Source organism: Archocentrus centrarchus, chromosome 21 (assembly GCF_007364275.1).
Source record: "Archocentrus centrarchus isolate MPI-CPG fArcCen1 chromosome 21, fArcCen1, whole genome shotgun sequence".
Classification (NCBI taxonomy): Eukaryota; Metazoa; Chordata; class Actinopteri; order Cichliformes; family Cichlidae; genus Archocentrus; species Archocentrus centrarchus.
Window position 1 is genome coordinate 9,536,046 of NC_044366.1, and position 71,219 is coordinate 9,607,264.

A 71,219-nucleotide genomic window follows, 5' to 3' on the forward strand; every position below is an offset into this window, starting at 1 on the left:
TTACAATCCCCCATCTCTGATAATGTGTGGGACTCTATTTTGGATCAGGTGCATTCATCTTCAATGTGTGCTCGCCACCCACTTTTGCAATTTAAAGTTGTCCATCGGGTACATTTCTCTAAAGCTAAACTGGCGCGCATCTACCCAGGTGTGGACCCAACATGTGACAGATGTAGGAGTGCACCTGCGACATTATACCACATGTTTTGGTCTTGTCCCTCTCTGGCTAATTTCTGGAATCAGTCTTTCATACTATATCTGAAGTTTTGCTCTGTAAGATTGATCCGAACCCCTTGCCTGCCATCTTTGGAGTTGCCCCAGAACTGGATTTACCACATTTCAAACAAAGAATGCTCTCATTTTCATCTTTAATTGCCAGGAGAGCTATCTTATCAAGGTGGAAGGATCCAGCTCCCCCTTCTCATTCACACTGGATAAGGGATATTATGCTGTGTATGGACTTAGAAAAGATAACATTCACTGTCTCAGGTCATGAAAATAGATTTTATAAAGTTTGGCGCCCCTTCTTGACAGTCTATGAGAAATCTACTACTATTGTCTCTGAGTAGCGCCCCCCCCCTTTTTTTTTTCTTTTAATAATTTTTTTTTTTCCTTTTATACATATTTGTGGATAATATATTTTATCGTTTTAAGGTTATCTTAAATGGCATTGTTCATCTGTTTTTTTGTTTGTTTGTTTTTGTTTTTTTTACTTGGAGCAAATGTTATATCTTTTTCTTGCTCCAGCCTCTGACGGGGACGGTCGCATTCTATCTCTCTCCCTGCCCTCCCTATCTTTCCTGCTTGCTGCTTGCTGTGAGAGCGTCTCTTGCACACTGTTCGAATAAGAATAAGATTGAGAGCAATATGGATTTGGCAAACTGGGCCTTCAAGACCATTGATCGAATTTTTTCCACTATGAGATCTGGGAAAGGGGAGCCTGCGTGTCCGAGTGGAACAGACCCGGTTGGATACGTCATCGATTCTTGGAGCTCGTGGAGACCTGTGTGCTTCTCGGCCCTCGAGGTGGAAGACGTGGAAGACGCTTACATATTTGGCTATCTGGTAGCGGTATCTTTTCTGTTTGGGCTCGGAGGATACCTGATTTACCGAGAAATCAAGAAAACCTGGACGGCAGTTCGACATCTGCAGAGGCTGCCGACCCAGGTGGATGGGCTGACCAGAACCGTACAGACTCAGACTCAAAGCCTGATGAACCTGAGCCGTAGACTTGGGGAGTAGCAGGTGAGAGGGGTTCGATCTGGAGATAAGGTACGGTTCTGCACAGCGAGGACGGTAACTAATGAATTTGGATTATTGGATTTATTGATCAGATTTGTGCACTTTTAGATCTCTGCCTTACCACAACATATTTTAAATACAATGATGGATTCTACAGACAGAAGCATGGATGTGCCATGGGCTCCCCAGTGTCTCCCATTGTAGCCAACCTTTACATGGAGGAAGTGGAAAGTAAAGCTCTTGGTTCTTTCAAAGGGAAGGCACCTAGCCACTGGTACAGATATGTAGATGACACCTGGGTCAAAATCAAAACCCAAGAAGTAGAAGCCTTCACTCGTCACATTAACTCAGTGGATAAATACATACGTTTTACCAGGGAGGACACCAGAGATAACAAGTTACCATTCCTGGACTGTGCGGTGCTTATCGAGGAAGATGGAAGCCTCAACATTGAAGTTTACCGGAAGCCCACACACACAGACCAGTATCTCCTCTTTGACTCCCACCACCCTCTGGAACACAAACTTGGGGTGATCAGGACCCTACAACACCGTGCGGAAAGTGTTCCCTCTAAGGCAGAAGGGAAGCATAAGGAACACACACACATTAAGAAAGCCCTCAAAACATGCGGTTACCCCAACTGGGCCTTCATCAAATCAGCTAAGATGCACAGGAATGAAGGCCAAACACAAACTACAGAGAATGGGAAGGACAAGAGGAACAACATTGTCATCCCATATGTGTCAGGCTTGTCAGAGAAACTCAGAAGAATTTTCTCCAAGCATGACATCTCAGTATACTTCAAACCAAGTCACACCCTAAGACAAAAACTGGTTCATCCCAAGGACAAACCCGCCAAACACAAGATCAGCGATGTAGTGTATGCTGTTCAGTGCAGTGAAGAGTGCTCGGACCTCTACATTGGTGAAACCAAACAGCCTCTTCACAAACGAATGGCACAACATAGAAGAGCCACCTCGACAGGACAAGATTCAGCAGTACATCTGCATCTGAAGGAAAAAGGGCACTCTTTTGAGGATGCCAATGTCCACATTTTGGACAGGGAAAACAGATGGTTTGAAAGAGGAGTGAAAGAAGCCATCTATGTCCACTGTGAACAACCATCATTGAACAGAGGAGGTGGATTACGTCACCAACTTTCCCCCGCTTACAGTGCTGTCCTGAGCTCCCTTCCCAGACGTCTCAACCCCCATTCACACCTTTGTTCCAGTGACCTCAATAGGCCACAGGAAACAATGGAGCGGAGTCCTAAATTGGTTTCAACTGAAACCACTGATTAAATATGACCCACGCCCCCTTCACACCTGGGCACATGTGTTCAAGCACATGATCAATAGAGGGTCATAACCACCTCCAGGGGACTACGCCCACAGGGGTTTAAATACCTGGGTCTCTCCACCATTTGGTTGAGAACTGAAGAAGCCTTTCGGATGAGAGGTGAAACGTCTTCAAGAAACAAAAAGAAGTCCAGTCGCCTTTTTCAAGCTCCAGAGAATAAATGATTCTTGTGGCTACCTCTTATTAACCAGCTAGAGTGTATTACCCCCCTGATGTTCTCAAGATATGCATCTTTCTAGCTAACTTGCCTACGGCTGGTTCCTGCTTACGGTCACGTTATGGTTTCCACATGAAGGTGAGGGCCTATATAGAGCTATGTGAAAACATCCATAGATAATCCAAAAAGTCCTGCTCATGAGATTTCCAATCCTTGATCCTGTCCTTGTTTAGCACTTATAGTTTCATTTTGACGTTTTCATTTTGTTTAGCCGAGTACATCAAGCTCTGTTTTTTGTTGTCAAGGAGTCATAATGATTTTTTTGTGTCACTGGTGCACAGTAATCAAACAACTCTGTTGCTGAGGTGCACATTGTGTAAAAGTCGCTCTATTGACTCATCTGATAAAATCTGTGCACCAGGGGCTTCATGACCTCCATGGCCAAGTAGCGCCTGCACATGTAATGTGTAGGTGGCCCTGTACCTTTATCTAGACAGTATATGTAGGACAAAAAATGTACTCAGTGAAAGAAACCAAGCTTGAATCTTCAGATAGTAACGTTATCCGCTCATACACATTGTCCCACCAGATGACTATTGGAGACAAAAAAGGAAATGACAGCTGACTTGACATACTATGAAGGCACCCTAAATTTCTACGGTATGTGCAATAATATACACTGCAGTGCCAGGGACAATATATTAAAGTGAGTGTGTAACATTAATTAAGGGTGCATGTAGGGCTAGCAGGTACATAAGTAACATATAAATAGAGAAGCCAAAAGATTTTGTAATGCCTATGGCTGGTTCATGAAAATAATTTAGGTATGCTGCAGACCATCTATATGTTGAACTTGCAAAAGTCCCAGTACAAACAAAATTTTTGTTCATGTTTTGACCATCAATATTACAGAGAGTTTGCCTCTTACTTTCACCAAATCCTGTGTGTCACACTTTCCAAGTGGGTAAGACCACAAAAACAGCGTGTATCCCCATGACTGTCACAGTGGAAGTGGTCCATGAGGTGCATATGACACAGTACGTTTCCTGTCTGCTTGTACTAATTCACTGGTTATAGATCTGAATCATTCATATCTAAGGCGCACTGAAGCTTATGGTTGTGGAGGTGGTGGTAGCAGCCATTCTGCTCTCACGCTCTCTTGCGTTGCCATGCAGTTTTCCTGCACGTCTCCACAGCAAATGGCTGTGGTTGAGTTTACACAGAGGGCGTAGATATCAGACTCTCCAGGGGGTGCCACCCTCCCACATCAAATCCACATTTTTATAGGCGTTTTGATTCACTTGTTTGAACCAGGCATATTATAGGTGTTTAAAACAAAAATAAATAAATGAGCAACACTCTGTGGGAAAAACACAAGTTGTTTGATGTTAATGTATCCACATTAATGACAATTAACTACTGAAAAATCTAAAGTTGTGAAAGCAGGAGTCAGTTGTGAAGGACTGCAGTACAATAATTACACATACTCACTTGCACAGATATTTATGGTACATTTCAAACCAGATCTGAACAGATACAAATAGTGAGATTTGAAGATATCCAGAACTAATGCATTGGACCTAAACGTCTAATCACTCAGTCTTTCCTCACACTGTGAAATCATCTCCCCAGAGGAGAGGGAAAGTTGGAGGAGTAGGAAAATTAGAAGAAAGCAAGGGGGTAGAAAAAAAATATTAAGGGAGATTTTTAAGTATATTTGTTTTGTATCCTTCTTTTTTTTAATATGACTTCTGTGAGACCATATAATATTCTATAATTAGTGCACATAATGCTGGTATAATGGTGCCATGTACAGATAAATAAATGAGCAAAATCTGACTATAAGATAAGGAAATAATAAAGGTGAATGACTCTAGAAATTAGTTTATGCTTCCTTGTGCCACCCCTTCTCCTTCCCCCTAATGACGATGCAAAAAGAAAAGAAAAAACAGTCAAAAAAAGCAAGTCAAAATGAAAACCTTGCTAATTTGGTGCATCATTGTCAAGTTTTTTGATGGGTGAGCACAAAAATCTTTACAGACATTCATGGTTCCTCAACGTTTTATTGATGGATTCATTTTACTGTGACAAGTGATCTCCGACACGTCTGGATAAAATGAAATAAATAATAATAATTAAAAAAATCTGGGCGAGAGCACAGGGAGGGCCCCATATTTCTCAAGAAGCCTTGTTCAGAGCCAGTGGAGACTCCTCTGAGACATTACAGTAATATGCAAGGAATGACCGTTACTCGAGACACACTAACACAGTTAATGATTGTAAGAACGAGGGAGAGAGAGAAGAATGAATGATTGCCCATTGAAGCAGACAGCACCAAAAGACTTTCAGATGAACGCAGTGAGACAGCTTGGAAAAGAAGAAGAAAAAGCTGGACGAGAATGTGCAGTTGCTTTGCAGAGACTTTGCAGCTGTGACCTCTTTCCTCACACTTGTCCTCTTTCTCAGAATGATCATTCTGCATGTGTTGTGTAATGCATTTAGAAAGTTACAGTATGATTTCAAAACGTCAGCATTAACCCCTTGCTGGCGCTTCCCAAATTTCCCAACTTTTCTTTCAATTTTTATCATCTGAACATACTACTCCCCCCACTGTACAGAGGTTATTCATATATTCTGCAGATGGGAACATAATTTGAAATCCCCTGCAAAAATGTTCCAACTTTTTCTTTCACTTTTCAACTTTCCAACTTTCTTTCACGCTTTTCTTGATTTTTTTTTTACCCACTCTCACAGTCCTTTGACTTTTTTTCCTGTGGAGGATTTTTTGCCAACATCCAAATCAAGATTCTATCTTGTATAGTCTGCTCTAGTTTCTGCAGCCTTTCAGCTAAATCCAAGATGAGAAGATTACTGGCCATTAAACAGCTTACAGTTTTTTTTCATGCAGTAATGCTTTTGTATGCTTTATAATAAGAATGTTTGGATACTTTTAAAAGGTGGATAGGTGTCTGTATCTATGTATTCCTTTATTCTAGAGTGCTACTGTCATTATCAACAGTGCATTGGTCTCATAATGGAAATCTTTCCTCCTTAATTTGCTTATAATGGAAAATTACCAGTCAGTTTAACCATAAGAATGTTCATGTATTTATATGTGAAGCCACATCATGCATTTGGTTTGCATGATAACAAGGTAATGCAATTAGAGTTGGATTTCCAGGAGGGGATAATGTTAACCAGAGATGGCTCACTCAAGCAAGGGGGGGGGGGGGGGGGGGGGGGGGGGGGCTACAGGTTGAATTGCTCCAGTAAATAAGTTTATTTTTTGGGAAAAGCTACATTGTTGAGGTTTTATGAAAAAAAAAAAAAGTAACAAGTTTTGGTTTAGATGAAAGCATCAGTAAGGAAAGGCAATCACAGTGTGGAAGTATTACATTTATTGTTTCCAATGGTTAGCCACAATCCAGTGTATAACAGCATTTTAATGTAGCATAATTATGTCACTGCTTAAGATTGGTTTAAGGATGATTACTTCATTACGACAGCACGATTAGATGACGCATGTTTTTTTCCTGTCCTTTGCTACAGGCCTGAAGTTGTTTGTCCCTCTGCTTTACAAATTTTATGGGTTTTCTGCTGTCACGAGTTGAACGTTCAAGTTCAACACAGAAACATAATGTTGTCGGTGCCTTAAGAAAAAAGGGAAAAAAAAAAAAAGAAAGAATGAACCGTTTGCTATCCCAAAGGCATACAGACAGATGGAGAAGCACAGTGCATTATGTTGCAGGCCAGTAATCAAAAACACATGTGATGTTTTCTATGCTGAGGAGTGATCTTTCCGCAGTTCTTCAGAAACACCGAATTCATCACATGGGTTGCGATGACCTGTATATCTGTTGAAATAAAATGACTCAGACTTTCACTGTGACAGTTGTTGAATCTTTTTCGTATTTCTACATTTGTGATAAGAATATATCTTTGCAGGCACATAGTGCATGCCAACAAACTTCCCATGCATGAGACAAAATGTAATGGATCCCCACACTACGGCGTATCATAAATAAGTTCTCTTGTAACTAATCACTGGCTCCTTGGTGTGGAGCAAATGCTCAATACAATGAAGCGTTAAGACAGATGTCACACTAGAGCCAAATGATGCCAACATAAAATCTCTAACACCTCAAAAATGCGCCTACATTTCCTGACGCACATAACATTGGTGTTAGAGCGCCTTCGCTCACATTTCACCGTGGCTTGATTGGCTTAAATTACCAGCTGGCTGACGATTAATCTATTTTACTGCTGTAAAAGTTGAGCTCATGACATTGCAGAGGAAATAATGACACCCAGTGAGCTGTTTTTCATTTTTAGCAGGGCTGGATCCCTCACTATATAGGTTTGGAGCATGAAGTACACATCAACTGGCAATCCATTTAACTCCAGCTGTTGTAACCTAAAGGTGTCTGTATTTACATTTTTTTTCCCCCATTAAAATCCTGGGACAGATCCACATAAAAGCCAACTTTCTGCAGCAGAACTGCTTTCTGATTAAAGGTGTTAATGCTGGTATTATCCTAAGTTTGGAGACTTGGGTGCAGTTAACTATTAAATGCTTTCCTTTATTTAAATCAATAACTTTGTTGATGTTGACTAAGTTTCTAGATTTTAATGATTTAACAAAATACAAATGTCTGATTCATTAAAACAAAACAAAAAAGAAAAAAAAGTTTTTTTTTCTTCTAAAGCTAGATATCCGTTTTCAGCGTAGCCTGGCTTTTCTCATTGCTCACTAACAGTCCCAAATAAGCAACTCATGGACAGCTCTGAAGCACGAGTCTTGCTTTTTATGATTTATACCAAAATCAAAACCAGTAAAATGTGGAAGCTAAGAATCAAGAGGATGGACAGTGGTTGAAACAGAAAGGGCATACCTCTGGGTTTGCAAATCACAGAAGTTAGTTTGTATCACAGTGGACTCATTTCAATAAAACACCTGGCTATAAACACTTTCCAGACACTGAAACTGTAGGCTACTGGAGACTTTCCAGACACTGACGCCATGTGACCTAATTCCTGCAGATCACTGCTCAGACTGTGTAAAACCTATAGGCCAAAACACTGCATTAGATCAATGTCTTGTAGTAAAGTCAAGTTAAGTTTGATTCGTGCAACATGAAGTAGGGGGGAACCTTCACCTCTCTGGGGAAATGATGACAATAAGGTGGTGAAGTTTGGTCTTAAACCTGGAAGCTTAAGGTGCCGTTTACACGAAGCCGTTTTCACTGGAAACGGTGTCGTTTTGATGCGTTTCAATTTCAAGAAAGAGCAGTTGAGCCCCTGTGACCACCATGGTCCTCAACCCCAAACTTTAAAGTGGATGGGCTGGGTCCAGCAAGTCCCCCCCCCCCCCCCCCCCCCCCCACACCCACACACACACACACAGTTTAACCGGTTAAAGGTTTGTTAATCTGAATGTTGCAGGTATTTTTTGGAACACTTCTCCGTACAACAAACAAACAAACCAAAAGCAACCAAAAAAAAAAAAAACCCAATAGACTTGAATGATCTTTGTTTCGCAAAAGATCGTCTGCCTCATTGCTGCGTGGGTAGCCAGTCTCACTGTTGCACCTCCCCTCCTGCGCCTGAAAGTAAGCCATGCCCAGATAAATCACTCCCAGCACAGAGTGGTAACCTGCACACTGGGGCCGCAGACTGGAGAGGAGGAGTACAGAGGGAGGAGGCTGGACCGCGGCACAAAATATAGAGTTTAATTGGAGTCGAGTTCTCTCCGTATATATGAAATAAAAGTTTACACCAGGGACACCTGCAATTTTATTCTTTATTAATCGAGTCACTTTTCGATCAATATGACGGGCAGCACCATCGCCAGGGTGCTGGTTGCCCTGTGTATCGGGACCGCAGTGAACTGTATGCCCAAAGGGACGCACAGGAATCGGCGTCAGGCGCTGCAGCATCGCGCCACCTCCGTCTCTCAAGGTAAGCTGATTTGTGAGTGATTGACTGTAACAGCATATGAACTTCCAGTCCTGGATCAATGAAATGAAAACTTAAGTGAGCAGTTTTGGTTGCTAAGATTAAAAGCAAAGTGGACGCATATTTTTTTTTTTTTTTTGGGGGGGGGTCATTCTATTTTAGCATCCACACTTTTAGGTGGTGCTTTGTGGATTCTGTCATCCGTTTGAAGGTTAAAAAAAAAAAAGTTCATGGCATGTGAAATCACCAGATGTGAACAAAGAACAAGCTTGGTGGGGGGAGAGAGTAAAAATGGAAAGTTATAATTCTCTGCTCTGTTCAAATCATTTATCACTCAGCATTAGGGTCCTTTGAAGTCAAGTTAACACATCCAGAGCCACTTTCACAGCCTTGGGAGAAGGCTTGTCCTCCAGCAGAGTGTTGATTCCAATTTAGGGTTTGCTTATCGTTATGTGGGAGAAAAATCCTTTGTCTGTTTTTAGCTGTGGTTAGGGCTGGACCATTTTCCAGTGGCTGCATTTGTCTTTCCAATTTAAAAAAAAAACCTTGCTTTAATCTTTACCAATCACTCTTAATCTGTATCACTCTGTTTTCCATTTTCTCTGTTCAGAGGGTTGTTTGGAGAATGGCCAATTCTATGGAATTAATGACCAGTGGGAGCGGCAGTTTTTGGGTAACACTCTGGTCTGTACCTGCCATGGAGTTGCAGGAGTCAAGTGTAAAAGCAAACCTGAAGGTTAGTTTATATACTGTTACCTGTGTCTGCACAAATTGCATCTTATTCTTAAAAAAAAACAAAAAAAAAAAACATGCACCTCACACATATTTTCTGTTGTCTTGTTGCTCTGAAAGTGGAAAGGTGCTATGATAAAGTCACTGAGCAGTTCTACACTGTGGGAGAAACTTACGAAAGACCCAAAGAGGGCATGATCTGGGACTGTACCTGTATTGGATCCGGGAGGGGCAAAATCAGCTGCACCATTGCCAGTAAGTGTGTATCTTTTTAGTGATACTTTGACTGTTCTCCATCGAGCTGCCTCTCACCAGTAATTGCTCTAACCTCAGACCACACGTCTCAGACTGCTGAACAGAAAACTGGTTAATCTCTAAATTCTCCCGCAGCTGATTAGAACCTGGTGCCATGCAGCTATTTGGAGTTAGTGGTTAGATAATGGAAGAGGCGTCTGATTTTATTTATTAATTTCCCTTGTTTGCTTATGCACATGCACTTGAAATGATCTCTAAAATCATCTGTTCACCTCCTCTGCACCTAGATCGTTGCCATGAGGGTGGGGCTTCGTATAAGATAGGTGACACCTGGAGAAGACCCCATGACACAGGAGGTTACATGTTGGAGTGTGTCTGTCTAGGTAACGGCAAAGGAGAGTGGGCCTGCAAACCTATCGGTGAGTCATTCACACAGCCACTGACTAACAGTCGAGTGTATTTACCCCGTGGGAAAGAAATGATGGATTTTCATGTCTCAGTCATTTGTGTGTTTTATAGAGAGTGCAGATCATGATTTTTAGGAAGTAGTGTTAACAGCATTAATAAAGACTAATTACTAAATGATATTTTAAGCGGTTAAGTAGTTCATGAGTCTGTACCCTGCAGCTGAGCGTTGTTATGACAACACTGCTGGAACATCCTATCTTGTTGGGGAGACGTGGGAGAAGCCCTATCAGGGATGGATGGTCGTGGACTGCACTTGTATCGGAGAGGGAAATGGACGCATCACGTGTACCTCCAGAAGTAAGAAAACTATGAGCTTTTGTTTTTGGTATTTCTGTTTTTCTTTCATTTTAAGTTAGAAAGATCCAGCTTATTTCCTGCCACCCTCTTTTACTCATTTGTAATCAAGATTTCACGTTAAGTGGATCCTCCATGGATATGTTTGGTTGCTGCTGTTTTGAATAGCATTTGTCTACCCATCAGCTAAATCCCCAGTGAGTGCCATCCATGTAGTATGCAGTCTTATAAGAAGGACTGATGGCAAAGTGTAGCTTGTTATTTCTTTGAGGATTTTAACAGGCTGGGAAGAAAATGTTTACCAGCTGTGTTGACAATTTAAACCATTACCCAAGTTCTTAATTATGTTGGCTGATGCATCAGCTAATAATGAATGCTATCCCCAATTAGTTTGTTGTTTTATACAAGTCCTCAGGGTGGCCTTGGACTCGTCTTTGTAGAGTTCATCAATAAAATCATCCATGTGTTTGAATTATACACAAAGCTTCAAGGCACAAACATTGCAACAGCTGTTAGCCAGTGATTCAGTCCCCACTTTGTACCCAAAAGTTTCCATTTATTTAACTTTCTACTTCTCATTCCCCTCTCTCCTAGATCGCTGCAATGACCAGGACACTCTGTCCTCCTATCGTATTGGAGATACCTGGACCAAGACTGATGCCCGAGGTAACCTGCTGAAGTGTCTGTGCACAGGGAACGGCAGAGGGGAGTGGAAATGTGAACGACATGCCTCACTTCACACCACTGGCATGGGTGAGAACTGATAATATCCCCCTGTCTTTTCTCCCGACTCCGCTTGCATTCTGTGTGAAGAGAGGAATGTGTACCAGAGACACATGTTGTGAGGCGAGAGAGATAAGAAGTGCCAACTGTCCAAGTGATGAAGTGAGAAAGACGGAGCTTGTAGCTCGTGATCATGACCTCATGAGACGGAGAGAAAGAATGGGATGAGGGGAAAATGGAAATGTAGATGGAGACATAAATGGATGAAAGTTATTGGGAAAAGTGATGACAGGGTGTGAGACGGAAACATGTTCATGCTGACTTAAAAAAACTCCTTATGGACTACACCTTTTTATTGTAATATACTCATGTATTTAAGTTGGCTCCTGCTAATTTACTTTCAGTATGCACATGAAGTAAGTCTTGAGAGCTAATCACATCATTTAATTTGTTTATTCATGCTTTTTTTTTTTTTTTTAATCTAACTTGTGCTGTTTACAACTAATTTAGTGCTCCCATTGTGCCATACTATGAAACATATCTGACTTGTGTAACACGTGTTGCATTTTAGGCTCTGGCTCCCGTGTGATCACGAACATCCAGCCTGTGGTCTACCAGCCTGACACTGTGCCTGATCATGCCCAGGATGGAACCTGTCAGACTGAGACAGGCCTGATGTACTCTGTTGGCCAGCGCTGGATTAAGAACCAGGGAACTAAGCAGATGATCTGTACCTGCCTTGGCACTGGTGTCAGCTGTGACCAATGGGGTAAGAAATTGTTTCTTTGCAAATTTACAGTCTCTGAGAAGAGAAATTACTTGCATGGCTGTAATTATGAAATTCACCTGTAGAGTTATGTATGATTAGGCTGACTAAGTGGTGTTTATGTGTTTCTCCCATTCTCATTCAGATGGACCTTCTCCAGTGTATGGTGGTAACTCCGGTGGCCTACCCTGTGTGTTCCCTTTTGTTTATAAGGGGAAGATCTACCACTCTTGTACCTCTGATGGACGTGCTGACGGACAGCTGTGGTGCTCCACCTCTTCTGACTTTGAGACCGAGCAGAAATATTCTTTCTGTACAGAGAAGAACGGTGAGCTGATATGTTGATATCACTAAACACTGGGACTGTGAAATTACTTTAATATTTGGAGAAAAAGAGATGGGGCTTTACCTTTTCAACTGTTTAGTTGTGGTTCCTGATTTCAGAAGAAGGTGGCCACTGTGCTCGGAAAATAAAAATCTGGAGAAATCACGATAGGAGATCGTAATGCATGGACACGTGTTTTATTGCCTAGGCCGCTGCTGCCAGGTGGGTTCTCCTTGTCAGTGCTGGTAATCCCTCCGCAATGAGAACAAAAGGGCGTGAAATGACACTCAGACATGTTTACATGGCAGGAGAATGTCATGTAAACAGATGAATTGTTCTTAAAAGTGAGGCTATTTCCATCATCCTAGGTGGGGAATTTCTCTCTAGAAAAACGCTCTAATTTTAAGACCTCATATCATTTTTCTGATGTGTAATATCAGCTAGGGTGTAGTGAAAAGGAGACAGCTAATCTTGCGTGGGTGTAATGGTAGTTGCAAGTAAATGACAGGCAGCTGGCCAGCTGTGAGTTGACTCTCCCAGCACTCGGGTTTCATTTTAGCACTAAGACCTGGTGTTATCTTTGATGTGTCTTCTGTGAAAGTAGCAAGAGCTTAAACAATGTGACGGAAGGTTTTAACTTTTACATTGACCCAGATGTCATAAGCTTTTGTCCAAGGCAACACGCAAACTCAAGAGACAGTAAATCAATGAGAGGTCTCTATAAGAATATTGAAATCTGATTTATGATTTCTTTTTTTCCTTCTATAGCAATAGTGGCAACACGTGGCGGTAATTCTAATGGCGCGCTCTGCCAGTTCCCCTTCCTCTACAATGGCCGAAACTATACTGATTGTACTGCAGATGGACGAAGAGATGGCATGAAGTGGTGTGGCACCACAACAAACTATGATGCAGAACGGCGTTTTGGGTTCTGTCCCATGGCTGGTAAGTGTGTTTAATGGAGAGAGATGGTTAAAAAAAATCTTGGTGTAGTGAATTTATGCTGCAATTAAAGCAGTTTTTGGCAGCTAATATAATTAGCGATGCTAACTGCAAAGTCCCTCTCGGTCTAAAATGTACCTCTGCCCCAGTCTGAGTCCTTGCCTTACATTTGATGCCTAAGCTGATGTAATTAGCATAAAAGCAATTATCAGAGTGATGTTGAAAAGCAGCCAGGGTTGATATCACAGGCAAAATCTCGTTTACAGTTCTTACACCTTTTGTTTACATCTTGGTGCCAATTAGTCTCCACGGGTAACAAAGGAGACTGAAGCCAATGAAACTGTGGGAGTGGTCATTAAAAACATACTAGTGTCTGAAGCAGTAGTGAAAATGGTAATAGTGATGCCATCATGCTGTCAAATAAAGAACTGAAACTATGAAGATCTGGATGCTTTATTTAAGCTATAGAGGTGTAAAAGCCACCTTTTGGCATTGCAGTGAATACACTGAGAGGGTTCCTCTGTAGTAACCTCAGTCCAACAGTCAAAGGAGCAGGGGCTCTTTTATATTGACAGTAATGACTTAACAGGGATTATCAAAACAAACACGGTTGTTGAGGTGTTAATGGTGCTGTTTAATCAGGTCTGGAGCCCCCTCGCCTCCACCTGTGGAAGTCTCCTTCAAAGGGTTTTGCACTGTCTGCCATATGCCCTTGGGACAGCATCCAGCAGTGACCCACAGTCGGAATTTAACCTCCATTATGTAAATTTCACCAATTAGTTGGTTCGAGCCACAATCAAGCAACTAAACAAAACAAAGTAATCCCTTTCTCAAACTCAGCCCCCATGTTTGGTTAAATCTAATCTGTATCTCAAGTTTCTCAGCTGGTGATAAATCTGTTTGGCATGGAGGAATTTAATTTAGTTCCCACAACTCTGATGGCCAGTAGCTTTTTAAGTAGCCAATTTGAAGTCATCAAAATAGTGTTTAAATTACCCGACAACACATCAGTTTTATTAATTTTAAAAATGTTGATGGATTGCAGACTGAGGCTGAGTTGACACCAAAGACATTTAGACAGCTATTAATGGGTTTGCAACTGAAACAGATTAACACTTCACATGATTTCAGATTGTGACACACATCCAGCGTGCATTCAGATATGGCATCCAATACTATAATTCGTAACTTCAAGCAGCAAGACCACTGAACTCAAAAACAAGAACGTACAGGGGAAGAGCAATTTGCCATGAAACAGAAATAATTTGGAAAAAATAAACCTAAATAATACAGTGTATATTTTAGACCTAAAATAGTTGAGTTGTGTTGTTTTTCATTGACTAGTGGCTCCATAGTGTAGTGGTTTACGCTTTCACTGAAAGATCCCACGTTCAGTCCCTGGAGGAGGCACAAATCCCTTTGGGGTTGTGTCAGGAAGGGCATCCGGTGTTTAAAAAAAAAAAAGAAAGAAAGAAAGAAGAGAAAAAAGTCTGCCAAACCAAGCATGTGGAGCTGTTCACTGTGGTGATCCCTTGTGAATAAATGAGCAACAAAAAGTAGCCTCTTCTTCTTAACACTCAGGCTTTATTTGATTTGAACTTAATTTGAATGAAAGTTTTTGCACATTTTTAACAAAAGCATACCCAAAAGTGTTAGTTTTAGTGATATACAGCATGCTACAAGACTCAACAAAAATGCAGTTATTTAAAAAAAGAAGACGCTCGCACTGATGGATATATCAAGGGCAAAGTGGAGTTAAGTATGGTATCTTGCCCAAGGACACTTAGCCTGGAGGATCCAAGAATTTAACCACCGATCTTCTGAACCACAGCTGCCTGTAAAACCTGGGCTTCATCCACTACCAGCTATTTGCCCACCTTTAACTATATTCTAAACATTCCTGTATTTCTGCCCTAGCTACAGCCTTGACGTGCAGCCACCAAGCCAAAGTCAGGCATTTTACCTGACAGCGAGTGGTCTCTTTGTTTTCTCAGACTTCCTTGTAAGATCTAGAGTGGATTTACTTCATCACTCCTTAATAGAGGTTAAAAGCCACACTAAAGTAAAAATGGCTACACACTTTCTTTTCATTGCACACACACACATTCACATAAAAGCAGGTCTCTACTTGCGTCACCCAGTTTTGCAAACAAGTTACTCATTCTTTTAATTAACTGAGAACATATGGTGGACACACACAGTCATTCATACATATGAGCGCACATGACAGCTGTTTCTGACTTTTAATCAAATGGTCTTTCCTATGGAGACAGACAGGTGTTCTGTCATTTTTGTATCCTCTTCTACCCTGTGCAATAATAGTAGGGTTGAGTCTGTGATGTCCAAAGGGCATCATTCATTTTTTATGTGTTTGTTTTTATCCCAATACAGGTATGCTGTTTGTGTTACTAAGTAAATGTATGTGATGTGGTTGTGTGTGGACACATGTGTCTGATTATTCTGTGTGGGGTGTTTTGGTTTGTGTTTTAAAATGATGAATAGTTTTACTCCTCTTTATCAGAACCTTTCTGAAAAAGAAATGTACAGAGTATTTCCTCAGCATTAACAGCAGGAGGTTTAACATTCATTTGCCTTTGTGTGTCCCAGCTCACGACGAGGTGTGTACATCGAGTGAAGGGGTGATGTACCATGTAGGTGATCAGTGGGACAAACGGCATGATGTTCTAGGCCATATGATGCGGTGTACCTGTGTTGGCAATGGCAGAGGAGAATGGAGCTGCATTGCTTATTCCCAGCTTAATGGTATGTGTCTATGTGTGTAACTGAGAGACAAAATGACAGCAAGCAAAGGATTATGTGTTTAGTGTAGTGATTGGAGACTAGTATTAGATCTCCCTGAGTGAAAAGGTGAAAGGCCATGCTTGATTAAAAATCCCTCACCTGTCAAAGGTCAGAAGTGGCCCTGCACATCTGCACTCTATGGGCCCTTACCTGCATTCTGCACAGCACACACACAGTGCTCAGTGCTGCTTTTACTTCAAAGTGTCATTGCATGTTATGTCTGTGTGCATGCGTCTTTCAGATCAGTGTAATGTGGATGGCTTCACCTATGAGGTTAACCAGACCTTCACCAAACGGCACGAGGAGGGATACATGATGAACTGCACCTGCTTTGGCCAGGGTCGTGGCCGCTGGAAGTGTGATGCCATTGGTGGGTTTGTCATTGCACAGGTTTACATCTTTCAGGCTGCAAAACATTAATCTTTTACACTTTTCCAATGGTCCTAGTCTTTGTCAATTTATGACTGAGCTTTACTGTGTAGAGGGTTAAGAGGATGTGCAAGAGAAACAGGGGTTCTGTATCGATTTTACTAATCTTAAGATGTGCAATTTCTAATTGGACCTGATAATTCTTAATTTTTATTACTAGTTAAAAATATGATATAATAAAATCTGTGGGCTCTGACATGTAAATAGTGATATTTCAGGGGAGCAGCATTTGTTCCTGTGCTAAATCCCATATGTGCCCTCAGATCAGTGCCAGGAGCCAGAGACAAGAGCCTTCTATCAGATTGGAGAGTCTTGGGATAAAGTCATCCATGGAATCATGTACAAGTGCTACTGCTATGGCAATGGTGTTGGAGAAATGAGCTGCGAGCCCCAGTCGACACACCTTGGTAAGATTTTAAATTTACTCTTGTGTGTACTGGCTGGATATATCAGCGGGAGGTTTCCTGCATATAAAAACAGGAAAGTGGCTTTTCCCATCCACCAAAGGAAAATCTCCAGGACTATAATAAAAAAAATATTTTAAAGTGGGATTTATAATATAATATATAATATAAAAATAACAGGAAAATGTACTGTATAGGCCAAAGGTCTATTTTCATTTATGAAAAACCCTGATCTTCAACTATATGAAGACTATCACACTCGCCTTTCACAGTCCTGAGCCTGCTCTTTTTTTCCTCACCTGGTCACCTTTTGCAGTCTCACTTTGTGCATCAAATTGTGCTCCAACTCTTGAAAAATGTTTGTTTAAGTCTCTTCGGAAATGAGACCTTTGACTTTGAAGTGAGGTAGACAGAGATGGGAGGGGGGTGTGATTTCCTCTTTTACAAGTGCACCCCCCAGTTTGAGTCTTTGTTCTTGCCAGCATGTGGTACATCCCCTGTGTTGTTGCCACAGCTGTACTAAACACCACAGTGCAGAGAGTGTGGATAAAACCCAGACACACCTACTACATACCAATCTCACTGAACAAGAGATGATCACTTTGAGGTTTTTAGCATCATTTTAATTCAAATCTCATTTCTTAAAGTTTAAGCCAGTATTATTCAGAACAACACTTTACTTCATTTCACAATGTTACATATCCATGGGTAAGTTACCTCATTCATAATCTCAGTACACGGCAGCAAAATCATTCTTACAGATTTTTGTTGAATTAAAGTTGTTTTTGTGGTGGTCCGGCTTTAGTGTTTGAAGGAGCAAAAAGACTTCCATCTCCTGCAGCATGAATAAATGCATCAGGTCAGTTCCAAGTGAGACTGTTTCAGGTTTAAATGAACTGTTACTTGTTTGTTCTGCATGTGAAGCAGGTTGACAGGAGATACAAAATGTAGGGCACTATTCTACCGTAAGTGGCCATAATGACAACCAGCTGTGAACTTGCTGTGTACGCGCGTGCACGTGCGCACGTGCTCTTGGGCATGCAAAATGCAGCATGCTAAGATTTAAGGGCAGCAGCAACCAGATCCAGACTTGAACTCAGTTGTGAAAAACCATAAAAGGTAAAAATGGAAAACTTAAGCAACACATTTCTCTTAAAGTCCTTTTTAAACCTCTGATTTGGCACAAGCATCGATAAGATCTTTAAAAAAAAAAAAAAAAAAAAAAAAAGTTGTTTTCTTGTCTGCCATATATGTTTATCTCTTCTTGCCTGGAGTGTAATTTAATCTTTTGATGCATTTCTTATTGTTAGGATGACTCCCAAAATGACTTCCTTTTGCTGCCGTCCTTATCACCACCTTGTGGCGCGTCTGTCTCTATCAAGAATCAATGTTGTGTCTAAGTGTGAAAAGTAAAGGAGGATGTGTACACGCACTTACTTATACATTAAAGCGACGCAAGTAAAACTGGGGAGAATGCGTGTGCGAGACTTGTTGTATATCCAGTCTGACTGTGCATCCGTCCGTGCACCTCCCACATCTGATTCTACATAACCCTTACCCTCGCCAGTGGCCTGTGGGTCTGTAATAGGCAGTAATGGGTCCCAGATTGTTTTTGAGGTTTGTGTATCTGCTAGAAACTTATGGTTAACCACGCCACTTGCTCAGAAACTGTGATTACAGGTCTGCTATTTGGAAAAAGTGGTTAGAAAACCTCAGTTCTTTATAGAAGCTACCAGTTTCTATCAGTGCAGCTTATGCCAGGAGTCTGTTCACCACATGACTTGTGTTTACATTCAATATGACTTGATATATCCCCTTTGGATTTTTGAAACCATTACAGACAGTACAGTTCTGCCTCTGCTTATATGACATCTTTTCTTTTGTATAATTTTGCTTTGTTTGGTGAATTCCTACACTTCAGCCTGGGCTGCGACCTTTTGTAATGCAGAACCTTTTTTTTGTTTTCTGTCATATAGTGTAATGACCAACAAATCTCAGCACTGTGTGGTTTTTTTTCCCACTCATGGACCAGCACTAATGCAATGGGACAGGTGGAAACTGTTTGGGTGAATTTAGTAAAACTTGATGGTTAATTAAGCAATAAAACCCATGTTTTTAGGATGGAAAAGTGCCTATACAGCACAGCCTATTGTACATAATGGGGGAATCATGTGTCAAATAAAACTCCCAGAGAATTAATAGCTTTATACAAGGGTCAGTTTTCAAAGTGTATTTTGTCTTCTATATTTACACTTTGAAGTTGTTTCTGAGACAAGAGGTAAAATCTGAAAACATGTTGCGGAGTAGAAAAGGCTTCGAGAAAGCAGAAAAACTGTTTTCTCGTCTCCAGCAGCTGAAATCTGCGCTGGAATCTCACACAGACCTGCTAGTTTTTAACCACCTTTTCTCTGTTCTGTTCAGGAAAATACTCCTGCACCCGCTCATTCATTTAACTCACTGTTAAGCTGGGTTATGTAAATCTATTGGTTTTGCAAGAAAATCTCACATTGTAGAACAAACAGCAAATGTATTTCCATTATTTGTGATTGTGTGTTTTTCTGATTACTATCTATCTCAGGTGCTCCTGTCCAGGTGATCATAGCAGAATCTGCAAACCAGTCAAACTCCCACCCTATTCAGTGGAATGTCCAGCAGTCTGCACACATCACCCAGTATATCCTTAAATGGAGAGTGGTGAGTTTTGTTGACTTTTTTTTTTTTGGGTGGGGGTGTTTCCTTTTCTTGCCCAATTGGTCTAAAGTTAATGTCTTAAGTTTTGAAAATATTCTACCCCTGATTTCATGCTGTAAACTCTTCTATCTCTTCTAATCGTCTTACATCTCATTTTACAGAAAAACTCTCATAGCCCGTGGAGGGAGGTGACAATTCCTGGCCATCTTAACTCATACACCATCTCTGGTCTGAAACCCGGCATCACCTACGAGGGTCAGCTGATCAGTGTGCTGCGTTATGGACGCAAAGAGGTCACAAGTTTTGACTTCACCACTACTTACGGATCCTGTAAGTTAAGGAAGTCTGGCTGAGTCAACAACACTGTTTTTTCTTTGGATGTCCTTGGCCATTGCTACCAGGCCGGCTCTCACATTTTTCCCCATTCTCTGGCTTTCTCCATTTGTCCTGTAGTGGCTACAACACAAGGCGTGACCACCTCTCCTCCACCTATGGTTGACATCTCCGAGTCTGTGACCGAAATTACCTCCAGCAGCTTTGTCATCTCCTGGGTTTCTGCCTCCGATACCGTTTCAGGTTTCAGAGTGGAGTATGAGCTCATTGAGCAGGGACAAGGCACTGGACAACCTATTGTTCTAGGTATGTGCCGATATGCACATTTACATTTTATAATGAAGAATACTATGCTTTGAAATTTGGCACAATTTCAAAATGATATGTAGTCTCCCTCATTTATCCCAGATTTGTTGATGCAAGATATTTTTTCTTTTTCCCTGTCAGACCTGCCCCGTACAGCTACCTCTGTAAACATTAATGAGCTTCTGCCTGGGAGGAAGTACACTGTTAACGTGTATGCGGTTACAGAGGGAGGAGAGGACCTCGTTCTTACTACTTCACAAACAACTGGTGCATAGATACACAATTCACTCATTTTCTGGTGTTATTTCCTGTCGTCATCATCTTAGTCTTAGTCATTTACCAAAATTACACCGCAGTGGTTATAACTTGTTTCTTGCACCTCATTTGTTTCATAGTACCTGATGCTCCCAAGGAGCATGAAGTGGAGGAGGTGGGAGAAACGTCCATTGTGATCAGCTGGGAAAAACCACTGGCTCCCATCACTGGTGAGCTATTCAATCCTGTTCAGTTGCTGCCAAAATCTAGCCTGACTACTGAACTGAGTACTCATCTGCCTACACACAATTACCCATGTCTTCTCTTCCTCCGTGCAGGTTATCGTGTGGTCTACACTCCATCAGAAGAAGGTGAAAGCACAGAGTTGACTCTCCCTGATACAGTAACATCTGTGACTCTGAGTGACCTTCGACCTGGGAACTTGTACAACATCAGCATCTATTCTGTAGAGGACACCCTGGAGAGTGAACCCATCTTTGTACAAGTCAGAACCTCTGGTGATCCACTGCCAGGTAAATGTACATAATGCTATTGTCTAAGGCAAGGTTCAACTCAGTGAGGTCATTTATTTGTATTGAGAGTGAGACAGAGCGAGACAATCCTGTATTTTTGTATGTGTGTGTGTGTGTGTAATATGCACCACTAGGTCAAACCACAGTTTACTTGCAATGTTGATCTGGCTCTCTAAAAGATTTAAGGAATAATCCACTTTGGGAATTCCTGGCCTCATTCCTGTTAGCACCTTTAATCTTTGCATATCATAATTTGATCTTCTGTGTCTACCTCTGTTGTATGTTCAGACAATTTTGAATTATTACACTTGCCATAAGGGCACCCTTTATAACCAACCTACAAGTAATCTTGTGGCTTATTTAGTGATTTGTGTCTGTTTCCAATCGTCAGTGGAAAGTGAAGTCAGTGAGTTCACAGCTGTTGGGCTCTGATTCTGCTTGATGGAGTTATGTAAAACCTCTCAGTCTGCCAGGGTCAAACATGCTGGTGGCCCAGTTGCGCAGATGTTGGAAAAGTATGTGTACAGTTTGTATGATGGAGTTAAGATGCGTAAATTAGTTGATGCTGTATCATTTCAGGCAGTAAAGTAAAACTCACTACACTGTGGCTCTGACATTTTTAGGCTAACGTTGGAGCTGCACTCCCCTACGGGGCTGGGTGCAGGGTTGGAAGTGCTCGCCTCAGACATTGTCATATAATAGGAAAAATTTATGTTATTTACACATGTTGAACTCTGGCAAACACATTGGCTTCATTTGACTGAATTTCTCTAAACAAGCAGTGAACAGTTTTGAAAGATTTGTTTGGAAATGCAGCAATCATTAAGATTCATTGTGCAATACGGGGGTCTGCAAAGACCTAACCTAAGAAAAAAAAAATAGCTGAAGCAGATGATGTCCTGAAGCAGAGAAATGATTTAGCACTTTTTTGATGCAGTTGAGATTTAAAGAACAAATATTGATGGATTTTTTTTTTTTTCTTGTTTCTTGTCCACAGATGAAGTGGATTCCCCCACCAACCTGCAGTTCTTTGAGGTCTCTGATAAAAAAATCGTTCTGACTTGGTCTGGCCCATCCAGCGAAGTCTCAGGTTATCGGGTCACAGTGGTGCCCGTTGACGAGTCTGGGTCTTCTCATCCAGAGATGAATCTGCCCGTCAGTCAAAACTCCTACACTGAAGTGACGCACCTGCAGCCAGGAACACTGTACCGCTTCAGTGTCTATGCCATTCATAATGGAGAGCAAAGTTTGCCACTTATCAGGGAGCAGTCTACTAGTGAGTATGACAGATGGCCTCAAGGCTACAGGGAAATCAGTATACATTCACAAAACTGGATGTGAATTTAGAAATAGCCTCTCTTCTTTGCGTAACTAGAACTTTGGTTTGAATTTATGTACAGTAGTCCATAAGGACTTTTTAAAGAGGCATTTGCTCCAAAACAACCACACTGTGTGTGGAAGATTGAAAAGCAATCCAGAAAATGGTGACAAGCTTTGGAATATACTGTGCAAAGGTTTTAGTCACTATAATAAAGCAAATGTATGAATACTTATTTACTTATCAGAAACAAGAATAAACAAAACAGCAAGCGCTTGCCTTTACAATAGCACATATTTACTGAGCTAGAGTTTTTTCAGGGTGTCCGGCAGGTGAGTTGTCTCAAGCAGCTTGGAAAACTCGTCACACTTCTACAGTGAATTTGGGCTGTAATCCTGTGGGGGCCATACCATCTGTTACAGGACCACTCATTTCTGAAGATGGCTTGTTATGACTCTAGCTGCGAAAATATGGGACAGATGATGCATCTGGTATTACATAGTGCTTAAGAATGCAGACTTGTAACGTGCCTTATCTTTTAAGCAGTAGTGTATGAATAACACCTGTAATTTGAAACATGCATGACCTAACATGACAAGACCTAAAACTGTACATGTAAACCTACTACTACAATCTCCCTCCCAAAAAATCGTGCTTATCTAACAGTGATTATTGTCTGTCTTTTTAGAGCCAGATGCCCCCACAGATATCCATTTTGCCAATGTGACTGAGGACAGTGCAGTGATGCTGTGGTTTGCACCCCGTGCCAAAATTACCGGCTATCGTCTCTTCCTCATGCTCGAAGGCTCCAACCCCAAGCAACTGCGCCTGCCCGCCCGCCTCACTCAGTACACCCTCCTCAACCTGAAGCCTGACACAGAATATACTGTTACTCTGCATGCAGAGCAAGACAATACACTGAGCGCAGGAGAGACAACTTTGTTTACAACTAGTAAGTATCCAGTGCATTAACAACTGCCTGTAAAGCTTTGTGACCAAATTGCAAAGGCCTTAGGGATGCTCCATTGGTTTACAATCTTCCATTATACTTTAAATTTGGATGTTTTTTACTGTTACACTGGTAACGATATCAGCTTCCAAAAGCCAGAATTACTCAGCTGAGATCAGAAAGAAGAGCAGACAGACACCCTTAAGTTCTTGTAACTGTACAGTAGAGTTAATGAGGCGTGTCCTCCTGCAATACTAATGGATAGAAATTGTAGTTTTTACATGCTGTAACACCAAAATTGATCTGAACACACCTCCACTTTCTGTGTTTGTAGCTCCACCAATGGGTAATGCTCCTCATTTCAATGCTGATGTGACTGATACCTCCATTATAATCACTTGGACTCCTGTTCCTCGCATTGGATACAAGGTATGTTCGCTGATAATACATAACACAAAGTTCATTTTTGCATCATTTGCACTATTTGATTTTTTTTTTTTTTTTTTTTTAACATTTATATTTCTGACCATATTTCTCGTTTTCAAAATTAATGTAATGGATATATCCGTCTTCCTCATTTGCTGTGGAAAAACACATTCCGGTTATTCTTGTTTGAGTGTGCGCCTCTTAGAGTTAGCTGCAAACATGGGAACTTGAACCCTCAGAGATAAATCTGATTGGTTAGAATGTGTCACACCAGAGATGAGAATGTTCTGCTGGCCTCAGTGTTCTTGGGAAAACACTGACCTCTGACCTTTACCTCCTGTACCCCCAGCTATGTCTCTCTCTCCTCAGTCTGTCTGAATGCGTACATTTGTCTTTCAGTTGACAGTACGGCCCAGTCAGGGTGGGGAAGCCCCAAGAGATGTGACCTCTGACTCAGGAAGTATTTACATTTCCGGTCTGACTCCAGGAGTGGAGTACACCTACAGCGTCCAGCCGGTCATTAATGGACACGAGCAAGGAACTCCGATCACACGCCGTGTTGTCACACGTAAGTAAAAACCAAAACAGTTGGACCCTTTCCTGTCATTTTTTTCTTTCCATACCTCCTCCTCTGATTTCTTTTTAATTTTTTTTCCTTCTTCTCCTCCAGCTCTGTCTCCTCCTACTGATCTTAACCTGGAGTCTAATCCAAGCACTGGTGAGCTTGTAGTCCAGTGGAATGGAGCCAGTACACCAGGTACACACTCGAATATATACCCACATGTGCAGTTAAAAAAAGAAAAAATCACACTAAACACATTATGAATAACCAGTCTAACAAGTAAATACCTCTCTTATCCCTCCAAGACATCACTGGCTACAGAGTGACATGCACTCCCACCAATGGGCAACAAGGAAATAGTGTGGAGGAATTTGTGGAGGCCGGGGAGAACTCGTGCACCCTGGAAAACCTCAGTCCTGGTGTGGAATACAATGTCAGTGTTGTCACTGTTAAAGATGATATGGAGAGCACTCCCGTATCAACTGTCATTAAACCAGGTGAGTTGAAAAGTTTAAATGGGTTTTGGGGCCCCTGGAGCATGCATCTTCCTGTACCATTAGGGGTCCAGGTAGACAGTCTGTGTATATGTGCAGAAGTGAAAAACTATGTTGAAAGTTCATATTTTCAAATAACACTTTAGCTTACTTTCAGTGGTATCAGGAAACTGTGTTTTCTGATACCACTGCTCTTCTATAAGTGCCTGCACAAAAGTGACGTATAGTTAACGCTCATGCTTTTAATGTTAACTTTAAATATATCACCAAATGGTAATATATATTAAGAGAAGCAAACTTAACATCAGCTCTTCCATCAGTGTGACATGTTGTGTATGTCACCCTGCTGAAAGTCCAGTTTGTATTGGCCAGCTTAACCACTGCTTCTTGGGTGTCTGTCCTTTCTTTCCTTTTGTCCAAATCCTTTTATTTTCCCCCACACATTTGCCCCTTTATTTGTTTGGCATCCCCCCCCCCCAAATTCTCTTTCCATCCATCCAGAAATACCACAGCTGACTGACCTCAGCTTTGAGGATGTGAGCGACACCACTATCAGTCTCCGCTGGACACCGCTCAACACCACAACCATCACTGGTTACAGGGTCACCGTGGTTGCAGCTGGCGAGAGTGTACCCATCTTTGAAGACATGGTGCAGCCCACAACTGGTCATTACACAGTCTACGGACTGGAACCTGGCATTGACTATGACATTAGCGTTATCACTGTGACGGAGAATGGCGAGAGTGAACCCACCACACTCACTCAGCAGACCTGTAAGAGTCATGTTTCTAATAAGCCAAACAAATTCCTCTACTGCTAATATCAGTAAAGCATTTATATTCTTACTGGAGGAGCATGCTTTTATGAATAAAATGACTAAACTGTCATACACGTATTTAGTATGAATTCAGCAGCAGGTTATACTGTGTGTCTGTCTGTGTGTGTGTGTGTGTTTATATTATATAATGTAATAAGGTTCTCATTAACCCTTAACATAAACCTTTAGGTTGCTGATGTAATTGCTTTGCATGCTTTGTTGTCAGTTTAATAACCCTCTGTGTGTCTGTGTACGCGTGGACCATCTGGTTTTAGTTGAGAGGTTTTATCATACTCAGGTTCACTTTGCCCCCCACCCCCCACCCCCAGTACATACAAAGCTTGTTCTCCCAGTTTTAAGATGTTGTAAAACTTCAGAAAATGATTTACACGCACACACAAATAAATCGGAGACTCTTCGTTTAAGAGATGGTTGTGTAAATATTTCACTTTCTCTTGTAGTTGTTCCATTATGTTAGTCTTTTTTTTCTCTTGCCTCCTTTCATGGAATTATTAAATCCTGTTTTATGACCAATAAGAAATCTTATAAATCTAACAGTCTGCTCTGTCTTTCCTACAGCTGTGCCAGCCCCCACTAATTTAGGCTTTGGCCAGGTTGGGCCAGACAGTATAGAAGTCACCTGGGTCTCTCCCCAAGTCCCAAACAGTGCTGACATTAACAGTTTCCTAATCAGGTATGTGAAGAAACATAAAATGTTCTTGAAGCAAAAAAAAAAAAAAGCAGCTGCAGAAATTATTCCTTAATGTTGGTCTCTATATTATTCAGGTATCACCCCATTGATGACGAAGATGAGATTACAGAGACCAGCGTTGGAGGCACGACTAACAGTGTGGTGCTAAGAAGTAAGTTGTAGTAATAATAAATAACAAAGTCAGGTACAGCCACCGAAATGGCTACATTCATATTCTTGTTGTCTTTGCCGTCCCCAGATTTGCTGCCCAACACAGAGTATCTGGTGAGCGTGGTGTGTGTTTATGAGCAACGGGAGAGCTCACCCCTTGTTGGCACCCAGAAAACAGGTGATTCTTTCTTAAGAGCGATATTACATCAGTCTGGAATCAGCAACCCTTATCTTTAAGAGCACATGAAATCATTTGCTGCAGCAAAAAGTGTAAGTGATCTTTATCCTCCTTGGTTTATGTCCCAACCTACTTCAGCTCTGGATTCACCAGTCGGTCTGCGGTTCTCTGAGATCATGACCAACTCCTTTACCATCCACTGGTACGCTCCCCAGAGTAAAATCACTGGCTACCGCATTCGTTACCAGATGGTAAGCGGTGGGAGGTCCAAAGATGAGAGGCTGCCCCCCTCCAGGAACCACTTCACTCTGACAGGACTCCATCCAGACACAGAGTACTTGGTCAACATCTTTGCAGTGAGCGGGATACAAGAGAGCCTGCCGCTTAGTGGGACACAGAAAACAAGTATGAATGCTACTTTTAATGCTTTATCCACTCACAATGTTGTCACCAAAGTGTTGGTTATGTATTTATTTTTGTTTCTGGCTTCTTTTTCTTACTCCAGTCTCTGATGCACCCACGGACCTGGAAGTGCTAGACTCAACCCCTACGAGCATCACTGTCCGCTGGGCCGCTCCACCAGTTACTGTGCGCTACTATAGGATCACCCATGGAGAGTCAGGTAGACTCAGAGTGGATAATAGGTTGATCAACAGCTTGTGCTATAAACTGCATATTTTTTTGTGGCTATAATATTCCTTTTTGCATTTTATTATTCATTTTTTTTGTCTAAATGCTGCACTTGCAAAAGGAAAGTCTTGCCTAAAAGACCTGTAATAATCTTGTAATAATTACTAGCATATTTCAGCATATTTCTATTTCTTATTTCTGTCCCTCTTTCTCCAGGTGGTCACAGTAATCCTAAGGAGTTCACAGTTCCTGGCTCTCAGTCCACTGCCACAATCACCAACTTGAAGCCTGGCACTGATTACACTGTTACTGTCTATGCTGTGACTGGTAGAGGAGATAGCCCTGCATCCAGCATTCCAATCTATGTCACTCATAAGACAGGTACAGAGTGCACAGTGTGACCATTTTTTTGTAATTGCTTGGGCTCGTTCTCCTCTTAAACCCTGCTTTCTCCTCTCTTAGGGGTCGACTCTCCCTCTGAAATGGAGGTGACAGATGTGAATGACGACAGCATCACAGTTAGGTGGAGCCCTGCCGAGGGTCCGATCAAGGGTTACAGGGTGACTGGGGCCCCCAGAAATGGACAGGGACCATCTTTTACTGAGGTGGTGGCTCCAGGTATGGTTTTCAAATTCAGTGTGTTGAAGTTTACCTGTAAACTTTAAGCCATTTTAATGTTGCTTTTCTTCTCTTTTCCAGACCAGACAGAGTTTACTTTCTCAGGCCTGATGCCTACATCAGAATATACTTTCAGTGTGTATGCTCAAGGGCAAGATGGAGAGAGCTCTCCACAGGTGGTGACTGCTTTAACAAGTAAGGGTTTGCCTTGTGAAAATTTGAAGCTGAAAAAACAACCGGTTTCCTATTCTAGCGTCTCATCCTCCTTTTTTTTTTTTTTTCCTTTCTCCTTACTTTTAGATGTAGACCGCCCCAAGGACCTGACCTTCGCAGATATTGACTCAACCTCACTGCGGATCACCTGGGACAGTCCCGAGGGAACTGTTACCTCTTATCGGGTGCTATATTCAAGTTCTGAGGAGGGTGAGAGAGAGTTGCTTCCTGCTCCGAGAGGAGACGCTGAGTCGACTGTCATCTATGGTCTCCAGCCCGGTACCGAATACACCATCAAGGTCATCGCTTTATACGATGACACAGCCAGTACACCGCTGGTCGGGACACAAGCTACAGGTAGGGAAAGAAATTTATATTCAATGTTACAACTTTTCAACAAAAGATTCCAGTTCTGTGAAATGTGAAACGCCAGGAACCATGCAAAAGAATTCAAGTGAAAACCCAGGTTTCCTCTTTTTCCACTAACCTCTTTTCTTTTTTTTTTTCCCCTCCTTACAGCAATCTCTCCTCCAACTAACCTCCAGTTCTCCCAGGTCACCCCTACTTCTTTCATCATGCGCTGGGACATGCCCAGTCAGGAAAATCGACTAACTGGCCTCACAGGCCTCACGGGCTACCGTGTGGTGGTAAACCCAAAGAACAAGAGTGGGCCCACCAAAGAGATCAACCTGGCCCCAGACGCCACTCAGGCACACATTTCTGGACTCATGGTGAGTGAATGAATTGAACTTACAGTGCCTTAAACTTGGGTTTAAGCTTCATATAGGTAACCCATCACAGATAATATTGGCATCACTCACTGACGGATTAAATTGTGCACAATTTGTAAATGTTTATGCCCTAAAAATAATTGTAAGCATTTAGTCAACTGGATAGGTCCAGCTTTAGTGCATTTACAGTAACACACAGATACCCATGTGTTTGTACACTCACTAATAAAAACACACTTTAACAAGGCGTTCACAGGCACACTCATACCTGTGGATCCACATGCATAAACAATTAATATTGCAGCTTCAGTCACTATACAGATGCAGCCACTGAAAATTTCCGGCCGATCCGTGACGCGACCTTGGCCGGTCCTTGGCCGATTCGTGGCCGAACCTTGGCCTAAACGCGATCCCCCGCTAATGACGTAGGAATTCCGGCCACTGGTGGGAACGCCCCTAAGCAGCATTTGGGGAAAATGGTGGTAATGTCTTGTTTATCCACCAGGAGGAGCAGTAATAGTGGAAGCGCATTCATTTGCAGCCCGCTGTATACTGTACCAAGGATCCTCACATCATTGAACTGTAATTGTAAGCGGAACTGTCCATTAAAAACAATAGAAAGATGAGAGTAAAGCGGTCATTATAGTGGAGCGGTGAGTATTGTCTGGAGGGACGGGCTGGGCTTGAAGTTCAGCCCGGGACCTCGGACAGGCTGTGAGCGCTGCACCGCCAGCGAAACTGGGTAAAAAAATAATTAAAATAATTCTGATCACCAGCCGGTTTGGCCTGGCAATGACCAGGGAAGCCTAATCCTCTCATCAGTGTCACATTGTTCTTCCAAGTCTTCACAATGTTAAGCTTTTTGCTTGTTTATATTTTCCCTTTTATTTTATAATCAAAACTGCGACCAAAATGGCTATAAAAGGCCTTTTCTTAAAGGATAAAGTGGTGTTTGAGCCACAGTTACGACGGAGCGGCGGCTCTTTGAAATGGGACGCAGCCTTCCTGCGGCAGACAGCTAGCAGCAGGAACCGGACGCGCCAGGTTAGCCTAAGAAGCTACTGAGGCGTCCGTGACAACCACCATAGAAACAGCCTTTTAAGACCGTTTTAAAAACATCCTCAGAGTTCAAACGAGCAAAAATATATGATTTGAAACAGTTACAGCCGCAGAGCTGTGGCGGCTTCTTTAAACGTTGTTTACATAGATGATCATGAATGATACGATGTAGCTAGCAGTGTAGCTAGCAGTGAATGAGGTGACGTCATTGTGTGCGCATTTCACAGCTGTCTGTCTCAGTCTGTTGTTGATATTATTCCAATTAACATGTGTTTACTTTCTCTGGACCATCTCAGGTCCACCGTTACAATTTCAGCCTACAAAATAATTTAAATATGAACACACACTCTAACATCAGTGCGCTTTATGAAGTCCAATCCTTAAAATAAATATTATGTTTGTAAACATTCATGTCTCTGAAATAAGTACAGATGTTCATGTTTGTCATTACCATTTTATTTGTTTAGAGAATTGTGAACTTCACATTGTGTATCTAATCAGAGTCTCAGCAACCTTCAGTCAGAGACTGAGACTGGATCACAGCTTTAACCTCTGCAGAGTCACAGACAGACACAAACCTTCCAAATCACACACAAGCAGCCCAGTCTCATCATTTTTGGATGCCTCTACGGTACACTACACTGTGATCAATATATTAAAAATTATAAATGAAAAGATAACATTCACATAAAGCTGTTTGAAAGTAAAATTAATAGGTACTTTCCAATAATATTTTTAAGGATCTCTGTCAGAGACCAGACAGAGCCATGACTCTCAAGAACCAGAGACTGAAATATGGAAAGAAAAAAAAAATCCCTATGAGAAATAAATGTGCAACAGTAAATATTTTGTGCAGTGGAAAATAAACGTTTTGAATCAAAAGCTTCGGATATCATCAAACCAGAAATATAGAACTCATTTTTTTCTTTAATAACACACCTTAGCATGCAGTAATATGACACGTTTCCAAACAACAATACATAGATTTTATTCAATGTTTTGATTGTGGCAGTGAAAACACATGTTGCTGTGCACTGAGACCATGAAGCCCACTTCTCTGAAGCAGCTTCTTCTTCTTCTTGGCATCAAAACAGAGGTGGGAGAAATCTACCAAAAGGAGAAAGAACATCTGAGGTGAAACCAGTCAGGACAAATGATTAAATTATATATAGTAGTTCAATACAGCCTCTCAGGTAGCTTTGTGTTGATTTCAGCTCACTGCTCCTGTCTGTGGACCCGTGGTTTTTATGTTTGTAACCACTTAACTTCCATTCATCTATTTAACTCAGGGAGGAGAAATGTCAGGTTGGTGCAGGCTGGTGAGTTTAGGAGGGAGGTGCGTTTGGTTCTCTGTTGTCATTATCTGAAAGATTTGGTTCACCCTGTGGCTGGGCTGTATCTGGGGTTATGTTGGACCTGTCACACTTAGCAAGTTTCCCAGGTTGGTGTTTATGGTTTAGAACTTCTAGCTCTGGAGCAGCATCTGTGGCTGTGTGGGGTCCCGTTGGTTTTTGCTGTTTCTCCAGATCTGCGTTGGAAATTAGGTTATTGATCTCAGTGCATTCCTAAACAGGCTGAACAAGGTTATCTATCGTCACCCTCCTAAAAAAATGGTCAAAGACATTTTTAAAATTTTATTTTTGTCTAAATTAAATTTTCAACATTCGGTTCAGTTTTTTGTGTTTTCTGAAAAGCCTGAAAAAAATCAAGGGAGGGTGACGACATGTTTCATGGCTAAATAACATAACTGCTGCAGTCTGATGGTGACAGCAAGATCTGAAGCAGTGGGTGACGAGGAAGAGGAGGAATACAACAATTTGAAGAGATCCCTCAGTCTACAGTCAGCACAAAGGCTACATTAGTGGCTGTTTGAGTTTCCTTCCATCTGCTGTGAACCTGAAGCACGGAGAACACAAAACATCTCTTCCAAATCTGGGATCTCAATTACAAATTTGTTCTTATTAAAGGTGAAATATGTGTTGTGACCTGGCTTTTTATACACCTGGCAACCCTGGGTCATCAGTGGTAACCCATCCCCACCCCCACACCCATCCCACACACATTCCGATCTACTGGCCCCGTGTACATAACAAAAGGTGGCCTAATGAGATGTAAACTGCCATTTGGAGGCGCTTGGTAGAAAAAGGAGTAGTGTGAAAATGCTGGTAGTTCTAGTGGTCCAAGTTGTTCACCCACTCTACTCTAAGTCTCAGAGTGGGCTTGGTTTGTGGCCTGAACTTGAGTTCAAGCTTCTCCAAACTCCACTGGTGTTACTCTGCTGTAGCTGGTCCTCCATCTTCTTTCTGTAGGTGTTTTTTCCATCCCTGATTTTCCTTCTGTGATCCTTCTGCACAGCTCTCAGCTCCTCCTTATTTCCTGATCTAAAGGTTCTCTTCTTCTCCTTCAGGAAAGCCTTTGTTTCAGAGCCACAGTTATGTATAACAAGTAATACTCAAGTGAATGTTAAACATGTATTAAAAGAAAAATGATTCAGCTCAGCTCACAAGAAACTGCTGGATACTATTCTGGAAATGCCTAATGAATACAAGGCCACTGTGAGCAATGACAAACCTTTAAACATGATAATCAAAAAGTACACAAGTAAGTAAGCCAGCAGTCTGAAGTATAAACAGACTGCTCTTTGTTTAAATATTGAATATAAGAAACTTGCTAATATAAGGTTTGTTTACAGTGAATATAAAGAAATCACGGGAACCTCCCCAGCAGTCTAGGCCTATAGCAGCATAACTAAGAGAGGCTTCAGGGTCACCTGATCCAGCAACTGTGTTCAGACCAGTATCATTTTATTTTACATTGTGATAACCCTGGGTCAGTTCAGTGCAGATTAAATGAAGCACTGTACTCGCAGATATTGAATATGGATGCACTGAAGCTCATCGGGATATTTATTTGGAATCTGTGGCTGAAAATAATCATTTTACTTAACTAGTAAGTCCAGAAGCTCATATTTCTGTCATAACATTGTTTAAATAGTGAACGCTTTCCTACGATATCCGCTAACATTTGCACAGAAAATTTAAGCTAGCGTCTCAAAGACGGCAAAACCCGCAATAATCTCTACAAATGCATCTCAGAGTTGGGATATCAGCGCTCTCTTACACCACATTAATCTAATTTCAAGTGCTTATTGAACTCACTGCCGTAATAATATCACTATATAAACGCTGTCCATTGAAATCCTCTTACCTGAACACTGCAGCATCCGCCGGAAGTCAGCGAGCATGGCTTCTGTAGTCCTTCTTCTGTAGTCCTTCGTCTGTAGTCCTTCTCTGTCAGTGATCCTCCGTTAGAACGATAACTACCTTCTCGACTGCCTACGAGGTGCAGACGGCCCTTGCTGGCCCATATTTACAGGCCTGAAAACCGCTAATAAAGTCAGTAATTACCTGATAACACCCGAAGCGGGTGAACTAATGCAATTAGCTGGACAGCAACGGGAATACGCGTGACCATGGTTACGGCCGATGGGGTGATGGGTACTGTAGTTCATTTATTTATTCATCGTTGGTTCATGGATTTAACACAGAGGGAAAACGGCTTCAGACCACGGAACTCACAGAAAAAATTGGACACCGAATATAGCACTAACCATAAACACGTAAATATAAATTTAGACATAAAAAGCCCCACAAATGTCATCGTTACAACCATAAGCAGCACCCCACATTAAATGAAACAAGGAGAAATTCATGTCAAAAGGAAAAGTGGCGGTTAAGGATCGCAATTAAAGGCATAATTCAGCTTCTGAGCTTCCAGTTCAAAAGAAAAGGGGGGAAAAAAGGGGGACAGGGGCAAAACAAAAAAAAAAAAACTATACTGCTGCTTAGAAGCCGTGCTCAGAGGCACGAACTTTATCCCACTGCATTTCAGGCAGGTTAGAAGTCGTGCCGAGTAACACGAAAAAAAGAGGGAATTCGTGTTCATGAGCACGAATCAATAGATTAAATTTCGTGACTACTGCACGAACTGCCGTGAGACCGGGTTGGCTCAGCGCAGCACCGCTTCTTTTTTAACCTACTGTATTTATTTACTTATTTAGTTAAAAGATGAAGTGAAACAAAGGAATCTTTTGGTGATTCGCAATGGAAATGTGTGAAAGGTCATACTGACAAAAATTTTAGGCATCTATTTTAGGTTTTCAAAACTTGATACTTCACCAAAACTTTTTGAATCACAGAACTCAACGTTTTTGTTAAGAAGGCGCCACCTTTTGGTGACAGTCTACAATTGAGGGAAAGGGGTGTGTTCATGCTGGAAAGTAGATACGCCCAGGAGAAGGAGGGGGACTTCCAGCCCGACGACAGCCGGACGTCGGCCAGCTGGGAGCTGGACTTCAGCTGGCCGACGTCTGGCTGGATGCGGCAACATTAGGTGGCTGCATCTGTATTTATGCTCAGCTTTGTGGAGAATGTAGCAATATATATATATTTTTTTCTCCATTAGATTGCAACCACCTATGAAGTCCATGTTTATGCCTTGAAGAACTCTCTCACCAGCAGGCCAGTCCAGGGAGAGGTCACCACCCTGGAAAGTGAGTTTCTGGCTTATAAACTGACAAATGTGTAATATTCTACATAAAAATGGATGTTTCTGCTGGTTTTAGTCCTTCTTACTAATACTTTTTTCTCGGCACTCCTGTACCTCAAGATATCAGCCCCCCTCGTCGTGTACGCATCTCTGATGTTAATGATTCCACCATCACCCTGACATGGCGGTCCAAGACGGAGACCATTTCTGGTTTCCTGGTTGAGGCCACACCCACCTCCTTCTCTTCTGGCTACACACCCATCCAAAACACCATTGGCCCTGAATTGCGCTCATACACGATTACAGGTACAGACAATAGAATTTAAACGCACAAAACCGAAGTCACAGATATAGAAATAATACAAAAACAACATGGACTGTAGTTCAGTGTTTCTGCACATGCAGACTTATGCAAAAATATGCTGCCTCTCGTTAACTTGCCTGTGTCAATACTCCAGGTCTGGAGCCTGGCACCAGCTATAAGATCAACATCTATACACTGAAAGGAAATGGGCGCAGTGTACCTCTCACACTCACAGCAACCACAGGTAACCAATAAACTGGATACATTACTGTTACATTACTCTGACATTACACATTTGCATTGATAACATTTATAGGCTTACTATACCTTGTTAATGTCATCTTCAAGTGTTCAAGTGTATTAGTAGCTGATACTGTTATTAGTATGATTTACCATATTCTATTCTAAAGGAAATGCAAAGTACTGTATCTGCTGCTTCTCTAAAGATATTGAATATATTTTCTGAGTAATAACTTGGTTGCCTCTCTTCTAGCTCAGCCGCTGGTCATCCCACCCACAAATATTCGCTTCACCTCCCTGAATCCTAACAGCATTTCTTTCATGTGGGAGCCGTCACGCAGTCCAAGAGTTACAGGGTATTATGTCACCTATGAAGAGGCTGGTGGTTTGCCTCAAGAGGTCATCCCTAGACCCCACGCAGGCCAGCACTTCGCTACCATCAATGGTAAGTGTGAATGAGATTTACTGTTTACTGTATGTATGTAAATATAGAGGTAATTTATTCATTTTAAACATGCAACAAATATTTTACATTTTTTGTCATGTATTTTTTTTTGTTGTTGTTGTTTGATAATAGGTCTGAAACCAGGAACAGAATATGTCATTAAGATCGTAGCCTTGCAGAATGCTTTGAGAAGCACGTCGCTAGTGGGAAAAGCCAGAACCCGTAAGTGCAGATATCGTCCACCTGCGGTCATTTAGTGGCCAGAGCAAGCTTTAGATCTTTAACATTGAGGATGTTCTTCATTATAGTTCAGTTACAGATGTTTCTGTGTTTAAAATATTAAATATATTAAATGTGAAAAAGTAGCCTCTTACTTGTGGTGTCACTTAGGAGAAACAGAGTGCTGCATGTGCTTGCAGTGAGGGTGGGGATTGTTCCCATGACCTTTTTCAGATTAAATGTGACATGCTGAAGGTATGATGTAGTAGTGGTGTTGTGGAATAATGTACTCAGCTCATATAAGTATTTCTACAAAGACTTTGTTATTATACCATTAAATAAAAACATAAAGGCTGTTTTTATGTTGCCCTCTTGCAGGTGATGTAATGGAGGGAGCCTTGAAACTGATTATGCTCATTTTTCATGATTGTTGTAGTTAAGAGTAACTTCTCTCAGACAGAAATAAAACCGGTCATGATTGCTACATGTTAGTTTGCTGTTTGAGAGCTGTACTGTGCTGCCCTCTGCTGGCCTTTCCCTAAACTAAAGCCATTTATATTGTTTCGATTGCACTGATATAAATACATTGGGAAAATTCTCATGTGGGAAATTAATGCTTATTTTACTTGTCAGACAATCTAGGTTTAGTTGTCCACCAAAGAAAGCTCTTTTGAACACTATAGAATGAATTAGTGTTTAAACTATGCCATATTATATGCTATTTAAATAGGAATACAGTATGAGCCAGCTTCTGTTGATACCTACTAAAAACTCTTCTAGTGAATTGATGCATTTGCCTGGCCTTGCTTGCGTCTAACAGCCAGCATACATGTGTCTTTGATCCAATCAGAACCAGCTCCAGATTCTCATCTACTGGTCCCTGAGCTGCCTCAGCTTCCTGTTCCTCATCGCCCCACCACTGATATTCTGGATGTTCCCGAGCCCTTTGATGACAAAATGTGAGTATTGACATAATCATACTGAAGTGATTTAAAAACTCATGTCATTTTTATGTTGAAAAACATCTAATGAGCACCTTAACGTGCGCCTCTGGGTTTCTTCCATTTTCTAATCCCTCTTTTTTGTGTGTCCAGTTTCGACTCCAACCACGTCCACTTGGCTGGCACTAGTGGCCAGAACCAGCCAGGGCAGCAGGGTCAGCACATCTATACAGAGTATCAGAGCCTGAACCCCAATAATGGATTTCATGGCCCTTACAGTGGACCCAAAGAAGGCCAGAGACCTACTCTTAAAGAACCTCTAATTTATGTTCCTGTAACAGGCCCTGATGGAAACAGAGTACCCTTGGTCAAGGTGAGGGAGACTTAAATTACATGCTGATTTATCTCTTAATGTTGTTTCAGTGAAAATTCATTAGATTAACTTTCTGTGATTAAATCATAGTAAAAACAAATGTTATCCAATGTAGTTTGTTTTTGATTTCAGAAAAGGTGCTAATACATTACACACTGATCTTTTAATATTCATACAACACACTTTGTTTGACCTTTTTAGGTGAGCGATGGTCCTCTACCAGGTCTTGCATTTGGTTTCCCTGACAATGAAACAGAGTTTCCCCAAGAAGCACAGACCATTACAACCATCTCCTGGAAACCCGTTCCTCACACTACAGAGTATGAGGTGTCCTGTAATCCCATCACACACCTGGAGGAAGGAGGCTTCCTGGTATAGACACACATACACAAACTTTAATGTGCAAGCTGATTTTAATATGAGAGAAAGATCCTTAGTCGGCTGCTTTCTTTCTCCACACAGATGCGCCTTCCTGGCACTTCCAGCAGCGCCACTCTGATTGGACTGACATCTGGAGCTTCCTATAATGTCATTGTGGAGGCCATGAGCGGCGGGGCTAAAGAGAAGGTTTTGGAGGAAGTTGTAACTGTCGGCAATGCTGGTACAGTAGTCCACACTCTTTTTTTTTTTTCTTTTTTTATTATAGTAAATTGATAAGTTAAAAAAAAAAAAAATTCAGAGTTTGATGTCTGCACAAGCACACCAGAGTGTTATAAATAAATAACGTGAGTTACTTAAACTATTTGGAAAGAGATTTAATAAACTCAAGTAATAAAGACATTTATTTCAAATGTTTTAGTGGTAACACTGCTGAACATTCTGTCATAAGATACCAGACCAAAATCAAATCAGCTGATTTTGCTTGAAATGTTTTTTGTTTTTTTTCTGTCCCTCAGTTCCAGGTGAAATTCCTATCACCCCCAATCGAGATATGTGTTATGACACATTTACACAGACCTACCATGATGTGGGCTCAGAGTGGGAGCGCATGTCAGAGACGGGCTTCAAGCTGTGGTGCCGCTGCCTGGGGCTGGGCAGTGGTCATTTTAGGTGTGATTCATCCAGTGAGTGGCTTATTAACTCTGTCCCATCATGCTTTAGCAAAACTCTACCATGGAATTAAAGTCCAATTATAATTCTGTGTGATTTTCAACAAGAGGAATTTATAAGAGGGAGAGATTAAAAAAAATACACAGCAAATGGAAATTCAGTTATACAAATGAATTGATACCAATTTCCTTGATGTACATTATAAATTCCTGAGCTACGGTTCACAAACCATAGAATCAGTTCATGTTCTATGGGCAGCAGCATGCAGTAATAAAATACCCTCATGGGCAGCCACAGCAATGACAGGTAGACCTTTGCATATAATTTTTTCGCCTCACATTTAATTATGTTAAATTGCATTTCCAATGTAAGTTAATCATAAAGTAAATTATTTTATAATATATGAATCTGCCTATAGTCTGCCCATGTGGATCTCTCTGCTGTGTCTTTGCAAACTGTGAAAAGCTCACATTAAGCTAATCCATGTGACTGAGTCTCACCCTCAGTTATTTGTGTTGTCCATAACTGTGCAAAGCTAACATGACAATACCAGGAACTGAGACCATTAGCTGCAGGTTCTTTATCACTGCTTTATCTGTATATTGTGTGTTCACACTGGGAATCAGGAAGACTCACTGAGGCTTAGTGTTTTCTGAACAGCATGTGATCAGATGTATTCAGTTTTTGTACTACTTTACAGATTTTTTTTTTTTTTTCCTTGTTTTATACACACTGCATAAATACTATTTGTGACTGGGCTGACATGACATAGACTGATGAACTTCTCTCTTTTTTTTTTATATATCCATCTATTCACTCCCTCTCTGCGTCATACCTCTTTTAAATCTCTTCCTTTTCCATTTCTTTTGTCGTTCCTTTGCTCCTGTTGTCCTTCGTGTCTGTCCCTCTGTTTGCTACCTCTCCCTTCTTCAGAGTGGTGCCATGATAACGGTAATAACTACCCTATTGGAGAAAAGTGGGATCGTCGTGGCGAGAATGGTCACATGATGAGCTGCACCTGTCTGGGCAACGGCAAGGGAGAATTCAAATGTGAACCTCGTAAGTACTGACTCGTAAACACATCAGTATGATTGAAGTAACAAAGTGTATGTGTGATGTTGGACAGAATTATTAAACTCGATGAGAATACTCTCATGCTGCTGATCTTTAACAAATTACTAATGTTCTCCAGATGAGTCGACATGTTATGACGATGGAAAAATGTACCAGGTTGGAAACCAGTGGCAGAAGGAATACATGGGTGCCATCTGTACCTGTACTTGCTATGGAGGACTACAGGTAAGAAAAGATGTAATGAAACTTGTGTCCTGCTGCTTTACAGATCATCTTAAAAAGTGTGTGTATTTCATTGTTCAGATCACAACTGCAAGATGTTGACCTCCTGATCACACTGTGTGTGTGTGTGTGTGTGTGTGTGTGTGTGTGTGTGTGTGTGTGTGTGTGTGTGTGTGTGTTTCCCATTTCCCTCTCCCCTCTTTTAGGGCTGGCGATGTGAGAACTGCAGGAGGCCAGGAGGACAAACTGAGATGGAGGTTGACCTCCTTCAACCTGTTCGCTCAGATGTCTTTGATCGGTACAGAGAAAATGCTCTAAGCAAACTGGTCAGTGTCTTTTTCTAGTAATAATCTTCTTTCTAATGACGATTTTCATTTCATTAAATATAGTTGCCACCCATAAAATATGCATGTGTTTTTCTTTTCTTTTTCTTCTTCCTTTGACTTGTCATTTTCTGTTCTCAGAACATCCAGTGTCCGATTGAATGTTTGAGGCCGGAGCTGCTTGCAGATGCTCACAGCCCACAAGAGTAGAGAAGAAAGGAGCGTGAGTAAAGGAGGATAAAGTGATGAGATCCCGAACAGTGTCAGCATCACTTCAAGAAGGAAGTCTTCTCTTGCTTTTGTGAAAAGAAGAGATTTTCATCAAATTTGTGCCTTTTTTTTCACCATGCCAAATTGTAGTGCCTTACAAACACTTTCCTAACTCCAACCTTTGTGCCTTTTTTAAAGACCTGTACCAGCTTTTCATGTGGGCTTTGATCCTTTTTTTCTTCAACAGAACCAGGGATTTCTTCATCAAGTTAACTTTAGAAACACAAATCTGTCAGAGCACAAATCCTGCTGCTTCATCACCTTGAATTCTTGTTCCCCAAGTGTTGTTTTCATGCACACACACACAGAAACAGTATTGTGTGTATTTTTACTGTTGTATTGGTGATTGTGTTTTTCACAGCATTCCTCTTTCCAAAGCAAAGTGCATTTATGCAAATCTCTAAATGTTCCCTGATATCTGTAGCCACATGTTGCCATATCTGTTATATTTGAATACATTTAGGTAATGGTGGAATGTGTTTTTGTGGATCCTTCCATATCAGGAAAAAAAAAAGAGGGAGGGTTGTTTCGCAAAGGCCATTTCAAAGCCATACAGTATTTTCATTGTTCCCCCAAAATAACTTTTTAGCTCCTGTCTCAGTTTTACTGACCTCGACAGAAATGATGGTCTCAGTCAGATTTAAATAAAACTGCTGTGACAGTTTTTATTACCGTGAATTTGCATTCTTTGTAAAGAAATGTAACTCCCTTTTTTTTTTTTTTTTTCTTTTTTTTTTTTTTAAACAAAGAACGCACTCTTGTAAGTATCCTGTGTTTGTGTCAGTGTCCTGCTATTCTGAAGAGCAACTGATCTTTTTAAATGACAAAATTCAAACCAGCCTTTCTTTTAAAAGATGAGCAGTTACTTTTGATGCGCTATTGTTTCTGTTATTACTGTATTTGGTCTTGAATTCACCATGTAGGTGGTGTGTCATCATCAATATGAGTAGGTGTTATAGTACCTATAAAAAAATTTAAACCCAGAACTAGCTGACCAAAAATTTAACTGTTGATTCAACAAAGAGTTGGACAATTGACCATAATTTCCCAGTGAATTACCCTTTTAGTGTTTTTAAATTTTTCAATCATTTATTTATCCCTTGTTATTCAGGCATTTTGTTTAATGCTATTTTAGGGTGTACACTTTGTTTTTGATTAACTTGTTTTTATGTTGTTGGTGCCAGACTCTGAACTACTGTGGACTGAATCTTTTTAATAAACTGATAAAAACACATCCCTGTTGGTGAGACTGAATACATTCATACATGCTCTACACAACAGAAGTATTACAGTTTTATACAGTGTGTTTCATTCATTTTTATTTTCATTTTAGTGTCAGTCTCCAGAGTGGGTTTACTGGTTTCAGTTTAGGTGTAATTGTTTAAATAAGAGTCAGATTTGGTTACTTTTATCTATTTATTTAATTTTTGAGCAAAACTAAAAAATAATTGAAGCAATTATGTAAGTGGGGCAAAGTTTAAGGGGGCTGAACAGTGCAATACTACATCACAACAAACATTTGACTCAGTGACGTAGACATCCCAGACTGATTAAACAATATACTTTTACCATACATGGTTAATTTCATTGTATTTGGTTTGGTCAGCACACAGTATAGTTTCAGCTATTTATTAAAACCTTGGATCAGGGAACCGTGGGGTTGCAGGCACCCTTTTGGGGTTCAGAGCATTTAGAGCTAAAAATCTAAGTAATAATTCGGTTTTATATGACGTGTGAAGACGGGATTTGAGATAATTGTTTTGAATACATAGGATCGCGATAAGTTGCAAGACTCTGCTTTTATTTTGAAGCACTGTAACCGGTTCTGTTGGTACAACTTCCGGTTAGGGCGTGTGTCTTTCTTATTGATTCGTCGATCCATCTTCTTCTGCTTGTGCTGGAGCCTATCCCAGCTGCCATAGGGCGAGGGGCGGGTCATGAGTCTATCGCAGTGTTTTTATTCGAGTCATCATATTGTGGCTTTCACAAAGAATGAGTATTTCTATTCCAGTAGGCGTCCTTACTGAGGTAAATGCCATTTGACTTTTAAAGATTAAATACTCCTATGTTTTGTTCACATGACGGATTTATTCTGAAGAAGCTGTAGCGGAAGTTCTCATTCTGTCGCTGTAAGTGAGGAAGCGGGAAAGGAGCCAGCAAGTTGGAGAGAAGAGTTAGAGAAAGAATGGAAAGTGCTGCCATTGACGGTTTAATCTTGAAGCTCCACGACGTGAACGCGGTAAAGTTTGGAGAATACAAACTAAAGAGTGGTTTGCTGGCACCTATTTATATCGACCTGAGAGTGCTCGTGTCCTACCCTGCTCTGATGAACCAGGTAAGCACGTGTTGCCTTCATGGCTGCACAACATACCGACTGCAAAACAGCTTAAAGTCGTGGAGGAGAGAGGAAATATCGTGTAAACGCACTAATTAATGGCAAATGTGGTTGCAGAGCCACTCGTCAGTTCCTCTTTATTCCAAGTAATATTGTTACACACGTGGGTTTATTTTTATCTCAAGTCAGAAAGTCCAGCGGTCACACTAATTGATTTTCAGTTAAACCCTCCATTCAGACAAAATAACATAACGCTGTAAAAAAAAAAAACTGATTAGTATAACACTGGACCTGTGAGGGAGGCCCTCACCAGCTTGTAATTCACTCAAGCCTCACTGATAATTACAGGAATCAGCAGCTTTCTGACACACTGTCAACACTTAATCTATCTGAAGCAATCATGCTCTTCTTCAGGTCACTTAAGATAAGATAAAGCTGACCATTGCCTCAACTTGGTAGACATTTAAAACAATTCAACCTTAAACAGCTGATCATTTAAATTTTTTAATTAACATGTTATTATACATGGATCATCTGCAACACATCACGTTAAATTGTGCCATTTTTGTAACAGCAGACCCAATCTTTTATTTACAGGTGTCAAGTCTCATCTACCAGCGAGTGCAAGAAGAGGGGCTGCAGTTCGATTCTGTGTGTGGGGTTCCTTACACAGCCTTGCCATTGGCCACAATTATTTGCTCAAGACATGAACTGCCGATGCTCATCAGGCGAAAGGAGGCCAAAGACTATGGTGAGCCACCATCAACTGATCAGATTTAAAAACAAATAAATGAATATATATATATATATATATATATATATATATATATATATATATATATATATATATATATAAAAACTATTCAGTTTCACTAAAGCTGCTTTCACTCTTGAACTGCAGCCCTGAACCTTCAGACACTGAGTTGCATATGCAAACGCAAATGTCCAGTACCGTTGGACTGGACATTAAACTGCATCTAAGATCCCTGTTCTTTAGTACAGAATCTGCGTAAAACAAACTAAAAATACAAAATGCAAAGCAAGAAAGTGTATGCATCTTCATCTTGCATGCTCTAAACAGGCACCACCCTCAACTAAACCAAGGAAAGTCTTCTCAGTGATAACCCTGCATCTCCTCACATGTGAGAAAGGGCAACTGGAGGCAGTGCCCCCTGTTTGCTCTTGCTTGCAGTGTTGAACATATTATTGGTTAATGTTGAGTTTAATTATAACTGTAAGTTTCTCTTTCATAAATCTCCCTTTTGTAACCCTGCTTAAGGAACCAAACGGCTGGTGGAGGGGTCGTTTCGTGAGGGGGATACGTGCCTGATCATTGAGGACACAGTGACTAGTGGAAGCAGCATCCTGGACACTGCTGAAGTGCTCTACAAAGAGGGACTGAAGGTCCAGAATCAAATGTTACAAAAAAAGATAATAATATCACACTCATGCTGGTGGTTTGTAATCATAGTAATGATGTCAACAAGGGCAGCGGTACACAAGAATAACCTTTTGTTTTTAAATGTTTCTTTGTTCAAGGTGACGGATGCGATCGTACTAATGGACAGAGAGCAAGGTGGTGTGGAGATGTTGGCCTCAAAGGGAATCAAGCTCCATCCCATCATCTCCATGTTCAAGCTGCTCAGTGTGCTGCAGGCAGCTGAACGCATCGACGCCCAAACTGCCCAAAGTGTTCGCAACTTCATCCAGGACAATAACACTTTCAGGTACAGCTTTAGAGGGGTTTTTTTTTTTTTTTTTTTTTTTTTTCCCTTTTAGATGACAAGTGTAGCTTAACCTGTAAAGTAACACAGTCATCTTGACTCTCTCAGCCCCAAGAATGGCAGTGACGGCCCTGCCAGCAAGAAGCCGTGTGTGGAACAGAAGCTGGAGCTGAGTTATTCAGAAAGAGCTGAGTTACCAAGTATGTAGTCTTAAAATTTAAATTCCTTACAGTTTTGGTCAAGCTAAAGAAAGGATTAATGTACAGCATATATAGATGGTTGTATTCAAGTCCTAGTTAACATTTTGGAAACAGACTGATGGCGTTTTTGTTGAGTGCCACTGTTGGTCCAGAATGTGATATTAAAGTGCATTTCTTTGTTTTGTCATTGTCTTGAAACCATGTGACAGTTTAAATTGTCATTTCTTCCTTTTTGTCGGCAGATATTCACCCTCTAACATCAAAGCTGCTGAAGATTATGGAGGAGAAGCAGTCCAACCTTTGTGTGTCTGCTGATGTAACCAGCAGCGAGGAGCTGCTCCAGCTGGCTGAATCTCTCGGTCCAAAGATCTGCATGCTGAAGACCCACGTAGACATCCTCAAGGTATGATGGAATCAACTCTTATTTGTCCTGTCAAACCTTCCCATGTAACAAACAAGCTGATCCTTTTTTTTTTTTCCCTCCCATGTGTGTTAACAGGACTACACATTAGCTTTTATTCAGAAAGTGCAGGCCTTGGCAGAGAAACACAACTTCCTTATATTTGAAGATCGTAAGTTCGCTGACATCGGGAACACAGTCAAGCATCAATATGAAGGTGAGATGATTTCACACTTTGTTTTGGTCATGTAAATTCAAAATGACTTAAAATTTGTCTTTTTTTTTTTTTTTTAATATCTAAAGTAGTCTAACATTGTGAGCTTGTATCTTTTCTCCAGGTGGTTTGTACCAGATTTCATCATGGTCCCACATAGTGAACGCCCATGCAGTGCCAGGGCCAGGAGTTGTGAAAGGTCTGAGTGCTGTAGGAAAGCCTCTGGGCCGAGGCTGTTTGCTCATAGCCCAGATGAGCTCCCAGGGATCGCTGGCTACTGGTGAATACACAAAGGCTGTGGTAAGCACATTTCTGTGTAGGCCTTTTTCTAAATTTGTTCAGATGTGTTTTTTGTTTGTTTCACTTTACAGCTGTTTGGCTCTGCTTTGTGTCTTTTTATAGCTGCAAATGGCAGAGGAGCACTCAGACTTTGTGATTGGGTTTATCTGTGGCTCTAAGATTACAAAGAGGCCAGAGTTCATCCACATGAGCCCTGGGGTGCAGATGCAGCCGGGAGGTAAATTTGATTGTTTTCACTGAACTTTGATCTTTTGTTTGCCATTGGTTAAGTTTATCTTTTTTGTTGTCGTTTGTATTCTCAGATTCATACTTGAAAGTTCTTCAAAGTGAAGTGTGAATGCAGATGTTTTTATATCAAATCCACCCTAATTAAGATAAAGACATACAGTACTTGTCAAAAGGTTGGACACACTTACCCATTCATATGAATGGGTGACTTTCTGTTGTTTTAATTAAACACTATCTTCAATACCCTGAAGTATATAGGGCAACACTGAAGGTGAAACCTGTACCATACCCGATCAGGGGAGTCAGACTATTGTGTGAACTCATTCCAGCTTTTTATAAAGTTCGGGCCAAACCACACTTCAGGCAACCATACGATCTGCTTTTTAACTGTGCTCTCTTTATAGTGCCATGACTCATTTTTAACAGTGGGTGGTGCTGTAGTACATACAATTACTGCCAGTCCGTTTTTTTTGTTTTTTTTGTTTTCTCTAATCTTCCAAAGTCCTTAACAGCCCCCCCACCCCTCTCATTTAAACCATTTTTTTTCTTCTGTCTCCCTCCTCCCTTACAGGAGATTTGCTTGGCCAGCAGTACAGCACTCCAGAGGACGTTATCTACAACAAAGGCTCTGATGTCATCATAGTGGGACGAGGTGTTTTGGAGGCCTCTGATAGGGTGGAAGCTGCAGAGTTGTACAGAAAGTCAGGCTGGGATGCTTACGTAAAGAGAGTGGGCCAGAGTGGCATTTAAATCACTGTGTAATTTGAATTTCAAAGTGCAACTCTAATAAGGACTTTTGCAGATAAGCAAAGTAGGCAGCATGTAATGGTATACATGGCATCACGTTATGTATGTCCATCTGGACATTACACTGCCACATCAAAATGTGCACGAGTGTGGAGGAGTCATACACATTTTACTGTTGATCTGCTGCTTTAAATGCATTCTCAAACCTGTTAATAAGCTGCATTAAATGTTTTTGATTCATTCCTTTTAAGATGTTGGACAACGTGAACTGATTTCTAATCTCAGTGATTTATCTGTCCAGGTTTATGTAATTCTTTCAAAATGAATTGAGGTAATTTGTCATGTCCAGGCAAAGAGTTTCAAATGGAGATTCACTTGAAATAGTTTGGTGGTACAGCAGGAATACGACAAAGATTACATCTTCTAGTTTTCTCTTTGTCGCAAAGCCACCATCCCCTTGTATGTTGTTGTGTAACTGCTAAAATGCTAGCTAAAAATGATAGAATATTTAGTTGTGGTGGTTATCACTGTTGCCTCCTGGGTTTGAATTCGCAGACCAGCAGGGGTTCTTCTGTGTGCAATTTGCCTGTTTGCGTGGGTTCTGATTTCCTCCCACAGTCTAAAAACATGCATAGGGTTAGGTTAATTGGTGCTATTTAAATAATCTGTGGGTGTGAGTGTGAATGGTTTTCTGCAATGGCCCTACAATGGGGGAGATCTCTCCAAGGTGTACCCTATGACAGCTGGGATAGGCGCCAAGCCCTGTGAGGCCCTGACTTGGATAAGTGTAACAGGATGGATGGATGGGTATTACATAATATTTCAAGTAATATAGATGTTCACAAACAGCAGAAATACTGTGAGGCAACTTTTTTAACTGCTGAAAAAGCCAAGCAGTCTTTTCTTCACAGCTTCACAATGTGTGAGCATTATGTGCTTGCTTCTGTATGTACTGTAGGTGTATTTCTAGCAAACAGGTTTTTGCAGCTAGTCACAGTGCAGATCACAGATTGATGATTTAATTCTTTTGTTCAAGGGTGATATTTAATTTGTAGGATTTATAGGTGTCCTAGATATAATTTTTGATCTGCTTGATTGAATACAGATCCTTAACGAGAACATGGGGAAAATTGTGGACCAGTTAAACGGTGATTAGTAACCTCAGATTACTGTGACTTGGATGAGGATGAGGGAAGGCTGAACAGAGCTCATCCCGGTCCTGATTAGATCTATTGTCTGCCGTCCTTATTTTAGAATAAATAATGTTTATATAAACTTGTGACACTTCTTTCAAAGGACATTAGCTAAATTGTGCAGACAATGCCCTGGAGCAATGGCAGCTGCAGGGCTGCTGCATGCAGTAAAGGGGATTCAAATTTGAGTCAGTGGTTTTGTTCTTTTGATGCTTTTTACCTGTGCAGATGGTTTTCACACCACACTGAATTTCTTTTTGAGCATACTGTAAGATCTGAATGATCATTATTACAGTCACTATCTTATTAAGCAAGGCTGAAGAACTATTTCTGGGAAATTAATGATGTATATCACCTGTTTACAGTCAAAAGTTTAGCTGATACTTGATGAAGAGTTTTTTGTTTTTTTTTACAATTTTTACTTCAAAGTATTTTGGCCAGAACAGAATTCAGGTTTGTAGAAACTTCAATCAGAAATACTTGAACAAGGCCAAGGGTAACACTGAGTTTCATGAGAATCTGAGCTGTTTGTGTTTTGTCTTTAACTCTTTCTCTTGAACCATTAAAAGCTGAGAAATACAACTAAGCTGAATGAAATATTGCAGGTTTCATTGGGGTGTTTTGGTTACTTTAAAGGCAGATCACCTAAAGCTACTTTACATGCATAGGCCCCCATCTGTTGTCCTCTATGTTGGAGGTGGGGCTTTGGCCCTGACTTGTTTTTCTGGTTCTTCACACAGATGAGGGTTACTGCATACAAAAAATTTTGGCGCCCGCCAGTTTTGGCTTTCCCCCAGAATAAATTCACATAAAGCTTTTTTCTTTTTTTTTCTTTCTAAAGTAAGTTTTCAGTTACTGACCCATAAAATGAAAGTATGAAAATATTTTTATCCGATGGCCAGAAATAAAAGGAAAATGCACAGACATCTATAAAGGTAAGCAACTCTTTCTCAACTATATGCTGCCTATTTGTGGTTATGTGCACAATCCCTTTGCAAAGGCCCACTTTGAGCCAGGAAAAATCCTGCAGATGTTCATTTAGATTACAATGGGGGGAATTTGGAGGCCACTATAACACCTCAATCTCTTGAATTTTTTCTTTTTAGAAACCATTTTTTTCTTGCCCTTTTCCCATAATGCAACCTGCTGCGATGCAAAGTCACCTGGCCACCCACGTGATGTAGAAGAAAACAATTCATTGAACTGTCAAACTTCTTCCATTCCTCCATTGTCCAGGTCTCACATGTCCAGTGTAGGCACTTTTATCATTTAATAGATAACTACATGGGGAATAGTCCGTGCTACACATGCAGCAGGCTAATGCGCACTATGTATTGTGACACCAGCGTTAAGGGTTTCACTGTGTTGTGCTGCAGTAGCTCTTCTGTGGGACTGGACTTTCCCTGCACACTTAATGAGTTTTGGGTACCCTATAATCGGTTCACCGTTGTCCTTCCTTCAACCACTTGTGGCAGGTACTAAGAGGTCCTCATAAACCTAAAGATCATGCTTCAAGAAGACCGAGTTCTGCAATCCCATAATGCAACTTAATGTGATTTTTTTTAAATGATACATTTTAAATACACAACTTTCTAAAGCAAATTGCCTATCAATGTTAAGCAGCCTTATTAAAGAAACATCTAGTGATGTCAACAGGATTACTGTTTATATTTTCAGTCCCTTTAGCTTTCCAAATAGTGCTGGACCACATCAAAATTAAGGATCCTCCTTTTAATGTACAGACATGAAATTAGCAAACAAAAAAAGGTTGATTCAAGAATGTAACAAGGCTTCTGACTGGTCTGTTGTCACTGTCGGAGTTATATGGACAAGCTCATTAATTTTATCTGTATAGCACCATTTCATAACAAATTGTACTTGAATATATCAGAGCACTTTATATCATATAGGAGAGAGCCTATAATATTATTTAGAGAACATGAACGCTTCTCTATGAGCAAGCCATAGGGTAGAAAAAGCTCCCTTTTAACAGGAAGCCTCCGAGTGGTAGCCATCTGCCTTTACACTGTGGTGAGAAGAAAGCTGTGTGAATAGAAGAGCATTGAGAGACAACAAACAACATGAGAAAAAACCCTCAGCAGGTCTGTGGGGCCAGTAACCACAGTTAAGTGATGTGCATGGAGCTCCAGAGCCAGAGTTGGAGCTTTATTGTAATGCAAAATCATTTTTATCCACTTTTTTTTCTTGGCATCATAGTTTGTAAATTCACACAAACTGGACTGACTTTTTAATAAAAATATCTATTGATTTTAAATGAAGGCCAGTAGGACAAAATGAACTTGCTTTTACTGCAGCTTCTACACACTGAACCGACTCCCAACACTGTTACTTAGCAATGCCAATTCAAGTCTTGATTCTCCAGTTTCCTGTTTGGGTAAATATATATGGAGATTATATACATGTTTCTTCATGTCTCCAGGTGGACTTTTCCTGCTAATGACACAAAATTTAAACACCAAACATTTTTCCTCCACAACTCGTGAATTCCCCCACCCCAAAGTTACAGAGCAAGGTGTGCCGCAGCAGCAGGTTATTTGCAAGGCATATGATATGAAAATGCTTCCCAAACAGACACTGAATGAGACAAATTGAGCTGGTCGGCAGGTAGCTACGTTACAATGAGTCCTTTTACAGTTCAGTGCAGGCACAAAGGTCGTTGCCTGGCACAGAGGAGAGGAGGGAGGGGGCTTTGGATGGAGAAAAGGCGTTTGTAAGAATAATTCATTTTGTGTGGGTGTTTGGTGTGACCTCCCATCAACACACACACACACACACACACACACACACACACACACACACACACACACACACACACAGACAACCCTCCCCCTTTATGTCAATATTGGATCAGAGTAACGCACCATGCGACAGGTGTCTGTGCCTGCCCCGAGGATCCACTTCAAGGGGTGGAGAAAGAAAAAGAGTGAGAGAGAGAAAGAGAGAGAGCATGTAGAGGTATAAAAGGTGAGGTCTAAGGCTACGCATCCTATTATTGCTTTGCTTCTTCCAAAGGTAAGCTTTGAGGGTTTTCACTGGTTCTATTTAAGAGTATCCATTCATACAACTTTTTGCTTGGTGTTGTAACTTTTTCCAATCTTCCCTCAAAGGTTGATAACAAAGAAGCCACCTGTTTCGCGCCCAGCACATCCCTCTCTGGACCATCGTTACAGTGTGACTTTTTCCCGTTTGTCCGTATTTGCTTCACGTTGAGCCTCACGTACAATACCTGAAGATGAAGTTTTGTTCGTTCGGCTCGCGTTATGCAGGTACGGGTTGGCAACTGGAAAAGGCACAATGATGACTTTTAGCTACAGAAGAAGATCACTGGAAAGCCTTAGACAAATGTCAATGCTGTTTTTAAGTGGTATGCTCTCACAACATCCTGTAATCAATTCAAGATGTTTTAAATCATTTGTCCCAAATGGGTAAGACCAGGTAATGCGTCTGAATAGTGAGCTGAGTGGTTAACTAAAATCTTCATTAATGTATCAAGCATTTATAAAAGAAAAATACATGAAATGTTGAAGCCAGGACGTTTACTCCATCTGAGATAACATTGTTTTAGCAACTCCAGGTGTGTTGCACATGTCACTGAATAGGTAGATTGTCTTATTTGCATACAGCTGGCAGCAGCCAGTGCTCTAAAGGAAGCAGTGTCTGCCTAGAACTAACTCACTACCTGACTACAGAAGTAACACATAAAGTTTGAAGGGTAAAAACTCTTGTTGCTTTGATGTCTGTTTATAATGACTAAAGAAAGAAAGGCAAAGAAAGGGATTTTAAATCACTCATGCTATAATAGATTCTGTAGTTTAAATCTGACATGTAATGTAATGTATTTATTTTTTTTTTTTTACTGAAAAAGTAAAAGATGTAAGAGTAAGACTATGTATCCCAGACTCAAATCAATCCATATGTCCTGTTAAAACCAGCTGCCTTAAACAGACACACCTGTCTGTTCAGACCAGTAATAACACCGTCAGTGAGGCACGCTATCACTACTGGCAAACGCGGGTAACTGACACTGGGAGCAGGTCCAAGTAATTGTCATTCACTGTTTTTTTTTTTTTTAGTCATTGGCTGTACCTGTCTTTGTGTGTTTGCCTAAATTACCCCCAGAATGACAGCAGTACATATGGAAAAGGCTGACATTTACAGAGTTGATGACCTCTGTAATTCCCTTTAGTGCTTTTTTGATAATCATTTTCCCACTGGCACATTCATGATGACAGAACGTGTTTTCCATTGGGGGCCTGTATATCACCATCCATCTCTTACGTCATAACGTGAGACCGCAGGCAAGCGCTAGAGAGCAGAGAGATGGGTTTAATGGGATGTTATGTTAGCCATTGACTAAACATTAACCACACACATGGCAGACATCTGATAGAAGCCATCTGTCATTTAGATGCTATGATGCATTATTAAGCCACCCCAATTCTAATATATATTTTTTTCCTTATATATTCTCATACTGAGCATACAATTTTGAACTTAAACACAAGCTGTTTTTTTTTTTTAATCCACTAGTTATTTTGCTTAATCGAAGGGAAACTTACACTTTCTAATTTAATTCTAATTTAAAACTGACAAACACAAACTGACAAACAAATAAAGAACGAAAACCACAAATGCTTTAACAAAACTGTACAGGGTGTACCCTGTCGCTCGCCCTATGACAGTTGGGATAGGCTCCAGTCCCCCGACCCCCGACCCCCACCCCCCATGACCCTGAACAGGACAAGCGGAAGAGAATGAATGGATGGATGGGATGTTTACACATCTGCTTAATCAAATGAAAAAAAAAAATTTCAATCTACCAAACACTTTGTCAAAACTGACATGCTTTTTTGAAGCACAAGAGTAAAATGCACAGAGATTTTGAACCGTAATTATTTAGTGCTTGATAATCACACATACAATTAAAATTCTTTTTTAAATACTGATTTTCTAGGATTTGGATCACCTTGTGAATCAGAAGCTAAAGACGGGATACTTTTGTAATTTTGGTCTTTCTTGTTCATACTGATTTAGTATCCCATTCACTCCTAACTAATTCCAAAAATACCTGATTTATGCATTATCACCTTATGAGCAACATCATGAGAAAGCCTGTCCTGCATGTCATTATTTACCTGAGAGCCTATTTGCCTCTGCTCGAATCTCCAGTCAATATTTGTTTAAAACCAGAGGAAGGGTAAGCTCACACTCCTCAGTATCCTGGTTACCTTGTTACCTTACTGGTCCTGCTGTTGCTACACCCTTCCTAGCAGCTCCAGCAGCTGCATTAGTTGCAGGTGATTTGTTTAGGCTGAGGCACCTGGCTGGAAACTAGTTAAAATAAACATAAAGTGGCAGCCACTATTTTAGTCCTGGTGGTTTTATCAGTGGGAATGCCATTAGCAGCATTACTCGTAACACATTTCCTTCACATAAGACAACTAAGGGAGCTTCAAGGAGAACAAGATCATTTATATCTTAAATGCATAATGTGTAAGACCACATTAACATAGTCACTCAGTCCTTTTATTGTCGCGAATGGTAAATGTAGTCATTCAGTGAAGATTCAAAGCAATTTAATATATTATGTCAAACCTGATCCACGTACCTGTCAGTTAGATACAGTGCTGTGAAGTATTTGCTCCCTTCCTGGTTTCTTAGTTTTTTGCACATTTGTTACACTTAGATGTTTCAGATCATCAAACAAATTTTAGTATTAGACAAAGATAACCTGAGTAAATACAAAATGCAGTTTTTAAATGATGATTTCATTTATTAGGGAAAAAAGCTGACCGAACCTACCTGCCCCTGTGTGAAAAGGTAATTACCTCCTAATCCTAATAACTGGTAGTGCCAGACTTGGCAGCAAGAACTCCAGTCAAGTGTTTGTAATAACTGGCAATGAGTCTTTCACATCATTGTGGAGGAATTTTAGCCCACTCTTCTTTGTAGAACTGTTTCAATTCAGCCACATGGGAGTTTTTTTTAGCATAAACTGACCGTTTAAGATCGTGCCAAAACATCTCAATCAGATTTAAGTCTGGACTTTGACTCCAAAACTTCAAAACCTTAAAAACCTCTTTTCACTCTCTGTGTTTAAACACCACTCTTCATTCTGGCTCTTTTCCACACTGAGTCTTTTGTCCTGTCTCCCTCCCCTCAGCTACAGCTGGTCGCAGCAGACGGCTGCCCCTCCCTGGGCCTGGTTCTTTCTGGAGTTTTTCCTTCCCACTGTCACCACGTCCTTGCTCATACAGGGTTGTTTTGATTGTTGGGTTTTCTCTGCAATTATGGTAGGATTTTTACCTTACAATACAAAGTACGTTGAGGTGACTGTTTGTTGTGATTTGGTGCTATATAAATAAAATAGAATTGAATTGCTACATAGCCCAAGTGCCCTTGAGCTTTAGGGCACAAATTGATGGACGGACATTCTCCTACAGGACTTTATGTTAGAGAGCAGAATTCATGGTTCCATCAATTACAGCAAGTCATCCAGGTCCTTAAACAGCAAAGTAGCCCTGACCTTGACCACCATGTTTGACTGTTGGTATGATGTTCTTTTTATGAAATACTGTTAGTTTTATGTCTTGTTAGTCAACAGAATATTTTCCCAAAAGTCTAGGGGATCATCCAGATATTTTTTGGCAAATGTGAGACAAGCCTTTGTGTTCTTTTTGCTCGGCAGTGGTTTCCTCTTCAATCTCATCTTGATTACATCTTAAAACTAGGTTACAATCAGTGTGTCTTTGAGTGTTTTAGAGCTTTTCACTGACCTTGTGCATACTGTGGCACATTCTGTAGCATCTTTGCAAGTCATTCTAGATTATTTTATTTAGTCTTCAACCTTTCTTTTTCTTCTTGCCACACAATTCACTGGGTCAAAATTCAGAGAGGCAGTTAGACTTAGGATGGAAGAGATGTTCATCATAGGTGCTGCCAGAGTAAGAGCTGTGCCTGGTGATTCTGAAAGGTCTGTCACATTATAACTGCTTGCTATGACATCGCTCGTTAAGCTGACTGGTTACTGCAAACACCGATAACATGCTAGCAAACTAATACAAAGTGTGTCCAAACCTTTGACTGGTACTGTATGCTAAGATTTGCCTCAATCTTACACCTCACTATATCTCACTTAAATGGTTAAATTAAACTAAAATACAAATACAAATAATTTTAAATAAAAAAATTCATTTTGATTTGAATAACTTCAAACGAAATCTGCATCCATATTGGTAATGAGCTTTCTTCTTCAACTGTTTTGACTGTGCCACTTGTAGATCTGTTTAGTCTCAACTATCTTTCTCCATCTCACGTCTTCACTGTATAGGACCACCCTTATATTTCATACTTAATTCAAGTGGTTTACACTAATACAAACAAACAAATGTCAAATCAGTCAGAACTGACCACCTGCTTTTAATTGCAGCTGATGGGTGACCCTTTGCTTTCAGGCCTTTCTACTAGAAAAGCTTTATGGACAACATGTGCTATAATTTTCATTTCAGAATATACATTTTTTTCCTAAAATGCACCCTTTTTTAGATAACCTCATCTACAGAGCCCATCTGAGAGAAATGCAAACATTATGTGCATAGCAAACAAAGTATTTGAATTGTACTCGACTTCATACCTTTTACTTTGCACCGTATTTAAACACAGGAAATCGACTAGTAACTCTAAACATTTTAAAAACACAAAAAAATATCTTAGTAAGTATGGACACATGTAGAATACACACATGTAGAATTAACATATGGTTTATTTACAGGCTGCTATGGTGTTTTGTTCTTCCTTCATTTCTTTTCACATTAGTTTTTTTCCCCCCCTAATCAACAGTGCAATAAGTGTTGCATATAGAAATAAAGGGCAGCTACAACATATATTGATTTTATGAATAAAATCGTCTTTTGCCTTCTCTTTTTTTGAATTGCCTGCTGCCTCGCCTGTGACCCCATAAACTCTGCTCTCCAGGGCTATACTGTATTAGTACTGTTAAGAGAACTGTTTATGTCTGTTCAGCAGGAACATGATTACATTTGTGATGTCTGCCACACTGTTCAGTACTATCTGTAAATGGATGAGTGGGGTGAGGGGCTGTGTGTATGTGCTGCCTGTAGGCTGTGTGCTGTTTCCTCTGACAGTTACTGATAATGAATGCTCATGCAAATGCCCAAGGCCTGTTCTCTCTCTCCCTCGTCTACTACTTACCTCTGCTCTCTCATGGTAGGGTGACTGTTAATGTTTTAAAGTCTGCGATCTCAGAGGAGTTAGCTGAATAAGCGGTTAGGCTTCTAGTTTGAAAGAAAACTAGTTTTATCCTGATGCTTTGCCTAACTCCCTCAGGCAAAATTGCCTCTCTTGTGTTTGCTTAGACACCTGAATGCTAACAGCAGTGTGTGTGAGAACCTGTCGTCACAATTTAATACTAAGCTACATAATATTTTACCATGTTTTGTTTTGTTTTGTTTTTTTTTCAGCAGGTAAATCAACTGCTTGGATGCCCTGTCAGAACAGCGGGGACAAGTGGAGGCGGTACAGCAGATGTCCTGTTCACATCATCCTCACCTGGATTAGTCTCCAGGGTAACGTTCCACCTGAAGAAGGGCATTTATTCAGGGCAGTCTGTGTGTGTGTGTGTGTGTGTGTGTGTGTGTGTGTGTGTGTGTGTTTGTGTGTGCGTGCGTGCGTGTGTGCATGCAGGTGCATTCACTCACTATTCAAATAGTCTATACTCACACTGACCCAGAAAAAAAGCAGCGTTAATACACTTCCTTCACTCCAACCACACTTTATAAGTATAAAAATGAGGAGGGAGGGAACAGCTGGAATACAGCATTATACTCCAAAATATGATTACTGATATATTTAAATGTATATGTGGCTAAGAAGTTGTGTTTGAATATGAAACTATGTTTTCCGAAGGAGTGAATTGACAAGCCTTTTCATGCTTGCTGGGAAGGAAGAAGTTAGCCACTAAGTAGTTTGTTGGTACATAATTCATAGATCAAAATTACCATGTGAATCAAGTGTTAACTAAAAGTCGCACTTGGATGTGCGAAAGAATTGCTGTGAAGTCTGCTTATTATTATGTACTGTATAATACTAAATGTAAGCTTCAGAACAGCATATGCGGGGATGGTAGGTGGCATTGAGTCCTGTGAAATAATCAAATGTTCCATGACTTTTACCCAGCAATACAGAATGGTCATCAGATAACAACTCTCAGTGTATTTGCCACCAATATTTTGCATTTGACAGGGTAAGTAAATCAAGGGGTGAACTTGTGACCTTTACCAAACATGGTTCATTATGGGATGTGGAAAACATAAAAGAGAAATGAACATGGAAAAGAAAGTCTTTCCTTTAATAAAAGAGGAAGGGGAAAAAAACCAAAAAAAACAAACCAAACCAAACCAAACCAAACAAACACAACAAATACAAAACATTCCCATAACTCCTGATCCTCTACTACAGTACTGTGCATGACGTGACTCATCGTGTTAACTGATTGCATGGCAGTTATTTATGATAATTTTGTTTGACTTTCACTCTAACCTAAGCTTAATGTTAAACTTTCTTTCTGTGTCAAAAGTTACCCATGTGAAGATGTTAAATTAGGAGTAATGATGATAGCCAGTTACCAATTACCGTTCTTTTTCTTTCTTTCTCATCAATTAAATGTTGTCATCATATCCAGTTTAGCTAGTGCAGCTCATAGCTGCTCAGACAAACCATTCATAAGTTATTACAGGCAGCACTGAAGCTACAGAGTAGTGTGAATTTGCTTTTGCTGTAGGACCGATGATGAACTATTTTTTAAAGATGACCTAGCACTGGGCAGTACAGCAGTAGGAAGTAGGAATGGATTTTTTATATAGTCAGATAAGGATTCAAAGTAGAAATGTACTGTGCTAGCTCTGTGCTGGACTACACTGCCCCTTACGTATGCAAATCCCCACCAGCTGCATTTAACAGGGAAATGAGGTGTGTATCTGTGCCTGATGTGTGTTCAAAGGTAAAGACCTGTCATTTATTTTATTTTGGTTGTAGCATGCTCATGCACACAGGGTCACGTTTGCCATTACTTTCCAAAATTTAATTATTTATTTTATGGAGGCCTGATTTTTGTGGCCCAAAGGGAGGCAAATCCCCCAAAATATGACTGTGTAAACACTTCATGTCCAAACATCATGAGGTAATATACACCATATTGCCCACTTTTTTTCACTCACCCATTCAAATCATTGAATACAGGTATTCCAATCACTTCCATGGCCACAGGTGTATCAAACCAAGCACCTAGGCATGCAGACTGCTTCTACAAACATTTGTGAAAGAATTTTCACTGTGTTGCTCTCTGTGTCGTTCTCAGGAGATCAGTGAATTCTAAGCATGGTACCATGATAGCGTGCCACCTGCGCCACAAGTCCAGTCATGAAATTTCCTCACTACTAAATATTCCACAGTCAACTGTTAGAGGTATTATAAGAAAGGGGAAGCAATTGGGAACTACAGCAACTCAGCTGAAGTGGCAGGTTGCGTACAGTCATAGAGTGGGGTCAGCAGATGCTGAGGGGCATGGTGCGCAGAGGCCACCAATTTTCTGCAGAGTCAATCGCTACAGACCCCCAGACTTCATGTTGCCTTCAGATTAGCTCAAGATCAGTGCATAGAGAGATTCATGGAATGGATTTCTGTGACTAAGCAGCTGTATCTAACCCTTAGATCACCAAATGCAAAGCACTGGATGCAGTGGTGTAAACCAAACCTCCACTGGACTCTAGAGCAGTGGAGCTGTGTTCTCTGGAGTGATGGATCATGCTTCTCCATCTGGCAATTCGATGGATGAGTGTGAGTTTGTTGTTTGCCAGGAGAACGGTACTTGTCTGACTGCACTGTGCCAAGTGTAGAGTTTATTGGAGGGGGGTTATGGTGTGGGGTTGTCTTTTAGGAGATAGGCGCGGCCCCTTAGTTCCAATGAAAGGAACTCTTAATGCTTCAGTATACCAAGACATTTTGGACAATTTCATGCTCCTAACTTTGTGGGAACAGTTTGGGGATGGCCCCTTCCTGTTCCAACATGACTGCGCACCAGTGCACAAAGCAAGGACCATAAAGACATGAATGATCCAGTTTGGTGTGGAAGAACTTGACTGGCCTCAACAGAGTACTGACCTCAACCTGATAAAACACCTCTGGGACGAACCAGAGCAGAAACTGCCAGCCAGGCCTTCTTGGCTAAAAGCCTTCCCAGAAGAGCTGAAGCTGTTATAGCTCCAAAAGTTGGGCCGACATAATATTAAATGCTATGGATTAAGAATGGGATATCACTCAATTTAATATGCATGTGAAGGCAAACAAGTGAATACTTTTGGCAATATTGTGTATGCACCTCCACACAGAGCATCTGTGTCTTTACAAGCTTTTTCTTTACACCTGCCCATCACCTGCTCCGGGGGCAGGCTGGGTGACACAAGCTAATGCACACACATGTGGAGAGAAGGACAATGAATGGGTTATCAGCAGACAATGAGAAAGCTGTTTATTCAAGCGAGCAGCACATGTGCCCCACAGGTGGAACACACATATACACAGACACGCTGCATACACCCAGTCATACCAAAATGTATACTTAGTGAGAAAAGAGGAATATTTACTCTTATTATCCTATACAATCCACAGAAACTGGATAGTTTTGTTTCATTAATCAGATAAACTTTTGTTTCCTTAAAAACAAAACAAAAAAAAAAAAAACTTTCAACCTAGATGCATTATTGCTAAATGATGCTCACTTTGCCATTTTGCCAGCTTGTATGTAATAAATGTTTTAGCCACTAGATGTCACCAATGATGAAGAAAATAACAACAGCTTCTTTATTCAAGCCCCATTGTTGTTCTGCTCATGGATTCAAAATATATTGAAAAAATGTGAAAAAAAAACCCCCAGAATGTAACACTTTTACTTGGACAAGTAATGTCTGATTTTTATACTGTCAATGCAGTGTGATCCAGATGTGATGGACAGTTTTCAGTCAGCAGTGGAGATAATAATAATATATCTGACTAATTAAGAAAGACATTGTGCTCTATAACAAGAAAAATGTATTCTGTTCACAGAAGGTGACAAGCACACACATAAAATACCTTCAGACTGGTTTCATATATGACCTTAAACATCAAAGTCTGTTCATATAGTAATTCACATTTCTGGAGCTTTAGAGAATAAATTATTCGGAAAAACAAGGCAAAACATATGCAAATATAACGAATACATCTGTAATGTACCTTTGATTTGTATTGTTAAAAAGCCATTTGACATTTAAAAGTGAAATAAACCTGAAAACGCTTCTGTTTATTCCTTTGTTTGCATATTTATTTTCAACAAAACATAAAACATAAGCATGTAGATAAATTCTACGTCATGTTGTTTTCCCCATGTTGGAACTATTTTCTATCTTTTTTACTTCTTGCTCACATGTACAGTGCATGGCAGAGCAGTCATCTAGGTGGAGTCGTCAACTTAGAGAGAATTTCTTTCTTTGGGATGGATACTGTAAAATAAAACTGCCTTTATGAGTCTAATAACATTGCAATACAAACTGTATATGTGTACTCATTTGTAAAGTCAAAACTGTATTTTTAAATGTATTTCAACCCTAATCAGTCCTTCTCAGAAAAACACAGTTTTTTTTTACTATAGCACTTCATCCAGTTTTCTCCAGATCCGATGGAAAAGTAAGATAAATATGTCCTAGATGAAAGTGACACATGTCCTGGGGCTCAGTATGTGAAATGCCTTGGACCCTTTGCCACCTCTAGTTTAGGATCCAGTTTACCTACAGCAAAGAGTGAGAGAGAGGGGAGGGAGGGGATCAGCTCCCAGAATGTGTCTATTATCCTGCTACACCAATCAAACTGTTGTGTCAGTGTGTTACCATTGTATAGTTCTGGGTCAGGTTGCCACTGACCATGGCTGCCGTATTGATGACTAAGTCAGTTTGGGGCTCTGAGGACAATGGTGCTCGGGAGCCTCCACAAAGCACGAGGCTAATGCTCCCCTTTCAGCCGGCCTGCTTAGCTGCTGAGTGTGCAAGGCTGCTGGGCAAATGGAGTGGCTCAGGTCCAGGGGGCCCAGCCCTATAAAAACACAGGCGAGGGTCTCTTCCCCGACATTGATTATACTGGATCTGTCCCACCTCAGTACCGTCTGTAAGTATATCAGCACTGCCTCAGACTTAGCTGCAAGAAATAATCACGGTGACAGCTTTGTGTGCTAGGTGGAACCTGCAGGCAGCAAGATGCTTCTCAAACTATGTATTTGGTAGTTAGTGTATTACAGACGCACTTTAAATGAGACTTGATTTGTTAACATTAAAAACTTCATTATTCTGCTTTTGGGGACAGCTGCTTATTCCTATGCATATGAGAGAAAGCTGGCAGCATGATGCCTTTCTGGTGTGCTTGTGTTTGGCTTGTAATGCTCATGCAAGCATTTTTCTGAACCCAGTGTTGTGCGCGTCCCCACAACAAAATAAAAAAATAAAAGCAGGACTAAAGATAGGTATTCTGTGAGAATGAGACTTCGTAAGCTTTCATTTAGATTTGTGGTTGGCAGTTGTCATATTTGCCATATCAGAGTTTCACAGTACAGTTTATGAGCTGGAAACATGCTCGTGGTTGTTGATTGAATCTCCAGGATGAAAACTTAGACAAATCTGTGCTGTGAGGAAATGGAAAGATGAAGAATGAATGGAATTTTTCACTTTTTGTGACACCTTTGAAGAGTGAACTTAATAGATATTCTATATTATATTGCGAGAAATATTTTTTCTTTAAGCTTCCAAGTAAAGATTGCAATTATAAGATAATTTAGAGGCATCTGCTATGTTCTTCAAGACAAGAGGACCCTATAGATCTTTACCTGAATGACTGTTCATTCTCTTTGCTACCCAAGACTTTTGTTGTGACTGTAAGTTGGTTTCATTCCTAATCTATTTTATGCTGAGGATCTTTATAATGCCCTGCCTTCCTTAGAGAGTAACCCCCAAGGGAGAAGCAGCAGCCATGAACACTCAACAGATGGAGCAGATGGGCCAGTTTAAGATCACAGTCTGGGAGGAAGAGAACTTCCAGGGAAAGCGCTGTGAGTTCATGCTGGAGTGCCAGAACATCATGGAGAGGGGCTTCAACAAGATCCGCTCTATCAAGGTTGAGAATGGACCGTAAGTGAGGACTGTTGGTGCAGGATTCAAAGATTTATTAAAGTTGCTTGTAACTGTGAACTAGTTATGTCTTTAATATCCTTAAAAAGAAGTGTTTTGGTTTCCAATTTTCCTCTTTTTTTTTAATAAACAAAAATAGATAACTGTTTTTCCTGCAGCAACATCCATTTCATTCACATTAATCCCCTTGAAATCCTCTTTTTAATGGCCTGAAAACGTCTGACTAAAGCAGACATGACTCAAATAATGGCTTAAATCAAGAACTAGAGCAGACAGAATAACAAAAAAAACCCTAAATTACAACCTGCAGTGTTATTAGTTTGCTGCTTGGCATGTATCACTTGCATGTGTGTGCGTGTGTGCATGCATCCAAGTGTGACCCTGTTGTGATATGAGTTGGCTGTGTGCAGTTGCTGGCTGTGACTAATGATCAGATAAAAAGCCCAGGGTGGGTACAGCAGCAGCGGTGGAGGCAGGAGCAGCAGTATTTAATGTTTGCTTTGTGCTCCACGGCAACAAAAGAAGCGGTGTGTCATTTTCTGTGGGCGTGGGACTCTATTGTTTAAAAAAAGATGACAGTGTCAGTATAATTCAGTTGAAAGTAACATGTACCTGGTCATTTATTAAAATTTTATGCTATTTTGCTTTCATTTTTCATTCTTTCTTTTGGGAATTGTTTTCTCTGTGGTATTTCACTCACTGCTGGCACACTTAACCTCAGTATTTCTGTCCTCTTTTCTGTCCTCCAGTTGGGTGGGTTATGAGTACCCAGAGTTCCAGGGACAGCAGTTTATCCTGGAGAAGGGAGACTATCCTCGTTATGAGGCCTGGAGTGGAAATAGCAGCTACAGAACTGAGCACCTGCTTTCCTTCAGACCCATCAAGTGTGCTGTAAGTTCCCCCATCCTTTTTTTTTATTTGTTCTCTCTTTTTACCAATGAGCCTTTGTCAGCTGCCTACATCATTTCCCTACCCCACGCCTCCTATGACATAAACCTGCCCTCCTTCTTCTTGAGAATCCCACAGATGTGTTGAAATGTATTTATTTTCATGCATCCCTTATAGTCTGCTTATACTGTAACATTTCTCATCCTCTGTTAGCTTTAGATGATTAGTTTTTTTTAAAGATCTCTTTACTAAATCCCTTCTCTTTTGTCGTCTTCTTGTCTTTTAATAGAAATATTGAGTTTATTGCGCAGAAATGTAAAGTCATGAGTTAAACTGTTCTTTATAATCAAACCTGAAATAGAAACATAGTTCTTAGTATTAATTTCCTCTTTGTTTGTCTAATTACTTACTAATTATAGTGTAACATCAGCTACTAAATCAGCAACACTTCTAGCAGCACCACTATTTGGTTGTTTCTCTGCAGAACCACAGTGACAGCAAGGTGACCCTGTACGAGTGTGAGGACTTCCAGGGCCGTAAGTTTGAGCTGTGCGATGACTACCCATCCCTACAGGCCATGGGCTGGTGCAGCAAGGAGGTGCCCTCTATCAAAATCAACTCAGGAGCGTAAGTTACTATTTTTTTTTTTTCTCTGTGTTTATTCTGTGTATCCTGCCTCCGGCTTACCTGCCGATGCAGGTTTCAGTCTCATCGAAATTGTGCTTTTACTTTATTGTGTTTTTATGCTACTTGAGTTTTTTTTTTTTTTTATTTAACATGCTGCTGAAAATATAGCTTAACAAGCACATTTAGGCTGACTGTGTGTAATATCAAAAGGATGGCACAACCTTTGTCAGCACTCTGGTCTTCTCGCTCTTGCCTTGTGGTTGCACTCAATTTACCAAAGTCCATTAAACATCATGTCTCCTGAGGTGTGTCCTCGGGAGACATGATGATATACTGAATCTCTTGATGTAACCTTGACTCAAACCCACCCTCCTTCTTTACAGCTGGGTGGCCTACCAGTTCCCTGGTTACCGTGGCTACCAGTACATCCTGGAGAGAGACAGACACCAAGGCGAGTACAGAAACTACAATGAGTACAGCACCCAGGCTCACACCAACCAGGTGCAGTCCATTCGTAGGATCCAGCACTAAGCCTTCATTCTGCCTGCCTGACCCCACCTGAAAAGAAAGAAATAATCCTCTTCCCCTTCTCTCAACTTGAACCCTGGACAGATTGCTGTCACAGAACAGTAGATGGACAAACTCTTTCTATCACTCTGTGGCTCTGCATGTATGGATATCTAAGTACCTACTTCTACTAACATGCTAAAGCATGCTCTTGAAATAGGAAATAAAGGCTTTTCTTCAAAACTAGACACTGTTTGTCGGTATTCTTTTTTGTTTTCCTCTTTTTTTTTTTTTTTTTACATTAAGGTTTATCAGCCCAAATTGAATAAATAGAAATGAGAAGCTCAGATAAACTGGCTGTAATAACTGACTTTTATTGAATTTGTACCTGTGGTTAAGACGGCAGGTGTCCAAGCACTGCAAAATCAGAGCCTTTTTTTTTTTTTCAGCTCTACGAAGTGGCTGTTTTCAGCGACAGATTTTGCTTTGTGTTTATTTAAAGTGCACATTTAGCCTTTTAGTGAACATCCATGGAAAGATTTGATTCTGTTAGGCTTTAGCATGTATAATGTTGTTCTTGTCAGACTGTATTCTTCTTTCCAATAAACAAGAGCACAAGATCACTTTTGTTTCTATTATTTATTTTTCAGCTGTTTGAGGTACAGTTTGCCAAACATGGCCAATAAGGCAAAGCTCTATGAAAAGTAGCATGTGGAAGTTGGCATTTAACACCATTTTTTTTTTTCATTTTGCTCCGACTTGCTTTGACCATGATGAATTAAAAGTGCTATTAAACCTTAACAAGGCTAGAAAAAGCAATATTATTTTACTGTAAATATCAAAACATGCTGACAAAGAAGGCAGCTGCTATTTAAACTGGTTCTTACACAGTTCAAAAAAGGCCAGCGGAGGTTCTTTGAGAGACAAAACATCATAAATGTGATGTTTTACTTACTGATGGAAGTTTAGTCCCACTGTTCAGGCAGTTAACCCCACATTGTAGGTACAAGGCTTTACTACTTAATTGATTAGTGTGGCTCAAATGAAAAGCACGGTTCCCAAACCATGCTAATTTCCTCATTATGTGTAAAATGAGGAGGTGTGGATGTACATTGACAAAGACACGCTTTTAAAACTGCAGCCTCTGAAACCTAAAAGCGAAAGACACTCAAAAGAGGTCCTTTATAGTCTGAACAATGTGTACAGCATTACACTTTAAGTCCCCAATACAACCTTGCACATAATGAGAGTCCTTCATTTGAAAGTCTAGTAGCTTAGCATTTGTTTGTTCACTGTGATGTGTCACCAGCGATGTTGATCCTACAGTCACACGCCGGGTTCCTGGAGTGTGTTTACCTCCACCTCCACTCCTCCTGCTGGTCCAGGACATGGGATTCCGTGTTACACCCCCCGCCACAAAGCTTGCACAGTCCCACACCCAAAAAACAGGATCTTTATATAAATGTGTAACCATGCAGCACACACCTTTCTCAAATATACATTCCTCTGCAGACTGATTAAAGCTGCTGCTCTGTGGTTTACAGAGGAGTGACACTTGAGTAGACAAGTAAGTTACAAGCTGCAGCTGCACAGTTCAAAGCACCAAGGTAAGTTCAAGACTTTATAGAGAAAACTTACTCATGGCAGCTTTTCTTAATAAGGTTTCCATGATTGTTTAGCCCGTTGTTCAGAATTACAGCTGAATTACAACTTTATGTACAAATTATGTAAGTTGGCTTGAATGTTTAAAGATATCAGCTAACAAACTGACTACAGTTGCTGCTGGAGGGTTGGAATTTAATAGCTAGTTAATAGATACACTTGATTGCTTAGGTTTATGTGACAATTTGCACGACTTTGCTACCATCTGATGCTAACTTAAGTTTTTATATTACAAAATCTTGATATAGCCCAGATCAATGGGTTTAAGTAATAAGAGATGTGTTTTGTTTTGTTCTGTTTTATTTTTTTATTTATTAATTTTATTTTCTTCAGTGGATTTCTGTCCTCAAGCCGAACACAGGTGAAAGTTCACGCATCTGTTTCTCTTCTGTTCACTTCTCCAGTGGATTCAGTTTAGCTTTCGAGGCTTGTTTTAAGTTGCCTGCGACTTTTATTTGTACACAGGCAGCTAAAGCAAGCCTTGAACGCCAAAGACACAACTACCATGACACCTTTAAACTGAAGACTGAAGAAAATAAAATACGTTGTGTATGATTAGGAGATCTGCACCAGACAAGGTTTTTCCTGTGTGTGTGTGTGTGTGTGTGTGTGTGTGTGTGTGTGTGTGTGTGTGTGTGTGTGCATGAATGCATGTGCGTGTCTGTGTGTGTGTTGAAATCATCTTATTATTAAATTCTGTTGATATTTTATTCCAAGCCGTCTGCTTTGACTGTGACAACTCATCATATAAAAATAAATAGCTCCACACTTAATGCTCTGGTGCTTTTTCTTTTTCTTTTTAAACATGTGTGCGTTTGTGCGTGTCTGACCTCAGTCATATGACTCATTATAAAGATGATTAATGATAAACAGACCATTCACTTTCAATTTGGTCAGCACAGAGGACTGATTATATGTTACAAGCTAAGATGTAATTTTTTTTTACAATGACCAAATGTATTTCCAATAAATTTAAAGGGATTCTTTTATCTATCCGTTTTCTGAACCACTTATCCAATTCAGTGTCACAGAGGGAGGGTGTTTCAGCATATCTCAGCTGTCATAAGGTGAGAGGTGGAGCAAACTTTAGACAGGTCGCCAGTTTATTGCAGCTCTAGCAAATTTAGAATCACCAGGTAACATAACAGGCTTGTCTTTGGATTGTGGGAGGTAACCAAGGTACTCTGACAGAGAATCCATGCAGACACAGGGAGAACATGCAAACTCCACGCAGACTTGAACCCAGCACCTTCTCACTGTGAGGCAGCAGTGTAAACCACTGTACCAATGTGCCCAGGCTTTTTTTTTTGTTTTATTTTATTTTATCTATAAAATGATTTTTCAAGGGGGACCTGGCAAAGAAGGCACCCCAAATGGGCCAAGGTGATAGAACTGAAAGTGTATTTCTGTTATGTTTATGATCATGTTATTCCTAGATAGTGTAGCGTATTTTTAAGTTATGATGCATTGTAGCATTTTAATGGAAAGACTAAACAAAAAGGATTTCAACCCCAATACCTGCGAGGATTCACATATATCAGTGTCAGGGTCTTTACATATGATATTTTTAGGTGATTAATAAAATGTAAAAAAAAAAAGTATTTTATGCAAATGTCTTTTTGCATTGGTTAAATTGTCTTTAACATGACATATGACATAAAACATATTTTACAAAAAGTCATAAAATAAATATACTGGAACCAAATCAGGTGCTCTGTAAGACATTAAGACACCCCCACAGAGCAATATTTGGGTAAGTCATTTATCACTAATGAATATCACAGATGTTTGCTGCTTTAAATAACCAAAGGCTTTTCAAATAATACATTGCCTACTTAGGGTTTTCATAATAACAGTCATATGTAATATTAGTTGCATAAAGCTGTATCATGTTGCCTGTATGATGCCTAGCCTATTTACCCCTGAAAAAATGTTAAATGTTGTGCATATCTATGTGAATGGGAAAATGGTAGCAAGCCTAGCTCTGTTTATTTGTTTTCCTTTTGTTACAAATACAAACTAAAGTTGCATATAAAATAGACACTGTTGCCTGACATAAATGTAAAATCCAAACCAGACTCTACCACAGGACCATAAAGCCCATACACAGTCCACTGTTTCTAAAAAACAAAAGAAGTAGAAAATTATGAGTGGACGTGACAACGTCAGTGAGCATCAGAAGGCATGGTTTCAAAGTTACGACCTCATTACCCCCAGATTGAGGCCATATAACCTTAAACCCACAAAGAGGAGGTTAGGAGGGATGAAATGTCCTTGTTTTCTCGTGGGCACTGAAGCGTATTTTTTTCAAGGTAAATATTCTTTTTCCAACATGAAATAGGTCTTTGTTGTTTGCCGAGAGGTAAAGAGGCGGAAAAGTGAGGAGGATCTGAACTGGTTTCCATGTCAAACACTTCAATTCACCATAGAAACTCAGATCTTAACGCGGAAACTTTATTAAACTGTGATGGTGGATTGATAAGGGCCGAATTTCTATCGGCCTCTTTTTATTGTGGGCGCCAGGCGGGCTGACAGAGGTAAATTGCTCTTTTAATTAAAGCAATGCACCAGGGGAAATTGCTGTCTGAATATTGTCTCAGAGATGGGGGCCAGTGACAGTTGCCTGGAAACTTCAATCTGTCTACCCGCATTTATTCCAGATCACAGTTATGAGATAAAGTTTAATAAAAATCTTTTCCTCCGCCACCAACGAAATGAAATCCAACCCTTTCTGAACAACTGAACACAATGAAACAGGACTGCGGAGGAAACCTCATGTTCAACATGTATCTCTCAGGTTCGTCATTTTGTCCCATTAAGAATTGGAGAAACAGCCTATTATATGTCTATATTTTTACATTTTGCTGCGTCTCGGTGTCCTGCCGGCGATGATGCTCCGTTTCCAGGGCAGAGCATTGTTCAGCCTTTTCAATCTGAAAGCCCGTCTGCTCTTTTGTCGGAAATCGGAAATCCTTTTTCCTGGACGCGTTTCCTGGCTTCTAGCAGAGGAGACCGCAAAGAAGACAGGCTCCAGGCATTAGACTCCAAATGGACCAGGACACAATTAGGATTTAAAACCATATTAACTTGGATGGAGATTTGGGAATTTTAAAAGCTTATTTTTTTTTTCATTTATTCTGTTTTTTCTTCCTTGCACTGTCCAATTTTACATTTTACACAACGATTAGAGCATTTTTAGAGCCGCTGTTATCCGAAGCCACATACATTTTTAAAAATACCCCTAAAGATTAAATTTAATCTTATTATATTTTCTTACTTCCTTGACATAGTGGTGCTAGAAGATGCCTGTAAAAAAAAAAAAAACTGGCGATGAAGAGATTTTTGTCCTTTTAAAGAAATATTAAATGATAATATTTTGATGTACAGGTGATAGAAAATAGATAAAAGGCCGATACCTGTTTTAGAAATCCTCTTGTAATAACTTCTGAGTAAAGATACACACCTGATGCTGAAAATATGTCTGTTTTGATTTCAGATCCAACAGAAAATCTGTTGAAAGAAAGCAAAGGAACATCCTGGGGTCCGATAAATACAGGAGTTCAAAAAGGTAAGAGAATAAACTCAGGGGTCCGTCCTAAGAGACCGCAAATACCATCACTATGTAATCTCCGGCTCTTAATTAGTAGTTAGCTTATTTTTAATCGATAGAATCACCCAAAACAAGCACATTTAAAAATATCAATAATGACATAATAATAATGATATTAAATATAACAAAAAAAAAATGCCAAAAAATCCTTTCAAACTATGAAACACAATTTGAGGAATCAAAGAAGCACTGATCACATTATATCATAATATATCATAATAACAGCAGCATCAAAACGTGTTAATTGCCATTTTATTTATTTCGTACTTAAAATGCACTTAAATTGTGTATATTTGAGGTTATGTAGATGAACAAACACGGGGGGGAAATTCATTTGTCATTTGTCATGGATTTTATTACATGGTGAGATTCTGTAGACTATCTGGTCTCAGGATTTCCTGCAAAGAGCAAAATATAACTTTTCATAAAGTTTAACAAAGACAACGCGTAAAATATAAATGTATTATCAACAGAGTATTTTATTAAAATGTAATACCCATGAGCAGCACATTGGGCCTATATTTTGAATATATATTTTAAATAGCGTGGGGAAACTTAAATGAAACGAGACGCATTTAGGGGCCATTTAAGAACACCTAAACCTGCGTAAATACAGACTTTTAAAATTTTTTTAAAGATTTGAAAATGACATCCTTAGTATAAAACAAAATGACCGTGTATCTTCTAGCGTATGTCTTATACAGTATCTGAATTTTCCAGTTTAATAGGTGATGATATTCACAATATTTCTATATTAAACTGATAATAATCTTTGTGCCACAGATATAATCTGTCCGATGTTTTTTGCAGGAAGAGAGAAATTGGTCTTTTTCTTTATTACTTGCTGTTTGCATGATTTATTTTAGGTTAGCGTTGCATCAGTTACATTTTTTTTTTTTTTGTTCTGCCTTCATTCAGGGAGTGGGCAGATTCAGCTCTGGCAGTTCCTGTTGGAGCTCCTCTCTGACAGCACCAACATGTCATGCATCGCCTGGGAGGGCACCAACGGAGAGTTTAAGCTCATCGACCCCGACGAAGTGGCCCGGCGCTGGGGGGAGCGCAAAAGCAAACCCAACATGAACTACGATAAGCTGAGCCGGGCGCTGCGCTACTATTACGACAAAAACATCATGACCAAGGTCCACGGCAAAAGATATGCCTACAAGTTTGATTTCCACGGCTTGGCGCAGGTATGTCAGCCGTCCACCACTGAGCAGGCCATCTACAAATTTCAGGGCAACTTCTCCCCGATTCCCTTCTCCGGGATTTCCAAACTGAACCTCGTGGCTCCCGGTGTGGGGCCTTCGGGGTTCTCCTACTGGCCTGGTTCCACACCTGCAGCTCTGTATCACAGCCACAACCTCCAGCCTCCAGGACCCTTTGGCACCGTGTCTCCGTCCCACATCGGCTGCGTCAACAACATCAGCAGTCTGAGCAACATCAATAACCATTATAACTGACTCTTAATGCATACTTTAGACAAACTGGAAAAATCGAGACACAACTATGAATAAGGACAGATGACAAATAACACTAACCCGTCGATTTTGGTGGTTGGCAGGAAAAATGACGATTTAATCTTAAAGTGGCGTGGTTTGGTTAAAAATCTGGCGTTTTGAAAAGTTTAAGGAATTTTTTTTTAAGTAGCACAAAGCTGTGTTTAAACTCGTAATACACAAACGATACTGGAACTCCTGATATATACGTAAGACATTTAAACTAAGCAGTTAAATATTTAATTTAATTTAATTTTAAATTTATTTTAGGATATCCATGTTGTCAATTATTAAATATGTCAAAAAATATACCGCCTGCCAAATTACGCAAAATGCTTTGAACTTGAACGCTTAGTTTGCCTACATTTGATCCATAAATATCCCATATATGTAATTTCCTTATTTAAGCCACAATCTATGAGATGTATTCGGAAATCAATAAACGTTTACATGCGGAGGACTGTTTTTTGAGATAACAAAATACTGTATATATTTAAAACGTTATTTAAATAATCAAAGACATACATCTATCAGATATATGTCCCATCACAGTTAATTCATTTCGGCTCCCTTGCTCTCTCCCAACCCCTTCCTTGAGTTCCGTGTTTTTTTTTTTTTTTACACCTTTAGGTGGATTTGCACAAACCTGGGAGCGAGCTGCCAAACTATCATCGGACTAATGGCGCCATCTCGTGGTTATGGTATGGAAAAAAAAATGCTTCTTGGACTTGAATAACATTGACCACGCTTGGAAAGAGTCGCTTGAAAGATACTGTCGCGTTGATCACCTTTCGCTAATAAATCAGAGCACACATAATAAATATCTTTTTAAGAAAAACAAACGTTACCCAGTAACCTTACTCTCATGCAATAAGTATAAAAGCAGTGCAAAGGCACACGGTTGTATTTTGTGTGAAATAGGCTGAATAGTAACTGAAACTGTGAATTCACAAACTCTGCTGTAAATACTGTAGGGTAGAGACAGGCTCAGACTATAGTTTCTC

The 71,219-nt window shown here is 40.4% G+C and overlaps 4 protein-coding genes across 4 annotated transcripts; all 4 read left to right on the forward strand.

Annotated features, from left to right (window-relative positions):
• Positions 1-8,426: 8,426 nt before the first annotated feature.
• Positions 8,427-40,452, forward strand: fn1a (fibronectin 1a). The gene is made up of 49 exons (XM_030757780.1): positions 8,427-8,716; positions 9,324-9,449; positions 9,566-9,700; positions 9,988-10,119; positions 10,328-10,465; positions 11,057-11,215; positions 11,757-11,954; positions 12,097-12,279; positions 13,045-13,221; positions 15,826-15,981; positions 16,262-16,390; positions 16,713-16,856; positions 19,432-19,547; positions 19,706-19,874; positions 19,998-20,183; positions 20,325-20,450; positions 20,579-20,668; positions 20,777-20,971; positions 21,969-22,247; positions 22,978-23,241; positions 23,573-23,667; positions 24,064-24,232; positions 24,335-24,421; positions 24,532-24,723; positions 25,222-25,494; positions 26,118-26,232; positions 26,325-26,401; positions 26,489-26,578; positions 26,717-26,983; positions 27,084-27,200; positions 27,425-27,589; positions 27,671-27,826; positions 27,908-28,021; positions 28,127-28,396; positions 28,559-28,770; positions 34,294-34,381; positions 34,498-34,683; positions 34,836-34,925; positions 35,175-35,366; positions 35,499-35,588; positions 36,436-36,544; positions 36,680-36,899; positions 37,101-37,271; positions 37,362-37,500; positions 37,796-37,963; positions 38,883-39,008; positions 39,142-39,248; positions 39,452-39,571; positions 39,710-40,452. Exons 1-49 carry the CDS (start codon positions 8,587-8,589, stop codon positions 39,776-39,778), a joined length of 7,506 nt encoding a protein of 2,501 aa, XP_030613640.1. The 5' UTR covers positions 8,427-8,586; the 3' UTR covers positions 39,779-40,452.
• Positions 40,453-41,781: 1,329 nt separating this feature from the next.
• Positions 41,782-47,772, forward strand: umps (uridine monophosphate synthetase). The gene is made up of 10 exons (XM_030757401.1): positions 41,782-42,173; positions 42,771-42,924; positions 43,453-43,577; positions 43,713-43,900; positions 44,006-44,097; positions 44,340-44,500; positions 44,597-44,714; positions 44,836-45,011; positions 45,114-45,228; positions 45,811-47,772. Exons 1-10 carry the CDS (start codon positions 42,024-42,026, stop codon positions 45,987-45,989), a joined length of 1,458 nt encoding a protein of 485 aa, XP_030613261.1. The 5' UTR covers positions 41,782-42,023; the 3' UTR covers positions 45,990-47,772.
• A 12,543-nt stretch (positions 47,773-60,315) lies between these two features.
• On the forward strand, positions 60,316-63,693 carry cryba2b (crystallin, beta A2b). The gene is made up of 5 exons (XM_030758182.1): positions 60,316-60,412; positions 61,238-61,425; positions 62,175-62,316; positions 62,798-62,940; positions 63,324-63,693. The coding sequence occupies exons 2-5, from the start codon at positions 61,268-61,270 to the stop codon at positions 63,469-63,471; spliced, it is 591 nt and encodes a 196-aa protein (XP_030614042.1). The 5' UTR covers positions 60,316-60,412; positions 61,238-61,267; the 3' UTR covers positions 63,472-63,693.
• Positions 63,694-67,778: 4,085 nt separating this feature from the next.
• fev (FEV transcription factor, ETS family member) lies at positions 67,779-70,405 on the forward strand. Its single transcript, XM_030758851.1, has 3 exons — positions 67,779-67,906; positions 68,606-68,677; positions 69,638-70,405. The coding sequence occupies exons 1-3, from the start codon at positions 67,858-67,860 to the stop codon at positions 70,177-70,179; spliced, it is 663 nt and encodes a 220-aa protein (XP_030614711.1). The 5' UTR covers positions 67,779-67,857; the 3' UTR covers positions 70,180-70,405.
• The last annotated feature ends 814 nt before the right edge of the window (positions 70,406-71,219 follow it).

Bases quoted from the DNA above. Each gene is read 5' to 3' on its own strand.
- fev (XM_030758851.1), top strand. From the start codon at position 67,858: ATGAAACAGGACTGCGGAGGAAACCTCATGTTCAACATGTATCTCTCA. The intron at 67,907-68,605 runs GTTCGTCATTTT...TTTTGATTTCAG, and splicing joins GTTCAACATGTATCTCTCAG to ATCCAACAGAAAATCTGTTG. The intron at 68,678-69,637 runs GTAAGAGAATAA...GCCTTCATTCAG, and splicing joins AAATACAGGAGTTCAAAAAG to GGAGTGGGCAGATTCAGCTC.
- umps (XM_030757401.1), top strand. From the start codon at position 42,024: ATGGAAAGTGCTGCCATTGACGGTTTAATCTTGAAGCTCCACGACGTG. The intron at 42,174-42,770 runs GTAAGCACGTGT...TTTTATTTACAG, and splicing joins ACCCTGCTCTGATGAACCAG to GTGTCAAGTCTCATCTACCA. The intron at 44,098-44,339 runs GTATGTAGTCTT...TTTTGTCGGCAG, and splicing joins AGAAAGAGCTGAGTTACCAA to ATATTCACCCTCTAACATCA.
- fn1a (XM_030757780.1), top strand. From the start codon at position 8,587: ATGACGGGCAGCACCATCGCCAGGGTGCTGGTTGCCCTGTGTATCGGG. The intron at 15,982-16,261 runs GTATGTGTCTAT...TGCGTCTTTCAG, and splicing joins TGCTTATTCCCAGCTTAATG to ATCAGTGTAATGTGGATGGC. The intron at 28,771-34,293 runs GTGAGTGAATGA...TTTCTCCATTAG, and splicing joins CACACATTTCTGGACTCATG to ATTGCAACCACCTATGAAGT.
- cryba2b (XM_030758182.1), top strand. From the start codon at position 61,268: ATGAACACTCAACAGATGGAGCAGATGGGCCAGTTTAAGATCACAGTC. The intron at 61,426-62,174 runs GTAAGTGAGGAC...TCTGTCCTCCAG, and splicing joins ATCAAGGTTGAGAATGGACC to TTGGGTGGGTTATGAGTACC. The intron at 62,317-62,797 runs GTAAGTTCCCCC...GTTTCTCTGCAG, and splicing joins TCAGACCCATCAAGTGTGCT to AACCACAGTGACAGCAAGGT.